Source organism: Cavia porcellus, unplaced genomic scaffold, assembly GCF_034190915.1.
Source record: "Cavia porcellus strain 051 isolate PalLab524CR breed Dunkin Hartley unplaced genomic scaffold, mCavPor4.1 scaffold_50, whole genome shotgun sequence".
In the NCBI taxonomy this organism is placed as follows: domain Eukaryota; kingdom Metazoa; phylum Chordata; class Mammalia; order Rodentia; family Caviidae; genus Cavia; species Cavia porcellus.
The window spans coordinates 2,054,106-2,124,710 of NW_026947533.1; the positions used below are offsets into that span (position 1 = coordinate 2,054,106).

The 70,605-nt window shown below is 39.0% G+C and overlaps 2 protein-coding genes across 2 annotated transcripts; both read left to right on the plus strand.

Moving 5' to 3' along the window:
* Positions 1 to 38,516: 38,516 nt before the first annotated feature.
* On the plus strand, positions 38,517 to 39,455 carry LOC134475024 (olfactory receptor 5AR1-like). The gene has a single exon (XM_063244390.1). The coding sequence runs from the start codon at positions 38,517 to 38,519 to the stop codon at positions 39,453 to 39,455; it is 939 nt and encodes a 312-aa protein (XP_063100460.1).
* Positions 39,456 to 54,036: 14,581 nt separating this feature from the next.
* Positions 54,037 to 54,897, plus strand: LOC134475054 (olfactory receptor 9G19-like). The gene has a single exon (XM_063244423.1). It carries the CDS (start codon positions 54,037 to 54,039, stop codon positions 54,895 to 54,897), a length of 861 nt encoding a protein of 286 aa, XP_063100493.1.
* Positions 54,898 to 70,605: the final 15,708 nt, after the last annotated feature.

The following is a 70,605-nucleotide window of genomic DNA, read 5'->3' on the forward strand; positions in this document are numbered from 1 at the left end:
TACCTTAGCAGCCCAGGGAGACTTGGCCACCTGCAGATTCAAGTCCTGGCCATGTGCAAGTTGATCACTCAACCCCAGTTTACAATGCTGAACGATGAGGTGCTGAGTGCATTGAGAACTCAGGGTCACTGGGGATGAAATGGGGGCTCCATGCAAAGTGGTTAGCTGTGGCATGGCCCCATGAAGACCTACAGTAGAGGCTGTGCTGATTCCCGTGAATGATCTTCCATCCCCTTTACTGACCAATACTTGGGAGAAGCTTTCTATTCTTTGGAAAGGTGATTGGAGTGTCACTATATGGGCCTCAGGGTTTATTCAACACAGGAAACCCTGAGTACAGCAAAGAATCCATGACTGTCAGATATCATGGAAGAGCAAATAGGTTTAATTATGCTAGAAATACACATAAAGACACACTGTGTGCAGACACATTTCTGGGTTTTGGCCGTGACCTTGTAAGCAGAGCAGATGCAACTCCTGCCCTTTTGAGTTACAGTGTTCTTTGGAGGCCACAGAGTCACTATTTGCAGCAGAAAAAATATTGCTCACCTAAAAGCCATTTTTCTAGACCCCAGGCCTCACTCAGTGTGGGTACAGACAATGCATAAGTGGGTAAGCAATGGATCACTGCCTAAGCTAGAGACTGCAGAGAGGCAAGACAGATACCAACTGACCTCTCACTTCTCAAATATTCGTGGAGCAGCAGCCCTGATCCATTGAGTGCAATGAAATGGCATATAGCAGTCACTGCCTTCACCAAGCTTACTGCAATGGGGAGGGGCAAGCAGAGGTGTCAGAAAGTACAAGTGTGATACAACTATGCAAGGTCTCCCTCTCACAGAGACTTCTTCAGCCTCTAATGGCTCCTTGGGCCCAAAGTGCCCCACTGTGGGTGGGAGAGGCTGTGGCTGGATGCTGTTACAGACTGGGCAAAAAGCTTACACCCCTCCCACAGATGAGTTCCCTAGGTATATCAGGCCTCTCACTCAGCTGGCTCCCTTCTGCCCCAGATCCACATCTTCTATGCTTGAGTCTTCATTTGAACTGTACTTCCATGTAGATCCCAAGGCTAAGCTTCTTCAGGAACAGCTAGAGCACCCTGAACCTCCCAGGCCTGAGCTCCAGAATTTATGGGCTTGTGGACAGGGGATATGCATTGGAACTCAGCAAAGTGCCTAAATGCTGTGTGACCCAGCATGAGATCCTCAGCAGTCAATGTGGGGATGTAGTCTGGGAGGCTTTGCTAGGGCTGAGCTGGTGCACACAGCTGCCTCTGACAGGCAGTGGGAATGGTTTGCCCCAAGAAGTCCATGGACAGTTGGTGATATTTTCTCTTCCTGAAATTACAGGGCCAGTTTCAGTCCATGCATAAGTTGCACCTCCTGACCTTGTGCCAGCTCCACCTGCAGCTCCCTCACCAGCTCTGGCCCCACAGCAAGAGCCAGTACCTGGATCCCCTTGTCCATCAGCTGCAGAGCTGGACCTCCTGGGTGCTCCACAGCAGGAGTCATCTCTTGAGTTCTACCTGTGGGCAGCTCTTGACCCACCCCTGCCATTCCCCTCTCTTCCAGTTGTATTTATCATTGTATTCATCACTACTCTTATTTCTCAGATTTGTTAGTGACAGAACAAAATAAATAAAATTTAACATTTTAATGAAGTTTAAAGTAATCAGCTTGCTGGCATTCAGTGTATTCTCAATGTTGTGAGGATTTCCCCACTGTCCAGTTCCAGAACGCTCTTCAAATTTTTACACAATGCTTTTTTTTTTACTTTCCTTTGCTGCTCCACCCCAGCCACTAGTGATCTTATGTCCTTATAATTAACTTATGTTACATTTCCCACATCAATGCCATCAAGTTTTCTTTCCCCAGAGAATGCTGGTAGTGACTTTTTAGGGTTAGTTAGATTTGGGGTTCAGGTTAGAGTTAGGTTTAGGGCTGGACTTAGCTTCCAAATATTGCATCATACCCACTGCAATGATCATAAAGAAAGAACAATCCATACAAAGCAGTGCTTTGTGCTGGCAATGGCTTGACCCTGGACTAGATTCTCAATGCCCACAGCATTGAGAACAGTCCCGAGTTGATGGACTGCACCATTGTGCACAAGGTAGGGCCTAATTTCCATTCTATGCATCACATGTGCCATGGACCTAATAAAAAACGTAATCAGTGCACACTGTAAATAAGTAGTAATAAAACTACGATAATTTATAAGCAAAACACAAAGCAAGAAATCCACTTCTGATATGTGGGTATAAAAGCACAACTGATGAAAAACCTCGTACAGGAAGGACGCACTCTACCTGGCCAGCACTGAGTCCTTCATGCACATGCAAACCTGACAATCAAATCATCAGCTGTCCTCAACCTAAGACCTCACTAATGGAATTTTGGGGCCAACCTTACTATCATGGGAACTGCACTTTTATACTTTGCTCTGTGCAAAACCTAACAGAGACACATAGAGATTTCACTGTGTGCTGCCTACCCAAGATTCCCAGAAGCAGCTCACTTGGGAAGACACGTGAACTCACACTGCCACAGCTGATGATGACTAAGTCATGGAACAGAAAGTGAAAACAAAATGCAGGCAAATCTTCTGGAGGATCCCTCAGTTGGGCTCCCAAGTCCAGCCTTTGTAGCTCTGTTCCGACTCCTGATTTCTAGCAAAGTGATCAAAATAGCTGTCTCCTCTCTGGCCTCAAGATACAGGCTCAGAAGTGGGTGTAACACTTACAGCTGGACAGGCCCCTTGTCCTTCTATATTTTCTGTCTTGGCAGAGAAAGCCCCTTGTCTTCCTCTACTTTCCTGCCCTGCCTGCCCAAAGGAGGTTCAAAGGCTGAGAACTGCTTTCGTTGCATTCCATAGGTTACAGTATGTTGTATCTGTGTTTTCATTGTATTGTAAGTATTGTTTTGTTTGCCCTTTAATTTCATCTGTAACACACTGGTTATTCAGAAAGTTGTTATTTAATTTTCATGTATTTGAAGGCTTTGCACTTTTTTGCCATTGATTTCCAATTTTATTGAGATATGGTCTGATATTATGCATGGGACAATTTTGTTCCTTTTGCATTTAGTTAAGCATGTTGTATTTGTCAATATATGATCTATTTTGGAGAAGGTCCGATGTAGAGCTAAGAAGAATGTGTATTCTAATATAACTTATGATGTGGTTTGGTGGAACACTCTGTAAACATCCTTCAAGTCCATTTGCTCACAGGTATTATTCAGTGCTGTTATTTCTTTGCTGACTTTTTGTCTCATTGGTCTATCTTTAACAGTGGGGTGTTAAAGTCTCCTATTGCAGTTATGTACTTGTATTTGGTTTTTCAAGTGCATTAGTATTTGCCTTATATAGTTGGGTGCTCCTGTATTTGGTGCATATATATTTGTACTTCTTCCTTTTGCAGTTTCTCACTTACACATATGTAGTTGCCTTCTTTATCTCCTTTAAACATTTTAGGTTTAAAGTTTACATGTTCCACAAACACAATAGCTACCCTGCTTTTTCTGGGTTTCTGTTTCATGGAAAACTGTTTTCCATCCTTTGTCTTTTAATCTATGCATTTCGAGTAAGATGTGTTTTTTGTATACAGCATATTGTGGAGTCCTGTTTCTTGATCCATTCTGTCAGCCTGTTTCTTTTTATAGGTGAGTTATGCCCATCTACCTTTATGGATATCACTGATATGTACTGGCTTGACATTGCCAGGTTGTATTCCTGTTGTTGATTTCCTGCTTTTCTCCCTTGTTCAATTTCTTACCCAGCCTGGTCATTTCTTTCTGTTGTTCTGGAGATTGTGGTCCTTTTTATTTCTATCTAGCATGTCTTTCAGTAATCCTTCTAGGGTTGGTTTGGTGGACATGAATTTCTTCAGTTGTTCTTGGTCATCGAAGTATCTTGTTTCTCCATTAAATTTGAAAGACACTTTTTCTTGGTACATCAGTCTAGGATAAAAGTTGTTTTCTGTTAGGGCTTGAAATTGTTCACTCCAAGCTTGTCTTAACCTGAAGGTTTGTGCTGAAAAGTTTGCCTTAATAGTAATCATAGCCTTTCCTGGACAGGTGAGTTGTGTCTTTACTCTAACAGTTTTAGTATTGTCTTTTTAAGCTGTATGTCTAGGATCCTAATTATTATATGTTTGACCATAGACTTATGTTTGTTGTGACTGTTTTGCACTTTGTGTGTCTCACTTTTTTGTATATCAGAATTTTCTTCATGTTTGGAAATTTTTCTGTTATTTTTTGTGTGAATAGCCTAGTTATGCCATTTGCATTGACTCCTGCATCTGCACTGATGTCTATTAGTCTTACATTGCTTCTCTTGGCATCATGTTGAAGCTGCTGGATTGTCATTTCATGATGCTTTGCTATTTTTATATGTTCTACACTTTCATGATCACTCCCTGCAATACTGTCCCAAATTATGAAATTCTATCCTCCGCTTCATTTAAATGGTTTTGCCAGCTTTCAATTTTTTTATTGCTTGAATATCTCTTTGCATATGTTTCATAGATTCTGCTTGTTTTCTAAATTGTTCATTCATAGTTTCAATTTACCATGCTCCTGTATTTTTTGTTTTATCTGTTTCTTCTCTAGCTATGTTGAGAAACTTGTTTACTACAGTTGCTGCATCTGTTATTTCTTTACATGAGACATTATTTCCAGTTTGACTTCCTCTATAGCTTCATGGATCTGTTTCTTTACTTCATTTGCTATCTTTTGAAGTTTCTGATTTATGACTTTTAAAGTCATCTATTTCAATGTCAGTTGGTCTTGCTCCTGATGGAATAGATGTTTGAGATTGCATTTTGCATTTTCTTTTTGTCATTTTCCCATAGGTATAACATCCATGGTGGGACTGTTTCACTGACATTTTGCTTTAGCTCATTTGGCCGCTCCCATATTACAAAGCTGTCTAGATTGTACACATGTATTATGGCTAGAGAGGAACAGTCCCCTGAGTCTCTCTGCTTGGGCTAGGGGCTCCTCTACCTCCATCTTCTGTCAAGTCATAGGCCTGTCATGCAATACCAGGGAACTCTCACAAGAACTGTACTAGCTATGGGGCCTTAACTTCATGAGAAGTCAATATTAGCTGGATCATGCAGTGTGACTTCCACAGGAGCCAATTATGATTCAAAGTCCTTCAGCGGACTCACAATTCTATCACTTCTAAGGCCTTCAAAATGCCCTCGGCCATCACATGAACCCTTTCCAGTTTCTACATGCCTCCTATCATTGTCAATTATCAGGTAAGCGAATATTCATCCCACAAGAGAAACCCTGTTGATGTTTTGAAGAGCACAAAGGAGACTTTCATTTTTGTTCAAAACACACTGGTATTGGTGAGGAAGTGCACGAAGCAAATTTCTTCTGTCTTGCTTGTGGTACATTCACTTCAGATACCCTTTTGGCAGTTAATTTCAGGTTAACTCATCTGACTATCTTAGGATTCTGTGCGTACAATCCTCTATGTCATGAAGAGAATTTTATAAGATATTCACTTCAACTTTGTTTCCAACAACTGAAAATTGCAATGTGAATATACAATAACATTTGAATGAATAAACAAACCACAGCAAACCATGAAGTAAGAACCTACCAAAGAAAATCCATAGGAAAACACTGTACAGTAATCTCACTGTACATAATCATTAATGATTATGATTGGTGAAATAAGGCCGAGAGGTCAAATTCTGTCCACTCATTACATACATTTTCAAAATATGACAAGACATGTGTGATAGAAGACAGGTCAGATCATATAAGAGATATACTCTGCTCTCTCAGAGTTTCTGTGTATCAGGAATCCAGGAGGTTTCACTGGGTCTGCTACCATCATATCTTTGTGAAGACAGGCTCAGGAGAGATGGCAATAGGGCAAAATTTGCTCTCAGGCTCTGTCCCTTCTTACAGGCAGGACCCAAGGCAAAAGCCTGATTCCTTTTGGACTGTTTTCCCTTTTCTCACTCAAAGCTCATCAGCCTCTCCTCTTGCAAGCTTCAGAGACAGCAGTGACTTCCCCACAGCCAGAGATCCAGAGAGGGAGAAAAATAAATACTAAAATATAAGAGAGAACATAAGAGGGAAAGAACAGAAGATGTATAACAGTTATTTTAATGCGTGAACCTTTGTATTCGCATCACATGATGTCTGCCATTGTCAGTTATTTAACAGTGAGTCAGGAGCTGGGGAGAGAGCTCAGCATAGTGTACTTGCTTACCATGCATGAAGCCCTGGGCTCAATTTCAGCACTGCTAATGCAAAATAACAACACTAAGAATAGTAATAATAAAAACAATCCACTAAGTGTGGCCAATAATGTAGGGAATGGGCTACTCAGCTTTTTGCATGAGGAGGTCAGCTGTCAGCTATTGAGTAGGAGTCAGGTCATAGGAGTGCTAATTTGCGAAGGTGCGAGTGTAGAAGCAATGCCAGAAGATTTGGGGGTGCAACTCCATCCATAGTGCTTGCATAGCCTGTTTGAGTTCCTGACTCGAGGCCATAGCACCAGTACATAGCAGAGATTGTGATGCTTAGGGAACATAAAGATGATTGAATGGAAGAACGTCTGCCCCCTCACAATGCCTCCAGGGAATATGTCCAGGAGGTCAGTGTCATTTCTACCACCAGGAGCACTGTATTCCACGTTCATTGCACCCATTCCTGGATTTAACCTCTAATTCTGTATACTATGTACACAAGACACCAGCTACCAGGCATTACAATTGTCATTTCAGACTGGTGATAATGTCCCTAGGAAGTAGATGCCAGGATGACCTCTATAGTGCATGGGGACACTCTGTGAAAGACCTGAGGGAGGGTGTCTTGTCTAGGTTTACGTAGGAAGACAGGAGGAGGATTTGGGTCTAAACTCAGATCTTTCTCCTCAGAGCTGTGACCCTGTCAGCACTGCTGGTTTTTCTTAGCCTTGGAGAAGCCTTGCCTCCTACCATGGATCTGTCACTTGGGTGAAGCTGTTCTCTTCATTGTGAAGGACACCATAGAGTCGTTCCATGGGCTACCAAGGTATCCACAGCAGGAATCTCTGGGTGATACCATAGGACACAGGTTCACACAGACATCATAAAAGGAGATGGTGAGTGCCTTTAACCAGCAATTTACTAGACTGTGACCATGATGCAATGACCAGACCAAATGTAGCCACTGTTCTCTTGTGATTCCATGTTATCCAGGACACAAGTCCCTCTAAAGAACAGATCAGGTTCTACCCACATTACTGTGAATTTGCCTAACTTCCTGGCCTCTGTATATGTGAACATATAATAGGGGAAGAGGTGTCCCCATAAGGCACACAGAATGGAAGTATGCATCCCGATATGAAGTGAAGAGGAAGGAATAGCAGGCAGAACACACTCCGTCTGATCACTCACTTCACAGATATTTACAGTACACCAACCCTGTAGAGTAAGCACAAGTAGAGTAACACTGCAGACCCTATTCTCTTTCTCACAGAGACAATACCACGAGGGTGAAAAAGGAAGATGGATTTCATGCTTTCCTGAAGAACAGAGGACAGGTGGTCACAGCACTTTTAGGGACTACGATCAGCAGGGGAAGGCTTCTTGGACCAGCACTGTTCCATTCAAGGCAGAGAGAAGGCTGGGCTGGGTTCTCTGCAATTGAAGCACGAGGCTGGTGTGGAATTCTACAAGATGTCCCAGCTGAATTGGACCAACCTGAGCTCACTGAAAATAATCACTGTCTTCAGAAGATTTTGGCTTTGGCCTGTGAGCCTTTGGGGAGTGCATGGAACACTTGTCAAAGAAAAAGACTGCCAGTATTGGGACCTCCTGCAACCCTGAGGCATGCAGAAATGAGTTGGTCAAAGCTGAATGAGAAACTTTGCTGGGGTGGATTTGTGCACAGAATTCTTTGTGACAGGCATTGGAAAGTTCTGGGGCCTGCAAGGAGCAAGGACATTTGGTGATTGTTCTCCTTCTGCGGATGCAGGGCTGCTACATGACCAACCTCAAGTCCCAACTGCAGAGCTTTGGTCATCCCCACCTCCAGTGACCTCACCAGATCTGGGATCAAAGTGAAAACTAAGGTCAGGCACCCTGTTAATCAATTCCATAACTGGAACTTTCACCACACCATGAAAGGTGTCTTGAACTCTACTTAGGGGCAAGTCCTGCAAAGCACCTGCTTTTCCCTTCCCATCCCCTTGAAACCCTTCTACTTGTATTTCTTTCAGTTTTGATGTTTACTCGTATGTCTATAATTATTGTCAACATCAAATTCTAAGGTAATTTTAATTAAAAGTTAAGATATCATGCATTTCAACATATTCAATTCAGTAGCACATCATCACATCACTAATTTGTACAATTTCCACATCCATTGAGTTCCAGCACTCTGCTCAGTTTGGGAACTTCCATATCCTTGTTCTCACTTGCTACTCCCCACCCACTCTGACATTTTTGCCCTCAAATTTAGTACTGTAGCTCTTTAATATTCATGCATCAGATTATGTTTGGTCAAATATTCCTAGAGGAACACTGGCTGCTATTGCTCTTCAATAGAAGAGAAAATCCCAGGTAGACCAAAGTGTACAGATAAAATGTGAAGATTATTGTTTATCTACTCATCTTTTCATGTTGGAAAAGTTTTCCCATGATCTCAGTGGTACAAGGGAGAGAGAAAGATCTGATTCTTTACATTTGAAAAACAGAACCAAGAATAATGTAGAATCCACAATAAGAAATCTTTGCTTACAAGCAGCAGGCAGATAAATAGTTTGTATTAGAAGTGACAAAGAGGTGTAATGAGTCCATTCTGTGAAAGATGAAAAATTCTTGTAATTCAAAAGAGAATCACCACATGTAAACAAATGTAGAAAATGCTGAGCTTCCCAAAGCTGATTCATGCAAGCACACATCCCTGACATTTGCTGTGTCCCCATCTGATTGGCAGGTTTTAAGGCAAGTGCTGAACATCACTAGGGAGAACATGGTGTGAAGAAAAGAGCCCTGTCCAGTAGCTCCCATCACAGCTCTACACAGGTGTCCACAGACATTTCAATGCTCACAATAGAGATTTATCCCCCACAGAGATCCGCATAACTTTTCAAGCTTTCTGTTTAAGACTGTGGTTCACAGCACTGATTGAAGCAGGAGGAAACTGGGAGCCTTGCTACACTCCACATAGAGAGTTCAAGGCATCAGAGTGGGTCATGAGAACCAGGGAAAGCTGCAGGGATGCTGAGCTCAGTCTCTCTCTGCCCACAATGGAAGAGGAAAAGGAATCTGATCACGAAGTAATACACTGATGAGAGAAGGATGTGTGCATGGAAGATCTTGGTTTTGAAAATGAAATGTCTCTGACATCAATGTGTGTTCACACACAAACATGTAAGAATCTATGGCCAAGATTGGTGTCTCAGCAGTGTACTTACTTATGCAAACCTTGACTCAAAATAAAACAGAAATTTGAAAACAGAATTTACTGTAGTTCAGTGCAAGGGCCTGCATTCAATTCCCAGAATTGAGTTAAGGAAAAAAAATGGGAGCAAGATGAAGGGCTGCAGAACACCATCACCTGGTCTTTCTGGAGAGTAGTGTGCCCCAAGCAGCTTGAGCCTCCACATCTTTCTTGGGCACTTTGATTTTAAAGAATTATCAGTTCCATGAGGGATGGGGAAAGGAGGATTTTCATCCCAGAATACAAAGTCTTATTAAGAATGGAGAAGAAATTTTCAATGATTACTAAACTGCCTGGTGACCACAGTTAATAAAAAGGATAGCTTTCAAAACTGCTAAACAATGGGATTTGCAGTTGTAGTCACTCTGAAAGTATTTGTAGGTTAGTAAGGTGGTAGACACATTAACTGGATTGATTCTATAAAGGAGACATAGATCAAAAGCACATGATACCCCACAAAAATTAATAATTATTGTGAATTACCAAAGGAAGATATCCTATACCTGTACTCCCAGCACTCAGGGAGAGTAAGGAAGGAGGACCACAAGTTTAAACCCAACTTGGAGAGCTGAGTAAATTATTTAGAGATTATCTCAAAAATTAAAAAAAAAACAAAGTTTTAAAGTGCATGGTCATATAGCTCATACAGAAATCACTGTGATCATTGAACACAGTGTATTAACCACTATTCTGTTATGAAAAAAATTAATCTATTTATAAAAGCGTTTCCATACTTTATTAATATCTACCTGTGCTACATTAAAATAAAAAAGAAGAAAAAATTATTTGTTTGTTTGTTTGTTTTATTTTCCTTTGAGACAAGGTATTGCTATGTACTGCAGGCTGACCTTGACTCAACAAGTATTTCAGGCTAGCCTTGAACTCCCTGTGATCCTCGTGTCTAACCCTCCCATGTGCTGGGATTACAGGCATGCACCACCATGCCTTGCAAGAAAGTGGTTTTTTTTTAATTGTCAAGAGGATAAAACCAAATGAAATAAAACAGAATAGAGTGAATCAAAACAAAAGGATGATCATGGTACATCAGTTAAAAATAAAAATCCAACAGTAAGTTGTGTGGCCTCTCAGCTGGTATATAAAATGACTCAACACCTTGCTGAACTCCAAATTTCTCCAGATAATTGGGCAAATACCTAAATTTTGCAAGAACATTCCTCTCCTTGTGAGTGTGAATTACCTTAAGTATCTCCAGTAAATTTTGCATTCTTTTTCAGCTTCCTGGATATCCCCAATTCCTCCTGAATTGTAGACATAGAAATACCAGGACTCAGTTGAGTAATACATACAAATTAATAGATTTTGTTTAGATTTATGATATAATGTGTCCAGGTCTGAGCTATTTTTAAAAATATTTTCATATTCTTTTTAACAAAACAGCACTAATGAGCAACAAACAATATTCTGACAGCATGAGTGCCAAAAACAATTCATCCTTACCTATTGCAGCCATGTTCCTAAAGATTTCACCCATCACATCTCTGTAGAGATTCTTTTGGGATGGACTCAGCAAACTCCACTCCTCATTGCTGAAGTTCACAACCACATCCTCAAAGATCACCGCCACCTAAAGGATCATACATATATTTCTCAAAGGAAGCTTGAGACCCCAGGTTTGCGATATCTTAAATTCTCTCCTACAAATCTGAATCAAAAGCAAAGTGTGGTAGTGCATATCTATAATCCCAGCACTCAAAAGGCGAGACAGGAAGGCATCAGTGATGTCAGGCCAATGATAGGCTCTATAGGGTGTTCAAATCCAGCTGATATACATACAGAAAGCTTGTGTCAATAAAACAAAACTAAACTCAACAAATAAAGCCAAACAAAACAGCTGAATGAAGACTGATTTGTTCAAATTTAAATCCATGTCTTTTTCGTTAATTTTGTGTTTATATACATTTTTGAAGACAGCAAATTTGATACTAGATTGCAACTCACTGCTAATATAACAGCCAAATAGGAGCACTGATTCTTGTGCTGAGTCATGGCAAGATTCCCTGTGCTCTTTCTCTAAAGCAGAGCTCACAGTGAGAAGCCTGCAGGACCAGCAACCACAAAGCACAGAGGCAGATAAATGTCTCATCAATTGCCTGGGAAGCCAAGCAAGCACCTCCCCTCCTGGTCAGCGGTGGCAGTCTGGAAAACTGCAGCCCTTCCAGGGGGATAACCAGCAGCAGCTCCTAAGATCCATTCTACCTTGGAACTTAGGGTGCTGTGAAACCAAACAACCAGCCTGTCTCCCTAGTAAGCAACACTGAACCTAATGATGCACCACCTAGAATCAAACATCCCACTTCCCTATCCCTCTTCTCCTGTCACCCCACATTAGCAAATGGGAACCAGAAATCTGAGCATCTCCTGGGAAGTAGACCATAGCAAATAAGGGGGACTTCCTTCTACTATCTCCTTGAAGGAAAATGTTTTTATTATTGTTTCACTCTATTCTGATTAATGGTACTGCTCTATTCAATATTCTGTTTTGATAAGTTCTATAATGTTCTGCATTTCATCTCATTTTGATATATGTGATTAAAGAACAACTATGATAAAGATAACAAAATATACTGTGATACATATTACTGTTATCCCAGTAACCTGTTGTGAAGTTGTGTACCAATTCCACTGTGTGATCTTAGTTGATCTTAAGCTGCCTTGTTCTGTTCTATTTTACCAATTTCAAAATTAAATAAAAAATCTCAGTAATCACTTTGATAGACTACAGATGATGTCTGTTCAAATCTCATTTAGGCCAATGAGTACTTTCTTCTTAATATACTTAAGCAGCATTTTGAAACATGAATTTGGTTTTGTAGAACAAAACATAAATAACATCAAATATGGTATATAAATAATAACTCAAGTGTTAGTGGAAAACAGCTGTATTTTAAAAATATGTATATAAAATGAAACCAGGCCCAAGCTGTAAATTAAACATCACTGTCACCAAGTGATCACTTTCAATTCAAATATAAGAAATATATTTTGGGAGACTGGTGAAGGATTTCTTCCTTGAATTTGGGGCTTTCCTAACTTACAGAGCTGTCTAAAATAGAAAACCCTGATTGAGACACCAAACAGACAAAGTGAAACTTAAAAAGAGACTGCATAACATACCTTTGGTTAGTTTTTAAAAAAACTTATAGCCATACAATACAGAAAAATTCCAACAATATTCAACACTTTCTCAGAAACAATGTGGATATCGTCCATACTACACAGAAAATATTTTCATAGTTGCGTATTTAGCTCAGTGTCATGAACACCTGCCTGGAAAGCATAGGTCATGCGTTTGATCCTTGGTACAAAAAAATTGAAAATTTCAGCTTCATGAGAATGGGGCATAATTAGAGATAATCAAATTAGATCTCAAGTATGGAACACAAAAATTATGGGTTGGCAGTGATGTGGAATACTGATTGTTGCCAGAGCTGGTGTTGATCACCTCAATGAAGCAATCAGAACCCAACTTTACTTCACACTTACTCTAAGAACTACCTGACTTTCAGTGAAGACGCTCTCTGTTGTATGTCCTGCTATTTGCTGCCTGCATCCTGTCAGTCACTTCCACATCTTTTGCACACTCCTCTGATCCATCCTAAGCAGAAAACCCTTCATGCCTAACTAACAAAATCACGGCAAAATTTCTATTTAGGGCTTCTCATTTACACCACTTAGATAAGTCCATTGTAGAGAATTTCCATATTTAAACTGTCTATTAACCAAGCTACTAAATCAGCTCTTAATTCAGAGGTGACACCCCTATTCCTTTCCATTCAGAAGGATATCACATGTTTATGACCATGCAAATGCGTAAATTTTGGCATTTTTCGATGAGAATTTAACAGGTAGCCCTTTCTGGAATTTGTCTTTCACAAATTTTTACTCCGTCCTTGATAACACTTTCATATTTACTTCATTTTTCTCAGACTTAAAAACTCTATGGCTGTTCTCACAAACCTAGTCTGTGAGCAAGGGTGCCACCTAAATAATTAAGTATGTTCAGAAATTATTTTGCACTGATCTGTATAATACACAGGAGTTCACCAGTTGTTTGGGAAGCCTTTCTCCGCTGAGGAACAGTACTACATATCTCTGAATTCTCAGACCTTTGTCACTACCTGTCATGAGGATGGAAATAGGAGAACATACTATAAATTTAGGATATCACTATAAATACAAAAAAGCCCAAGTTTAAGTTGAGCCATTGTGGCTATGAGGCCCTGCATTACATACATTAATAAACTCTGGACATTCCAGATCTGTTACTCTGCGGAAAGAGAGCATAGACCTAGATCATTACTGCTCTACAAGCTACAAAAGCATCATAGTCAGGGTCTTCCCAAGCTCCGCCCAATGACTAAGATGGTGGACTTACAGGCTAGCAGTGAATTTCAAAGATGATACTTGAGTCTGCTGCTATCATAGTGAAGCCAGGGTTCTGGGGACCCCAAATTACCCTTGCCAACAGCAAGAGGCAAAAGGGATAGTGAATGACCCATGGCCAAAGATGGAGGACCTCAGGAGCTGAAGCTAAGTGAATACCTGAGGCTCCAGACACTGGAACTACTCCTAAACACTTGTAACTGATTTTGCCCAATCCACGCTATTTCTGGGCACCTATCCACAACCTCACCATTCCATGGCTACAGGATCTCTCAGGTTCTTTGCCAAGCAGGCCACAGGACATCAAAAGTACTAAATGAGATCCAGCAAGCATTTTGCTACCACTATTGTACGCAGAACAGGTAAATCATGCTGAGACACCAGAACAGACCGAAGTCACAGCCAGCAGTGGCCCACCTGATTGGACAGTTCATATAGCCTGCCCCTTCATCACTGATTGACTCCTGCTCTACTGCCCTCCTTCTGAGTCAAGAATAAACAGAAAAAGGAGCCCCTCCCTGCAAGAGAGGATCCCAAATAATAGACTGTATTGCAGAGACTTCTGGAGCTGCCATTCTTCTACAGTGGTGATCTCAGCTCGACAGAGGAGTGTTTGTACTGAAGAGCTTTCCTCAGGCTTTTAATTTTCAAATCCATTTGATTTCAAGGAAAAAAGAACACATCAACTAAAATTAAATTCCAAAACATGTCAATCAGGGGGCAACAATGGTATATACATTGCACACTGTCATCCCCAGAACATTCACCCAGAGCACAAGACATCTGTACTCAATTTTCTAAACAGTGCTGTTAACAAGGTCCTGAGTCATTTAAATACTATTGGCATGAGACATGGCTAGGTCCCCCAAGGAGCCCATGCAGGAGACCAGATACCTTGCAACTATGGGGTAGACTGACACCTCATGCTATGGGCCAAGGCTCAAGACAAATGATAAGCAAATTCATCCATATCCTAAGGATTGATATTCTAAATAGTTCCCTAGCACTCTGAGGAAGTCAGGAGTCACCATTTAAAGAAATGTATCCTTATCCTAAAGATTGACATTCTAAATAGTTCCTATCATCCTGAGGAACTCAGGAGTCACCCTCCCAAACCCCTAAGGGAAGAGACACAGCTGCCTAACAATGCCTGCTTTCTATGTGACTCAATTCCCCCTTTGTTCCCAATCAAATCAACTTTACCTGAACTTATAATCTTATTGGCTACCATAACTCTGTCCCATCTTATGCCCATCTGCATTGTGAGTTCCTAGTTTTCCCCACCTTAAACTCACTTCACCACATGATTTTACTCTATAAAGGTCCCTAGAATGGACAGTGATTGGCAACCTGTTCAGGATACCTTCAGTCTCTCAGGAAGCTTTTTTTCTCTGAATAAGTATATTCTTCTCTTAATCTCTGTTGTTCCTAAAATTCATTCTTTGAATTTACAGGACAAAAACCTAATATCAGACATAGTAGACCGGGAGATTCATTTCAGGATAACAATATCAGTATAAAATTTTCTCTTTCTTGAAGTCAGAGGAATCAGTAATTGTTTGTATCATACATAGTTGATCTCACCATGCCATGAATACTTGCATTGAAGGCTTTAACCCTGCCTTTAAGTGCTGCTTCTTTTTCTGAAACTGAACTGATCTGTAATTTTGGTTATGGTATTGACAATGCATTAAGGAATTGACTCAAAATATTTCTTATGAATGGTTTACCAACAGCCATGGAGAAAGACAGATAGCAAAAATTCTTTGTTTTGATTTCTTCATTTAAACCAAAGGATGTACTTGAAAGAGCTTTGCCCTTCAAACAATTACAGGACCTCATGGTTGTAGTTCAAGGTAGAAGAATGTGAAATCAGGGATGCTTACTCATATGGCCACTTCCTCTTTTCTCCTTGAATACAACTTCCTCTTGCTTTCCCAGGGGCCTAAAGAAAATTCCCATCAGCTCCTAGCATGACATCAATGTCCCCTCCAAGCACCACATCCAGTCAAAAGTCACATATACCCCATAAACCCATAGTCAGTGGGGGGGGGGTGAGCCAAACCCTTGGTGGCTGTGAGCTCCTCTCCACATTCTTTAAATAAAAGGCCACTTTTATATTTCTGATATTCTGCTTTTCTATTGTGCTAATTTAACTCCTCAGTAATCTCAGTAATCTAACCCACTTTAAACCTATCTCATCACATGATTTTATTCTATAAGGTCTGTAGAAAAGAGAGTCTTTTGCTACAGGCTCACAATCCCTCCTGTTTTTCTCAAATAGAAGCTTTCAGATCGAATTTTTGGTGTAGTAAAAAAGAGAATACAAAGTCAAAATGGCCTTTATTCTAAGAATATGGGGAGAACCCCATGACCACTGGGGTTCTGGCTTTTTCTTCTGGAAATATGTGGGCGGCATACATATAGTTTTTGACTTTGGTGGTGCTTAATTAAAGGTGGCATTGCTGATATGCAAGTAGCTGATTGAGATTCTTTTCTGGCCACAGGTAGGTTGAATAGGGGAGAGGAAAGTGACTTCAAGGTAAAAGTCCCCTGGTACCACCTCCCAATTCCAAAATATCCTATTTAGAGCAAAATACTTTCACTTTGTATCTCTCAATAAATATTCTGCTCTTCAACTCTGTTGTTCCTAAAATTCATTCTTGCACTTTAGCGAACACAAACTCATACAAGACATAGAAGTTCAGGAATTTCATTCCACAATATCATGTTATGGTTGTCTGTATTTCTAACTAACTCAGCTGCCTGTAACTTTAAGAATTGTTTATCAATTTGACTTGGGGTAATTGTAGCAAATAAAATGTTCTTAGTGGATATAGGGAAATATATCACTAAATTGAAAAAAATGATTATCACAGTTTTTCTAGCTAGCATCAGCCAACATTTTCAACTTTCAAGTATGTGGGAAAACAAAAAATAAAAACAACTCAGAAAATAGCAATCCTGTAGGGGACAGTACATCATTTACTGTAATTGCCACGTTATGTGCAGGTATTTCATAGACCACAAAGGAAACATTAAGCCTATTAATTAACAAGTATCAGTTTCAATAAGTGTGCTCATAGCATTGCATCACTGACAACTGCGAGTTTTTTTTTTTAATGAGTGATTGAACTCATTACCTTGTGCTCTCCAGGGAGCTTCTTGTATAACTGACCTCAATTCCCAGAACCAACAACTTTAGATACTAAATATGACTATTAACAATGTTTAATTTGCCCTTGACATATTTAGTTGTAAATTTTGTAAACTTACATTTTCACAAATGAAATTATTTTCTTTCCTTGCAGTTTAAATTACTTTTGTTTATAGGTACCAGGGATCAAAGTTACAACCTAGCACTTTCCAGGCAGACGTTTCTGCCTGCTGAGCTTAAAGCCCTGGCCTGTATTAATGAATATTTTAAATGTATTAACATCACTTTATCCATTCAAATACTATTGTGATTTTAGCAAAGGATGTCAATGTAGACAGAAATTGATATACAATCATAGAGGAACTGGAACCTTCAAGAGTCAATGCAAAAAAATAAATACAAAAATCACTGCTACAGGCACAGTTGAAGAAAGCCAGACCTGAAGGTGAAGATGAAGTGACCAGGTCTACATGCTCCTGAAGAGAAAAACAACAGCTTGAAATGTACTACAGTTAACACCACCTCCTCCAGGAAGTTCAGATGGGCGTCAATTACCGTAATCAATGACCAGAACAATTGGACTATTGTTCCCACAAAATGCCTTGGCTCTTCCCACATACCTTTTCTAGCTGACTTGTTCTCCTGATGAATAATATTAGTTAAGCAGCCATAAGTTTATAGGTTGAATGTATTCTGAGACCCACACTGTACCCACATTGTGGCTTTCCTGTATAAATGACACCTGACAATAGCTCTGTGGCCAAAACACTGAAGACCACTCCTGAAAATTCAAGGCTATTCTTCTCTCTTTTTTTCTAAGAAAATTTTTGAACCTCTTTTTGTTTGTGACCTCCTTTCTCAATGTTGTGAGCCATTAATTTGGTGCATTTGACATCAAACAGGGCAGGATTATATTTTTCTTATTTCAATTTAAATATGAAATTCGGCTAAAGGCCATGTTCCAAAGGCTGGATTTCAAGCTGCTTGTTTGCCATGAATTTAAGATTTCCATGAGCTTTTAAAAGTCCTCATTCTAGTGAACTGCAAATGTATTGGAGGAAGGAGGTCATTGTTGTGCTGTAGCACAGTAGGTGCCATTCCTAAATCTGTTTTTGTCACTGCCTCCTGGATGCCACTACATAGCCTTCCTTCTTCTGCAGCATCATTCAATAAATCTCATTTTGCATAAGTCAACTTTCACTCAGCTCTATAATTCTTTTAGTAGTCTTTCTGTCACCTTGGTTGTTTATGTTTTTCATTTTAGTTTTTTGATTTAAAGACATAGTCTCACTTAGGAATTCTGGCCAGCCTACTCACTATGTAGGTTAGCCTGTTTTTGAATACATGGCCATTCTCCTGTTTCAGTCTCTTCATCAGTAGGGAAAAGAGGTGGGCATTATAACCCATGGCAGTTGTTTTTTTTCTCCTCTCCTTTTCACTATTATTCTTTCATTTCAGTGGCAATGTCATTTAATCCTGTTGTTTGCTTGTGTCAGTAAAGGTTTCCGCAGCTTGAGTTAAGTTTGTGAACAACAATATAGGAAGACAAGCAAACCAATTGAGAAATGTGGAATTTCATTAGCTGATCTCAGGACCACTTGTATAAAAAACCCCTATCCCCATTTCAGGATCTAAAGAAGAGGCTTTGAACTGGAAAGTTACAGATATTTTAAAAGATAGAATCACAAAAAGATCCTGTTGGAAATCATTTAGCTAGAATCTTATAATAATTTTTGGATGACAACTGTATTCTGCTTCTTTTGTTGAGCAGGTTAATTTTTTTCTTTGGGTACAGCTCATTTTGCTTTTCTCCTGGGTCTTCTACCCTGAGTGATTTTTCCATTTTCTGGGTGAAATACAGGGCACAAGTTAAATGCAAAGCTCAAGATGGCATCTATTATGCCAATCTACAACACAGCTAAGTTACAAGCCTCAATATTTTCTAGGGTAAAACCACACATATCTATAATCCCAGCACTCAAAAGGCTGATGCAGGATGGCTGCTTTGAGCTTAGGGCAATTCTGCACTCCATAAAGTGTTCAAATCTAGCTGATGTACGTAGAGAAAACCTGTCTCAATAAAACAAACTAAACTAAACAAATAAACTAAACACATAACAGCTGAATGGAGACTGATTTCTTAAAATCTTAATTCCAAATCTTGGTGATTAATTGCTTGTACATACACATATTTTGAGACAGCAAATTTGATGCCATAATACAACTCACACCTAATGTAACACCCAAATAGGAGCACTGATTCTTTTGCTGAGTCACTGCAAGAGCCCCTGTGTGCTGGGTTTGGTGGCTCAAGCCTGTCATTCCAGCACTCTGGAGGCTGGGGTGGGAGGGTCCTTGGGAGTTTGAGACCAGCTTGGGCTGCAAAGTGAGCTCAAGGCCAGCCTGAAATGCATAGTGAGACCCTGTCTCAAAAAAGGACAAAAAAAAAAAAAAAAAGAGTCGCTGTGCATTTTCTCTAATGCAGAGCTCATAGTGAGAGCCTGCAGGACCAGCATCCTTGAAGCACAGAGGCAGACAAATATCTCATCAATCACTTTGATGTAAGACCAATGATATCTCTTCAAATCTGAATTAGGCCACTGAGTCCTTTGTTCTTAATATACTTCAGCAGCATTTTGATATTTGAATTTGGTTTCACAGAACAAAACATAAATAACATCAAATATGGTACATAAATAATAACTCAAATGTTCATGGAAAACTGCTGTAGGTAAAAAACATAAACAATGAAACCAGGTGCAAGCTTCAAATTATAGCTCAGTGTCAATAAGTAATCACTTTCCATTCATAAATAAGAAATATATCTTGGGAGGCTGATGCAGGAGAACTGCCTCAGTTTGGGGCTAGCATAAGTTCTCTATTTCAGAGCTGTCTGAAATAGAGAAACCCTCACTGAGATACCGCACAGACAACGTGAATCTTGAAAAGTGACTGCATAAGACATCTTTGGTTTGCTTTAAAAAGTTATAGCCATACAATATAGAAAAATTCCACAATATTCAACATTTTCTGAGGAACAAGGTTGATATCATCTATAACATACAGAAAACAGTTTCAGAGCTGGGTATTTAGCTAGCAGCATGAAAACCTAACTTGCAAGCTTGAGATCATGAGTTCGATCCTTGGTACAAAAAAATTCAAATTTCACCTTCATGATACTGGGTCATAATTCAAGATAATCAAAACTAGATCTCAAGTGAACAACAAGAATTCATGGGTTGACAGGGATGTGGAATACTGATTCTTACCAGAGCTTTTGCTATTCACCTCAAGTAAGGTATCATAATTTAACTTTAACTTCATGCTTACCCTAAGAACTACCTGACTTTCAGTGAAGATCCTCTCTGTTGTATGTCCTGCTATTTGCACACAGTGTCCTGCCAGTCACTTCCACATCCTTTCCGTGCTCATCTGATCCACCCTAAGCAGAAAACCCTTCATGCCTTAACTACTGATATCCCTGCACAATTTCAATTTAGGGCATCTCTTTACACGAATTAGTAAAGTCCATTACAGAGCATTTCAATATTTAAACAATGTATAGGATCAACCAAGCTATTAAATCAGCTCTTAATTCAGAGATGACACCCATATTCCTTTCCATTCAGAAGGAAATCACGTGTATATGTTCATGCAAATGACTAAATTTAGGCATTTTTCAAAGAGAATTTAACAGGCAGCCCTTTCTGGAATTTATCCTTAGCAAGCACACTTTACCCTGGCCTTGATGACACTTTTATATTTGCTTCATTTTTCTCAAAATTCAAACCTCTATGGCTGTTCTCACAAACATACATTATGAGCACATGTGTCACATAAAGAATGCTCAGAAATTCTTTGCACTGTTATTTATCATACACAGGAGTTCACCAGGTGTTTGGAAAGCCTTCCTCCACTGAAGTATATCACTACACATCTCTGAATTCTCATAATCTTTGCCAACACCTGTCATGGGGTTGAAAATGTGAGAACATAGTATAAATTTAGGTGATCACAAAATACATAAATGCATAACTTTAAGGAGAGCAGTTGTGGCTACGAGGTCCTGCAGCACAGACCATTATAAACTTCTGGCTTTCAGATCTGTTCCTGACAGGAATGAGAGCAGAGACCTGGCTTATTACAGCTGCACCCAGCTTGAAAACACATCGGAATCAGGGGTCTCCTCATGCCCCGTGCTGGGCCCAGACTTGGAGGAGCAAGGGCAGCCGGTGATTTCAAAAATGGCCTTGTGGCCTGGTTGTATCACAGTGGTGACAGCGTTCTAGGGACCCAGAACTGTCCTGGCCCCAGCGAGAGGTAAAAGGGACAGAGAATGACTCACTGCTAGCACTAGAGCACCTCAGGGTCTGAAGTTAAGCACACAGGCTCTAGACATCACGGCTGCTTCTCACCACTTTTTTTTCTTTTCTTTTTCTGTCTTTTTTTTTTTTTTTTTTTTTTTTTGGTCTTTTTCCTTTTTATTGGTACCGGGGATCGAACTCATGACTGCCTGCTTTTATGGCAGGCACTTATGCAGCTGAGCTAAACCCCAGCCCCTTCAAACCACTTCTAACTGGTCTCAACTGGATTCCACCCCATTTATCTGCTCCCATCCCATAACATCACCATTGCATAGTTTGGAGGTCTCCCAGGTTCTTTCTAAGCAGTCCACAGTGAATAGAAGCAAAAAATAGTGGTCTAGCAAACATCTAGCGCTCCCTTTTTTGCCCTGGCTTTGCAATTGATGCCATGACACCGGAAGAGACCGCCTACCTTGGCCCGCCTGATTGGACAGTTCTTACAGCCAGCCTCTTCATCACTGATTGGCTCCTGCTCTCCTGCCTGCCTTCCCCACCAAGAATAATTACAGAAAAAAAAAACCCACCCTGGAACTGTGGATCCCCAGTGAAAGATGGTGGAGGCTTCTGGAGCTGGCTGTCTTCTGGAATGTTGACCTCAGCTTGTCTGATGGGTATTTGCGCTGAAAGTCTTTACCTCAGTCCTTGTTTTTTCTCCCAAACGCATTTTATTTGAAAGTTAAAAAGTAAAAAAGTGGTTCAGGGATTTAGCTTAATCGCCTGCCTGGCAAGCTAGAGGTCCTGCATTCCATCCAAGATCTGGCTACCACACACTGTGCTGCTATAAACGTGGGTGCACATATATCATTGTGGTATGATGATTTTTATTCTTTTGGGTAGATACCCAGAAGGAGAATGGCTGAGTTGAGTGGGACCTGTAGACCTAGTCTGTGTGGAATCTCCACACTGATTTCCACAGTGGTTGCCTTACCACCAACAACGGAGAAGGATTCCTTTTTCCCCCACAACCTCTGGAGCATTCGTTATTGCTTGATTTCATAACAGTAGGCATTTTTTTTTCTGGGGCAAGGTGACATATCAGTGTTATTTAATTTGCAATTGTTAAATGTTGAGTGATGCAGAACATTTTATCACATATTTACTGGCTGTTTCTATTTTTTCATCTGAGAACTGTGTATTTCACCTCAGATGCACATTTTTGGATTGGGTCTTTAAATCTGGGAAGACTGAAATTTTTTAGTTTTCCGTGCTCTCAATAGTAATACTTTGTCTGAGGAAGAGTTGGCAAATATTTTCTCCCACATTGTGGGTTGTCTTTTCACTCTGTTAGTGATTTCTCTTGCTGTTAAAAAGTTTTTCAGTAGGGTGAGATTCTCACTTAATTGTCTTTGATTTTTGCTGTTCAATCCAAGTTTTCTTCATAAAGTCTTTTCCTACATCAATGTCTGCAAGAGTTTTACTTACTCTATCTTGCAGCAGATTTAATATTTCTGTTTTAATATAAGATCTGTGATCTATTCTGATCTTAGCTTAATACACGTTGAAAGATAATATTCAAAACGTATAGAGCCAGGTTTTCCAGCACCATTTATTAAAGAGGCTGCTTTTCTTCCAATGACTTTGTTTGGCACCTTTGTCAAAGGTAAGATAGTTGAGTGATCTGGGGTTGTTTTTCCATCTTCTAATTTGTTCCTTTGATCTTTGGGTCTGGTTTTGTTTGTTTTGTTTTTTGTCAGTACCACATCTTTTTTTTTTAATCACGATACCTTTATAGTATAATTTCAAGTCAGGGATTTTGATGAACCCTGTCTTTCCTTTGTTGCCCAGCATCACCTTTGCTACTCTAGGTCTCTTCTGGTTCCAGATGAATTTTTGGAATTATTTTGTGTTATTCTTTGAGATATGCTACAGGGTTTTGATTGGGATTGCACTGAATCTGTACAATAGCATTGGAAGTATGGTCATTTTCACTATATTGAATTTCCCTACCCAAGACTATGGGATAGCTCTTCATTTTAGAATATCGTCTTCAATCTCCTTTTTGAGAGTACTGTGGTTTACAGTATAGAGGTCCTTTACATCCTTTGTTAGATTGATTCCTAAGTATTTCATTTTGTTGGATGCTATTGTAAAAGTTATTGTTTCCTTGATTTCTCTTTCCATGAGCTTTTTTATTCTTGTTTATGAAGTCTATTGATTGTTAAGTGTTGCCTTTGTAACCAGCCATATTACTGAATTTGCTTCTTAAACTAGAATTCTTTTGGTGGAATTTTTATGGTCTTCTAAGTAGAGTATCATGTCTTGTGCAAATAATGATAGTTTAATATTTTCATTTCTATCTTTATTCCTTTTATTTCTTTCTCTTGTCTAATTGCTCCAGCTAGTTTCCAGGACTATATTGAATAAGAGTGGAGGCAGTAGACATCCTTGTTTTGTTCCTCATTTTAGAGTGAAAGCTGTCAGTTTTTGTCCACTTAGTATGAGGTTGACTGTTGGTTTGTAATAAAAGGCTTTTATCAGATTGAGATAAAGATCATCTCTCCCGATTTTTGCAGGTTTTTTATTATGAATAGGTGATGGACTTTGTCAAAATCTTTTTCTGCATCCATTGAAATAATCAAATGATTTTTGCTTTTGGATTTTTCAATATGGTGTATAATATGTATGGATTTATGTATGTTGAACCACCCTTGCGTCCCAGGGAATAATTCCACTTGATCATGTTGTACAATCTTCTCGATGATATTTTGCAGTCTGTTTGCCAGTATCTTATTGAGGATATTGCTTCAATTTTCACTGGGCAGAATGGTCTGTGATTCTCTTTCTTATTTGGATTGTTCTCTGGTTTTGGTATCAGGGTAATGCTTGCTTCCAGGAATGAATTGGGAAGAACAATTTCCCCTTCGATTTCATTGAATTTTGAGAAGTGGTGGTGTTAAACCTTCTCTAAATTTCTTATTTATCCCTGCCGTTTCATGGCTACCCCTGCTTTCTTTCAAGGATCAGTGGACTCTTTCCATAATGGGCTGCAAATATTTTCAGGATTAAGGTTCAATCCTCCAGGAATAAAAAATCCACTGATGTCAGAAAATATTCTGAGAACAGGCCAGGGCAGGACACAACAGAACAGAGAGTCAGAAGTCTGTGTTAGAGGCAGCAGACTTCATCTTAATGATTTTCACTCATTTCTATTAATTTTCCCCCTAGAAACCCAGTATGTGAAAACAAAAGGAGCATAGTTACCGTGTAAAGTGAAGACATTACATTTAAATGATAGTAATGGTCTGCAACAGAGTAAGGATGAAATAAAAGCTAGCATCAGTTCTCCAAGACAAGCTTGCTACTCATTCAGACTCATATAATTTCTGAATTCTGAAATCATATTGCCAAGCATGGGGGTGACAATTATTGCTGAAATGGAACCAAATTTCCAATCCAATTAAACATTTCCTTCTGGTGAGGCAGGGACACCCAAGGACTTCACACTCTAAGTTCCCCTTGCCACATAGTTCCCTTGTCACTAATTGGCACTCAGCTCTTTGTTGTACTCTACTCAAAAAAAAACCAGGGCCCCATGATGAAAAAACGGGGCAAGACCCCAAGATGACAAATGGGGCAAGAAGTCTTTTTTAAAAGAAGTGCTTTTATTTTAGCTCTCCCAGCGACACAGTGCAGATGGAACTTGGAAACTGTGCAACTGAGTTAGAGTTTTGACTGATTTTTATATTTCATTTATGATTAGCTCATTGATCATTAAGTACATAGTGATGAGAAACAGAAATAAGGTGGGACTTTGTTTCACTTTGCTTGAGGTCAGAGCCATTTCACAGTGGGTGGTTAGCCAATTCATAGCCCTTGGTCTGCCAATTCCAGGAACATTTGTCTCTCATAAAGGGAACAGTGGTTGACACAGAATCATTTGTCTCTTACAAGGGGAACAAAAGTTGACATAGCACACAGGTCACTAAGGTGGGGGGATGATGCATTACAGCACAGCAGAACCACGTGGTCAGTTAATTTATAACTATGTGGTTGGAGTTTGGTTACTAGGGTAATGAGCTCAGTATAGAATGACAATATTACTAATAACTATATGTTTAAGTAACTATTTTGTTAATTATCTTTTAATCAATTATTTTAATTTTTAGCATCTTAGTATAACATTACTAATCTGTTTATATGCAAGGTCCAATTGTTAAACAAGTAAGTAAGATTAACAGAGGTCTGGAGGCTGCTATGATTAAGGTTGTCAACCAGGGAGATAGAGAAAACCATCCCTCAAATCAATCCTGTTCAGTTTGTCTGGCTTGTTCTTGATCATATAGCTGCCCTTTAAGGCTGGACGTACTTTGTCTGATAACCCCAGAATGATTGGCATACAAACAACAATTTTTTCCTAATGCCAGACAAAAGCCTCCTTCCTTTAGGAACAGGAGATCTAGACCCCACCAGTTTTGTAAAACCATCTCAGTCAGTGAACTTAAAGAATCCTCTAATTTGGAGACAGAGTCACTAAGGGCTGCTAAATCTTGGTCAATGAGTACACGTAAGTGTCTATAATTTTGGTCTTTTGACTATTAGGCTGGATACTCTTAAACCTATTGATCTTGTTAGCTCAATTTTTAGTAATACAGGTAATAATGCAGGTTTTTTTTGCTCTTACTGGACTCTTTAAGTGAAAGCTAGGGAACAAGGGACTCTTAACATTATCTCTAGGGTACCAATACACTTGGGGAAAGATACGGACTAATATGTAAAGCTCAGGGCACTGGGTAAACAGGTGATGCATGAAACAAGGAGTTATATTAGAAGTACAGGCAAACCAGGCTCCATTGGGAGCAACAAGGTGTTGATTAGCAGGACAGGAAAAAGTATAAATCAAAGCTGAAGAGGTAGGATTACAGAGTGCAGCATTAGGGGAAGTGTGCAAGGAGTAAGAGGCAGAGTAAACACAGATTCCTGGAGCACCCTGTACATTGTCCAGTGTGAGCAGGGGCTTAGCATCCCACCAACAAAGTTGTCGTCTGTACAGGAATTTAAAAGTTGATTTGCCATAAGCAATGTCCAGAGGCAAGAAGGGGCTAGAGATGTCACAGAAATCGCAGAGGGCAAAAAGGTCTCAGGAGCAGGAAGTCTAGTGGAGGAGAACAGAAGATTGGGTCTCAAAAGTGAGGAAAAAGTTAAAGACCCCATTTATTTCCCTGTCAAGGAGATACAAATTTACAACCCCAATGTCTACAAAATATTTTGTCTCTATGGATTGTGAACACCTATAATCAGAGGCTGGCTGTTGCTTTTGGGGACAAAGATACCAGCAAGTGGACGGTAAATTTTTTTGAATACATAGGTCCCTGTACATCTCGATTAGCAACCAATCAGGCAGCATGACATGCACACCCAACAACAATATTTTTTGTCTAATTTTTGCTGGGATGTTATCTAATAGGGAACATAAATTTATCTTAATTATCTTATAGACAGTAGCATTGGCTTCCAATAATTTACCAGTGAAATAGTCAGTAATTGTAAGTTTTAAACAGTGGGTTACAAGGTATCTCCTTGGGGTCTCCATAAGGAAAAACACCTAAGAACAAGATTATCAGATACATTTGGCAATCTTAAGCTTTAAAGAATCCTTGGAGGGAACAACAGTCCACTTACCTGTAGGTTGATTGCTGTCAGAGGCCAGAACTGGCTTGAGGTAGCAATGATGAATTGAGGCAGGCTTTTTTATGACTTTGAAGACAGTCAGAGTGCTGAGGACCACTGTATAAGGGTCTTCTCACCATGGTTTGAGGGACTCACGGTGATGTCTCTTGATGAGTAGTGTCCTAGGTTTCACGGCAGGACGTTTGTCTTCAGGATGGGCTGTAGGCAGAGGTTGTTGTTCTCGGAATAACTGATGGATGGAAGTCAGAGCAAGTTGAAGGGCCTGGAGGAACTTAGCAAGATCTTGATTAGCCAGCTCAGCTAATTTTTTTTTCAGAAATCTTAGGAATAAGAGGAGGAGGTCTCCCACATAGAACATTAAAGGGGAAACAACTGTAACATAGGGGGTACGTTGTGCACGCAAGAGGGAAAAAGGAAGGAGACTCACCCAGTTCTCGTCAATTTTGAATGTCATCTTAGTTACTACCATTTTTAAAGTCTGGTTTATACTTTTTATTTGTCCTCAACTTTAAGGCCGGTAAGCACAATGGAGTTTTTAATCAATCTGCAAAGCTTGGCTTAGTTTTTCAGTTATCTGGACTATAAAACCCAGGCCATTGTCAGACCCCATGGATAAAGGGAGGACAAATTGGGAAAACTGCTATCAGGGCTGACTCAAGACTTATTAGGAAAAGCTACCTACCAGTACTCATTCCCTTGAAGTCCAGGTTTTTTTATTTTTGTAAACTCTGATTCTCAATGTTTTTCAGGCATAGTCCCATGATTTCAAGTAGTTTTCATTTGTTGTGGTTGCTTAGGATTTACCAACTGGCACTGAGGGGCCTCTAAGGTTCACAGACTTAGTAAGCTTCGATAACTGAGGGATAAAGAAATGATCTCAAAAAGGGCAGCGAGTTTTGATCATCCCATGTGAGTGGACTGATGAGCTTGTTGGATGAGTTTTTATCTCAAGGCCTCGCAGAGGAGGACTTGAGTATGAGGCAGTTGGTACCAGCCCCCAGGGATATCAGACTTTGCTTGGAGTTGAGCTGCCAAATGTAAGTCTTTTTGAGTGCAAAAGGACTCTGACAGAGTGGGTGGAATCAGTAGCAATGCCAGGATAGTCTCAATCCCCACTGATTTTGTGGCTGCTTTTTAGGGAGCTGCATCTGTTAGATTATTTAATAGCCATATTCCTTGGCATCCAAATGGCAGCTGACAAATCCCAAACTTGGGGAGCATTTTTATCTTTTGGCCCCCTTAAGTCAGTGAACCTCATTCCTGATAAATGGCTCCATGAACATGGGCAGTAGCAAATGCATATCCGCTGTCAGTATGACAACTTGAGGGCCTCATTGAGGGCAATGAGTTCAGCCCTTTGGGCTGATGTTTTTGGCTCTAAGATTTGTTCCCATAGAATCTGAGAGTCTGTGACAGTGGCTCCCACGACCTGCTTACCTTGATATATGTGACTGCTTTCATCAGGGAAATATGATGGTACTCCGGACAGTGGCTCATCTGTCAAGTCTGGTCAAAGCCCCATGAAATGATCAGAGGGGTAAGGAGAGGTCATCATAAGGCAGCTGAGTATCTGGGTTTAAAGACACTGTCCCCTTTAAACTGATGGTAGTCAGATCTAGAAGTAATGCCTGATAGGCAGCCATCCGTCCGGTGAAGCTTTGATGAGAGTCTCCAGTGAATGAGAGGATATAATTAAAAGTTTTTGTCCAAATGTCACCTTTTGGGCCATTTTCACCAGGAGGGCCACCGAGGCAATCATCTGCAGGCAAGGCAGACATTGGGCTGCCACATTATCAAGTCTCTTGGAAAGATAGGCAATAGGCTTTTGCCATGGTCCTAAACTCTGGGCCAGTACTCCTTTTGCTATCCCTTGTTTTTTATCAACATAGAGGGAAAGAGGTTTTTGCAACTTTGACACAGCCAGAACTGGGGCTTCTGTTAAGGCTGATTTCAATTGCTGAAAAGCCTGGTCTAGTGAGTCTGTAATCTAAAGCAGGCAATATCCTATGGCTCCTAGAAATTTTTATATTTGTTTTTTAGTCACAGGAACTGGAATCTGTGGAATGACTTGCACCAGCTGGAGGAAAGACTCAGTTTTAAGAAAACTCTAATAACTAACTGAGGGGCATTTTTTAAAATCTCTTAATTCTTTGCAACTTTTGCTTAATATCAGGTGCTGACAGTTACAAAGGTATTATTAATGGCCCTTGCCTTTTTAGGTGCTACCAGATCTACAGGTGTATAAATGTAATAGGCCTCTAGCAATCTCTCTAGAAACCCCGAGGAAGACTCATCATCTAATTGTCTCACCTCTGTTACCTTGGACAAATTGGTGGGTTTTCTGGCAGCCCTTAAAGGCTTCTGAGAACAACTGGCAATACTGACTGAGAGCCTTCTTACCTCTGGTTGTCCCATTGGGGCAGGACAAAGGGAAAACATGGTTCTGGCATTTGGGGTCAGAGGACAGGTTTTTATTTGGAATGCACACCGCTTTTTATCCCACAACACGAAGGTTTTTTTTTTTTTTTCTCTCTTTTACTGAAAACAAAACTTGTAAAATCTGCTGGCAGTCATCCCAAGTGGGGTGATGAATGGAGAAGACAAATTTCAAAAGAGAAATAAGGCCCCGAGGGTCCTTAGAAAAAGGGGGGTGAGGAAGAGGAGTACAGGAATTCTGAACGCTGATGGCTTCTATTCCGGATGGGACTGAGAATTACAGTCCTTCTTAATTTTTATTTTCATAGGCAAATATATTTTATATATGGTCAACACTGACTTTTTATCATTATATAAACTTGGGATGACAAAGGGCTCTAGTTTGTCCTCCCCTTTTTAGAATACAATCTCATTTTAATGGAAACATTTTGCAGTAAAGGTTTACTGATCCAGTGCTGTCAAATTCTGAACACATTTGTTTTTCTCTTTCTGTTTATTACCAATTACCTTTTTTCTAGCTTTTTAGACAACATTAAAAATTTTAACAAAATCCTTGAAGTGACTTTCTTAGTAGTCTAAAATATATTAAATCATTTTATGTCTTTTTACCATCTTAAAATGTTACACTTTAAAAACTGTAACTTTTTAAACTGGCTCAATAACAGTATGACCTGGCTTTATTTAGTAATGCCAATATGATTTTAAAAGCCATATATATATATATATATATATATATATATATATGTGTGTGTGTGTGTGTGTGTGTGTGTGTGTGTGTGTGTAAATATATATGTATTGTTATATATTTACATTTTAACCAGAAAAATACTTTTGAAGACATGCCAAGGTTGTACATAATCAGTTGAGAACTAAAACATTAAACAAGGTGCCACAAAAGACAAGACCAACATTAAAGACAAAAACAAAGGATTTTCTGTCCATGGTTCAGCGACCTAAAAGGAAATAAATTTTCATTATGACCCTTAAGTCCAATAAGCCACATGGAACCTGCAACAGTAGTTTCAGAGAAAAAAGAAATCTAAATGTTAGTACTGAGGTAACAGATTCAAATGAACAAATGGCTCCACCGTAAAAATATGCCAAGCACAAAACCAAATAGATAAAAAAAAATCCCAAATCACAAATGGCCTAGAAGCCCTGTTCCGGAGGGCATCCCGCTTGGGTGGAGAAGGAACCAGCCAAGCTCTCTGCAACTTCAAAGGTGCACACTCAAATTACAAAGAATAAAAGATCCAAATACTTACAGATGTTTCAAGCCGATCGATTGGTGAAAAAATGTGGGGAGGGGTCCCCATGTAATCCCGGAGTGCCCCCAAATGTAGTACTCTACTCAAAAAACAGGGCCCCATGATGAAAAACGGGCAAGACCCCAAGATGACAAGTGGCACAAGATGTCTTTTTTAAAAGAATCGCTTTTATTTTAGCTGGCCCAGCGACACAGTGCAGATGGAATTTGCAAACTGTGCAACTGAGTTAGAGTTTTGACTGATTTTTATAGTTCATTTATGATTAGCTCATTGATCATTAAGTACATAGTGATGAGAAACAGAAATAAGGTGGGCCTTTGTTCCCCTTTGCAGAGGTAAGAGACATTTCACAGTGGGTGGTTAGCCAATTCATAGCCCTTGGTCTGCCAATTCCAGGAACATTTGTGTCTCATAAAGGGAACAGTGGTTGACACCGCATCATTTGTCTCTTACAAGGAGAACAAAAGTTGACATAGCACACAGGTCACTAAGGTGGGGGGATGACGCATTACAGCACAGCAGAACCACGTGGTCAGTTAATTTATAACTATGTGGTTGGTGTTTGGTTACTAGGGTATTGAGCTCAGTATAGAATGACAATATTACTAATAACTACATGTTTAAGTAAATATTTTTGTTAATTATCTTTTAATCAATTATTTTAATTTTTAGCATCTTAGTATAACATTACTAATCTGTTTATATGCAAGGTCCAATTGTTAAACAAGTAATAAGAGTAACAGAGGTCTGGAGGCTGCTATGATTAACGTTGTCAACCAGGGAGATAGAGAAAACCATCCCTCAAGCCAATTCTGTTCCGTTTGTCTGGCTTGTTCTTGATCCTGTAGCTGCCCTTTAAGGCTGGCCATACTTTGTCTGATAACCCCAGAATGATTGGCATACAAACAACAATATTTTCCTAATGTCAGACAAAAGCCTCCTTCCTTTAGGAACAGTAGATCTAGACCCCGCCAGTTTTGTAAAACCATCTCAGTCAGTGAACTTAAAGAATCCTCTAATTTGGAGACAGAATCACTAAGGGCTGCTAAATCTTGGTCAGTGAGTACACATAAGTGTCTATAATTTTGGTCTTTTGACTATTAGGCTGGACACTCTTAAACCTATTGACCTTGTTATCTCAATTTTTAGTAATACAGGTAATAATGCAGGATTTTTTTTTGCTCTTACTGGACTCTTTAAGTCAAAGCTAGGGAACAAGTGACTCTTACCATTATCTCTAGGGTACCAATACACTTGGGGAAAGATATGGACTAATATGTAAAGCTCAGGGCACTGGGTAAACAGGTGATGCATGGAACAAGGAGTTATATTAGAACTACAGGCAAACCAGGCTCCATTGGGAGCAACAAGGTGTTGATTAGCAGGATAGGAAAAAGTATAAATCAAAGCTGAAGAGGTAGGATTACAGAGTGCAGCATTAGGGGAAGTGTGCAAGGAGTAGGAGGCAGAGTAAACACAGATTCCTGGAGCACCCTGTACATTGTCCAGTGTGAGCCAGGGCTTAGCATCCCACCAACAAAGGTGTCATCTGTACAGGAATTAAAAGTTGATTTGCCATAAGCAATGTCCAGATGCAAGAAGGGGCTAGAGATGTCACAGAAATCGCAGAGGGCAAAAAGGTCTCAGGAGCAGGAAGTCTAGTGGAGGAGAACAGAGGATTGGGTCTCAAAAGTGAGGAAAAAGTTAAAGACCCCATTTATTTCGCCAGATCTTGGAAACAACCCAAGTGTCCATCAACTGAGGAATGGATATAAAAGTTGTGGTATTTCTATACAATGGAGTATTATTCAGCTAGAAAGAAGGATCGCATTGAGATATTTATCAATAAATGGGCGCAGCTTGAGACCATACTCATAAGTGAAATAAATCAATCTCGCATGTATGAATACCGAATAGTTTCCCTAATGTAAGTAATGATTCAAATATATAAAAATATGTGATAATCATGATTCCCCATTATGTGGCCTTGAAGCCTTATAAAATTTTCACTTATTAATTAGAAAGGCTTTATTCTGGGCTTTTTGATATGGAAATAATTGAAGCTATAGTATATGAAGTTTTATCCAAATATTTTAAGGAAAAAGACAGACACTATGGTAACTAGTATTCTTTAAAAAAATTATTTAGCTATTTCTTATGTTTATTTTAATTAACGGAAAAATTAAAAAAATTAGGATATATAATAGTAACTCTTTTCGATCTCCTATTAACTTGTTTTGAAGTCCTGTAATACTCCCACGATCTTGTCTTGACTGATTAGACTCTGTTCCATTCTGTGCAATAGTAGCAAGTCTGAGGTTATAGGCAACTAATTTGAAGGCAATAAGATTCACAAAGATGCCCATTCTGGTTTGACTATTGTCTCCTTTGGAAGTCCTGTAATGTTCACAATGCCTAAGTTTTATTGGTCTTGTTCTCTACTGTTTTGTTCAACTTTATAATATCTAATGAGATAGACAATTCCTTTTAAGGAAACAAGAGACAACGTTGATAACCATTGTTAATAACCTTGTACTCTGTTCTACATCATGTGCTTTGTCTAGCCTTGGTTTTGACTTACAGCTTTGTTTTGCCATATTTGCCAATGTTTTGCCATTTATTCTCTCCCCCCCCAAAAAAAGAAATAAGAACTAAGGAGTAATAAAATCCAAAATGTGTAAATTTTGTTGTAAAAAAGAGAGGGAGGAAAAAAAAAAGAGCTCTAATGGATATAACAGCAAGTGTGTTTAGGGGTGTTAAATAGCTGACTATATTAATGTTTTTGGATCATTGAACACAGCTGTTTGCAGTCTCTCTGTTTGAATGTCTACTTTGTATTCTTTGATACTGTGATTTGAGCAACTACTTCCAAGATGATAATATGTAATCTATTAACAGGTGATTCCTTACTGTTATGTTTTTTTTTTTTGTAGTTCTGTATTATGTGTAACCTTACACTGCTTTGTTTTGTTTTGTGTTTTTCTCTTTTTCCTCTTAAATAAAAAAAAAGAACTTGAAATTATTAACCAAGCAACTATCATTTAGAGGCCAACTAATAGAAGCAATACTGACTAGTAAAGATGCCATCTCAATGAACTGATGGTAATGGTGATAACTTATTCATTCAGTTCTCTACCAGGTGAAAGTAGAAGGGACTAAAGCCAGATGATTACAGGAATTTATATTTATGATGCAGTCGTTATTTGCCAAGTACCCTTCTACATACAAGCACTTTCTTTTTTTTATATGCCCAAAATTGGGGCCTGGAAATGTAACTTATCTGAATAGCTGATAGGGATCTGAATTAGGATTCAGACACAGTTTTTCCTGACCCCAGAATGGGTATAATTAATCATTTTTTTACCATAGCTGCAAAGTAGCAGAGTATTTATAAAAGTCTTCCTTTGTTAAATAAAGAATACAGAAAAACTAAATGATGAATACTTACTTAATATCATCTGGGGAATGCTGGCTCGCTCTGAAGAATGGCATGTGGTAATCTTGATGTTGATGTTTTTTGGAAGAAAAGGCTTTCAAAAATATTAGAGGGGAAGTGGAGAGGCATTAAATGTCAAACAGTGAATTACTGCATATAGCCACTTACTTTGGAAGAAGTACTTATACCCAGTGTCTAGAACTTGAAAGAGCTCTCAGTGGAAGTGATGTTTTTCCTCTGGGGCTTTAGGAAAATGTAAGATGGCAATGCTAATGGGAGAATACACCATAGAACTCATGAGAGAAGATACAAAACTCATGCCAAGTCAGGACAATCTTAACAAAAATTCACTTCTGCTCAACAGGAGTGCCAAATATCCCTTAAAGTATCTTTTATATATGACTATCTGAGCCTTATGTCTGTCTCCATGTTATGTAAATGTACTTTAAATGTATGAAATACTATTTAATGAATTTGATATAATCGCACCAGTTGTGAATTAATAAGTTAGGTAACTCAAAACAGATGAAAGGACTTAGAGCTTTAACAAAAGCTTTTCTAAGCCTGATAATTGATGGCTCCAACTAAAATGTAAGATTGTTTGAGAGGCTCACAGGGGGAACACAACAGTTGTATTGAAAACAGTTGTATTTATGGAGATTTTGAGTGCATGCCCAGTCACCTGATCTTTTTCATTATATAACGGTACCTGCTAACTTAATTTCAATGAGCGTTACGATTGAACGGAACTGTCTGCAATCTCACTGTATGAATGTCCACTTTATATGCTTTAATTTTATAATTTGGACAACTGTTTCTAAGATGGCAGTGTGTAACCTATTACCTAGTGATTTCTTACTGTATATTTTTTCTTGAAATTCTGTATTATTTGTACCCTGTTACTGCTTTGTTTTTTTATTTGCTTTCTTTTTTTCTCTTTAAATAAAAAAAATGAGCGTTAACATTTAATGACAATTGAAAAGAATGAAGCTCCTCAATCTTCTAGAATATGAAATCCAAAAGGCATTCTTACTAAAGAAAATACCCAAAGTTTCTTTCACATAAATATGGAAATGAAATATCAATCAAATCTTTCCACTGAGAGTTTCTGATTACCCATGAGACAGTCCAGTGTACAGGTCACACAGGACACAGAAGGAGGGTTTTTAAATAGATTTTTTTTTATTTTCTTCATAGACAAATACAAATTTAAACTATGAATTTATGCAACATTTTGTTTTTGGCAGCTCTTTGGTTCCACTTGCTATGAATCTTCATTGTTATTCTACAAAGAACTCCATGGTTAATGTGTATAATCTGATGAAGTTTCCACATGTGGCATAACCACTTCTACCACAGGCAGAATGCAATTGATAAGCCCATAGAATACCTCCCAAGGTTTCCTTGGGTCCCGTCTCTTTGTTTCTAATTATAAAGACCATTCATTACTTTTTTCTTTAACCCTAATAGTAATATGTTAATGTCATTCTATAGGGCATTGAATACAATATATCCTTTCAAAGAGTTTACACACATCAGCAGAAAGACCTTTCTCAGTTACCCCTGAAATCACACCAGGTAGGCATGTGTAGGCTGGATGAAAGAGCCCATGCAGTTTTACAAGGAGTTCTGGCATCATGAAAGAGCCTTACAAATCTCTTTGTTTCCTTCTTTTTCATTAAGGTTAAAAGAAGAGAGTTCAATTCCTTAGAGGATGATGGCTCATCAGATCTTGGTGTGTCCCATGAGTGCAGAGAATCAGTGCATCACATTGCTCCTGGGAAATGGGTAGTAACTCTGAGACTTAAGTGCTTCCTGCACACAGGAGCAAAGGTAAGAAGAACAAGGAATGGGGATGATACCTCATCTTCCAATGTTTGTACAAATGTATGGTTTCAGTGGAAAACGTCCAAGAAAAGGGGACCTACCGCCTCTCATCTGCATTGGGAACAGGTTAGATCACACTGGAGACCACAGGGTGGGGAGGCAATGTGGTTGATTTGGAGTGGGTTTTCAGTCCAGTGACTCATAGAGCACAGTTTCTGTTGGTGCCAGGTCCCTGACAGTCTAAATTTTCAAAGAGAGGAGGCTGTGCATTTGGATTTTAGATATTTCAACCTTAATCAAAATTCAGAAGATGCTAGGAGTAGAGACTTTGCTAGAATCCATCTTCTGCTCCAACTCAGTGAAAGATGCTGCATCAAATGTAGCCATTCACCAAGATCAAACAGTTAATAACTGAAACAAAGAACACGTACTGGATCTCCAAGCTCTGGCTCTCCTATTCCTTCCATATAGCCTTGCAAACTCAGGCCATAGAAATCTACAATGCTTTCTTATACCTTTATTTCCACCAAAAAATATTTTGCTGGCCCCATTAAATAAGTGTTATAGACAATAGAATATACTTTCTCAACATTCTGCACTTTCATCAGGTGTCAGACAGGCAGAACATTAGCTACCCAAAACTGCAAAGTATTAAGGTTTTTTTTTTCTTTTCTCCTTTAGTCAAACCCTGATTTTGAATTTCATAGCAGGGCCTCGGTGAGTATTATCAAGAAGCGGATGTACTGTGAAAATGAAATCCTTTCTCCTGGAAGGTTAGAGATAGCCTGCAATGCATCAGTGCCATGAGATAAGCATTGAATACTTTTGAAGTTATGAGTATACACTCATCTGAAATTTTTCATGCATCTATTTCATGCTCATTCACCTTCTTCACCACGTATCTACACAAATCTCAAGCCTGTTCTTGACTGCATGGTTTCTTTTCTTATTATTGAGTTTTTAAATTTCTTTGTGTATCATGGATATAATTTCTTGATCAGAAATAAATTCTTCAAATAATTTCTCTCTGCAATTATTTCCATTCTGTTTCCTGATTGCCCTAATGTATGAAATAATCTGCACATTCACAGCAGGAGAAAGAACTGAACAGTAGCTAATATAAGTGTTTTATAAATTTCTGGGATGATTTTTTCTTTACTGTGATCACCTTCTTTGCTGTGATTGATTATTTTCTATGTAAATATTGAAACCAAGAAACAAGACTTTCACCACTTTTAAATCCTTGGATTTAGGGGAAAATTCCTTTGACAAATGTCTACAACCCTAAGAAAAAACAAGCAATAAACCAATTAAAGCAGATGCACATCTTCTCCCTTCAAGTTTAGGTAGCATATGCTGTTTCCTTGAGTTTAGTTTTGTCTGGATTTGATTTTGTTTGTTTACACTGATCACACTCACTTGTGCGATTCAGTAGATATTCATCCAGCCAGTGAAAAGACACACACATATGATCCTCCTGTGTAACCAGTGAATTGTACAGTGCTCTCACTTTCCCCTCCTCGTGTATCCATTACTCTTAACTCTGGATTGAGCTCAGCAATAGCTACTCAGTTATGCAGCAGAATTATGCAAGAAATATCCACATTGCTCACTTCCAAGCCTTCAAAGGTCAGAGAAACTAAAGGGCTATTTCCCAGGTCAGGCAAAAGAGACAGAATGGGAAAAATAAAATTGCATGAAATTTGAATTTCCTGTTACCGAATCACATATACACAGAAGGCAACAAGGCGAAATGGGCCATGTAAGTCAGACCCAGCTCTGCTACTCACTGGCTGTTGACTTCATGGAAGTGACTAAGTATCTAGTGTTCTTTTCAGATGTAATATAGAGTTAATGATTCATAGCCGCTTTTCAGAGTTGTTGTGAGAATGAATTTATATAATACCTTTAAGTAACTGATGAATTATACAATATAATAAATGTTGAGTCATCCTTGGTCTTTTAAAAATTAGTTTTTCATTACCTATTCCTATATTTCTGCCCCTCAGCAATGAAGGTTTTATATCCTCTACTGGTGCATAAAATGTGTTACACTTTGAGATCTCTGAGTCTTTCATTTTCTTCTCTCTCCTGACCTATAATGAGAATTAATTGTTTGCATTATCTGCATTTATGCTTACTTTGTATTCCACAGATAAAAAGATCACTCAAAACCACTCTTCCTCACTAATACCTTGGATAACTCCCCAAATCAGTGCCAACACACACCTGATAGCATACCATGAATGAGAGCAGAACAGTGGGGTCTTTGGAGAAGCAGAACACAGCATTACCAGGAAGCTCAGCTCTTCTTCTATAGTGCGTGGACACTTGGAGAAGCCACACAGCCATCACAGTCACCAAAACTGTCACCAGAACTGTCATCAGTGGAGGGACCTTTGCGAGTCACCCTGAACAAAATCCTCATTTACTTCTACATATAAAATTCCAACGGCCTGGTTGTTTAGCTCTAATTTAAATGTTTCCAGTGACACTGATTTACTGCCTTCAGCAGTAACCCAAATCCAGATCTGTATACACATGGATAAAGAAAAGAAGAACTACTCGACAGAGACCAAGTTCATCTTCCTAGGCATCACGCAGGACCCTCAGCTGCAGATCACCTTCTTCGTGGTCTTCCTCATTGTGTACCTGCTCAATGTTCTGGGGAATGTGGGCATGATCGTTCTGATCATCACAGACCCTCGCCTGCACACGCCCATGTACTTTTTCCTCTGCAACCTTTCCTTTGTTGACCTGGGCTATTCCTCAGCCATCACACCCAGGATGTTGGCTGACTTCCTAACAAAGCACAAAGTTATCTCTTTCTCCAGCTGTGCTACACAGTTTCCTTTCTTTGTAGGTTTTGTGGATGCTGAGTGCTACATCCTGGCAGCAATGGCTTATGACCGGTTCATGGCCATCTGTCGGCCCCTCCACTACAACATCCTCATGTCCAAGCGAGTCTGCATGGCTCTCATGCTGGGCTCTTACTTGACAGGCCTAGTGAGCTTAGTGGTCCACACTTCCCTCACTTTCAGCCTCAATTACTGTGGTTCCAATATCATCAACCATTTCTTCTGTGAAATCCCACCACTCCTGGCCCTCTCTTGCTCAGATACCTACATCAGTGAGATACTGCTGTTCAGTTTGTGTGGCTTCATTGAGTTCAGCACCATCCTCATCATCATCTCCTATGTCTTCATCCTCGTCACAATCATCAGAATGACTTCCACAGAGGGGCAGCTCAAAGCATTCTCGACTTGTGGGTCTCACCTTACTGGTGTCACTCTCTTCTATGGCACAGTCATGTTTATGTACCTGCGACCAACATCCAGTTATTCCCTGGACCAAGATAAGTGGGCTTCTGTGTTCTACACGATTATCATCCCCATGTTGAACCCCCTCATCTATAGTTTGAGGAACAAAGATGTAAAAGCTGCTTTCAAAAAACTAATTGGGAGAAAACCTCAGTCATAACAACAAAAATATCTGCTTTGGCCAGAGGTAAGTACTAGGGTTGGAAGAATGGCTGCAGGAGGTAGAAAAAGCAAATCATTACCATAAACATTACCCAAGTTATCATCCCCTTGCTGAATAAATCTTAAATTGTAAAGGGCTTTCTGTAACTCTAACTGTATAATGTGAAAGTGCTATCAGTTAAATCAGTGCTTTAGGAAAACATACTCAGCAAGATGCATTAGTTTCCATATAAATTTGACCCATATGTTGATTAGAAACAGGACTTGATGCAGAAAAGAAACAGCTAGTCACTCTAGATCATATTTTTTCAGGGTCATAAGGATTGTCAGGTCCAAACACTGCATTTTTTAAACTCTGAAAGGAAGTCAGAGAAAAGTGTAGATAAAAACACAGGAAATGCTATTGGCATAAGGATGATTTAACTCATTCTGTGATTGGTCCATTCATGTTAGCAAAGTCTTACAAGGGCTAGGTATGTGTAAGCTTCTGAAGACTTACATGGAGACTTCTGAAGACTTACATGATTTGCTAACAGCGAGTTTCTTTGTTTTGTTTGCTCTTTCACCCCCTCTGAGTCTGCTACCACCAAGACCAAAATTAGGAATATCCAAGGTCAAAGATGAGAGCTGACTCAGGCTGTGCTGGTGACTCTCTGGCCTGTAAGCATTAGGACTCCTTCTTGTTTTGTTTTCAGCTTTCCCTCTGATCAAGGGGTTGATTTCACAGGCTCCTATTTGTCTCATGCCATGTATAAAAAAGGATGGACATCTGTGGTCTGTAACTTCACACACTGGCATCTTTTTGGCTATCAGATAAATGGTACCACTCTGAGACCATAGGAAAGACACAGTTTGGAACAATCTCCAAGGTGCTTTTTAGGAAGATTGCAATGTCTACAATTTTATTGTAGCTATATCCACTACTTTTATTTCTATCCACATGAGTTAAACCGAAGTCTTTTCCATGGGGCTCAACTTGTTTCAGTATCATGTCCAGGCCTTTATCAAACAACAGTCTCCTTAATCCTGATGCCTGAATGATGGATGAATTGAGATAAATCTTTTCTCTGTGCATATTTTAAGGCTATAAATCAAGATGTCAGGTATTAGCCTCTTGAAAAGCTACAATTGCATCACACTTCTGTCTGGAATTATTTTCAATCAGCAATCTTTCTGTCTACACACTTCTTCTGGAGCTATATAGTTAAGTGCTACAGAAACAATGGTTCCCATAATGTGTACACTGGGCACATTTATCAATGAAGTCACCAAAAAAGTTTAGAGACAGAAGAACCAGTGTTTATCAGGCAAGTTTTATAATTGTGCCACTGCACATGAGAAGCAGTTGATTTAGTTTAAGTTTACTCAGTCATATTGCAGATTTCCACAAAATGTCATTGGCGTAACACTGAAGAAAAAATAACTGTGATTGTTGGACAGTAGTAGAATTTGCAGTACGGAAACAATGGGAAAATTTATCCTTGTGTTTATTTTGTAATCAAATGTGTAGATTGTAAATGCCTTATTAAATAATAGAGCTTTTCTGGCCACTTAAATATAAGTCAAAGGTGCATTATACCTAAAAGAGAAGTTGCCTGGAATCTCATTTGTAAAGCTTTAATAGTTAACACCATTGCTAAAAGATTGTTTTCTTCTTAATTTGTTGCTGTATTATTTCAATTTAAAACAGCAGTTTAAATTTCTTAAAATAGCAAAAGATGGGCACTTTCTTGTTTTAAAAATAATGCAAATAATGACAAGTCAATGGTTTTGTAAAGAGTCAATGATTAAAGAAAAATAATCCAAGGACTTCATCCTCTATGGGTCCATTTGCATTAAAAATAATGCAAATAATGACAAGTCAATGGTTTTGTAAAGAGTCAATGATTAAAGAAAAATAATCCAAGGACTTCATCCTCTATGGGTCCATAAACATTCATAAACATTTACCTTTTTGCCCTATTTAAACAAGGGCTCTGATACTGATTCTGCTATTTTTTATCTATGCAAATTTGAACAATTTACATAATCTCTGTAAGTCAGTTTCCTCAGCCATTAAATGAGAAAGATAATACTTACATTTTTGGATTTTCCAAAGGTCGTATTATGATCACTCTAGGATATCTCTCAGTTAAAAGATGATTAGTGAACATTAATATCTTCTCCTTGCCTCTTCATTTATATGATAAGTGTCCATCATTATACCATCAATATGCTACAAAGAAGTGAGGACACTAAATACTTTAGTTTCCAGCCATTTGGTGGTAGATCTGCTTACATGAGTATGTAAAGGCAAGGGAAAAATAGATATAAGTTGAAGGAATCATCATTCTCACCATAAGGGTCTCATATAAACCCTTTGTCATCTCTGTGATTGCCTTTATTCATCAATACAATGAGGACTATTAGCCTTAACCATATGATTGGTTCACAAAAATAAGAGATCAATAAATGCTTATGTTTGAAAACCCTGATTTTTCATTCATACATTAAAATCATATTACAACTATAATAAAATGACAGTGGTAAACATGTTGATCATATTCTCTAAACTAACTTCTGGTTTTTGTATCAACAAAGAGTTGGTATTGTTGTACTACGGGCTGTGAAGAGTAAAGATTGAAGGTGTCATGGTGATATGAAGCTGGAGTGCAATCCTGCTTCCTCACTTCTGCACCTGTATGATCCCTTGAGAGAATTTTTCGACTAAGGTATGCTTAAGATTGGGTGAATAAGATGAGATCTATACTTGATCTCATGGAGTTTGCACTTACAGGAGATAAGGTAAATCCAAATACCCTGGTACACAGGAAGAAGTAATAAAGTTTAAAAAGGAGCCATAGGCAAAGTGTTATATTAGCTCAAACATCCTTTCCAGGAGATGAGCAAAAGCTCATGAAGGATCAAACACTGGATTTGTATCTAATCATCGACCAAAGTTGCAGAGGGAATCAATGAGTTGAGGATTACAGAGCTGAGGAGTGAAATACAGTTAATAAAGGCAAAGTGTCCAGACACAATGGGGCCTGTCCAGCAAGCCTTTGGACTGAGAATCTACTGGAAAGTTTCGATGGTGAAGTTGGATCATAGCTCAGTGCCCTGATGCTAATTCAGAACATGAAAATCACCCCCCTGAGGTAGAAGGAAGTCTATATTTTGCAGATTCTAAAGAACTTTCCCCTTTTGTTCCTGAAACAGGTCACATATCTGTCTGCAGAATAACCCTTCAGGAAACCAGCATAGAATCATAATAGTCAATAGGCTGGGAAATCCAAATAGACTGGTTTTTTGAAGTATGGCTAATGGTACAGGTAGTGTGACTTTTTAAATGGAGCTTGAATAAAACTCTGATAATCAATGCCAGGTCAGGTCAGGTCTTGTCCCACGAGAATTTAGAGCCAAATCTCTGCCTTCAAGCTTTGCCTTGGGGAAGATACCTGGAAATTCCAGGCTCTACAATACCTATGTACCTTGCACTATTACATTTCTGCCTTATTTTGGAAACTGTACAATTGCCAGAATCCTTTGTTTGATATTCCTGATTCCCTTCTCCAAATCCCTCTCTGGTATTATTTCTCCCTGCTCCATTTCTTGTTTCAGATTTCACTCTAAATATTTCTTTTTAACCTTGACCTTTTCCGGCCTCTCTATCCATTCCAACATTATTTAAGATTTACTCAGGTTTTCCCCATCACAATACCAAACTCAAAATAGACATTTAAAGACTATTTGTGGAAAGAATAGTATGATAAAAAACATTTGAATACTACACTACTTAAAACAGCCATGTGAGTATATGAAAGGAATCATTGGCACCTGTCTAACTCTGTTAAACCAAGTGTTTCTGAGACAGTAAGTTCTCACCAGGCCTGGCTTTAGGAAACTGAATCTGAGCCTACATTAAAATCACTGTTATGGTGGGGAACCAGTCAGATGACTCTCCTTGGAAAGAAGAGCGACTGTCTCCATTTTGGATAAACTTGGCCCTAGTGCCATATATTGATTTGCACAGAGCTGGCCAGGCTATTTCTATGTCCTTTCATTTGGCTTTAAGCAATGAAAACTGGGCTGGCTGAGGAACCAATGTATCATCTCTGAAGCAAATTGACAGGTCAGTGTTACCCTTTCAAGTAACTCCCCAGATATGTGGTTGAGCTGAGCAGGATGGGGCGATGTATTCCACACTGTCCACTGGAATCCAGCCTTGAGAAAGAGGCTGTGATTTCACAGGTTGAAAAGGATTATGCATCAAAATTGAAGCAACAACCCAAAATTATTAAATGCCACATCAGCTGCGTTATGCAGGTTGCTCTCCCTGAAAATTTTCCCTCTGCTTAGCACAGAGGTGGTCTCAAGTCTTCTACCTAGCCCAGCTCACAACAGTCATGGCTGTCATATTTTGCACCATTTTCACTGTCAATCATCCCAAGCAAACTCACTTCATGGAGAATTTATTAAACCTGGGTGTGGCCCTGGGTGTGGCCTTTGTTCTGGTGAACCACCATCTTGGCTGGACTTAGGACATCTTGGCTCCCCATAATTGAATATATGGCTTAGTGTTTTATTCTAGCCTTGGGCTGCACTGGAAGTGTTAGTCTGAAGTTAACTCACTAGAATTCCAATAATTTCACCTTGGGATTACAAATGTGAGCCTAGCTGGACCATGATGGAATGGGAAAGGTTTCTCTAAAGTTATGAGTGATGTCCTCTGATGACACCTGAAATTCCCAACTTTCATCTCTGACCCTAGCCATTCCCCTTTACACCCTGCCTTCCAGTAGGACAGGGCTCTTAGAACTCAACTACACTAAGGGGCGGATCTGGGGTGCCTGCATCGGTCTCTTCGTGTGTCTGGAGGACTGTGGATATCTCGGCCCAGACTGTTTGGGTCCCTCCAGGCTTCCAGGTGCAGTGAAGGGGAGAGGTGGGTTTGAGGCCTCTACATCCGCCTCCCCATCCTGGTTGCACTTGGAGAACTGCTGAGCTCCCGACAGGTGGTGGGCCCACACTATCCCCCGAGCCCAGCCTGTTTTGCGGCCACGCCTGGCCATCGGTGTGCAGAGGAGGAGCTGGGCGGATCTGGGGTGCCTGCATCGGCCTCTCCATGTGTCTGGAGGACTGTGGATATCTCTGCAAGCAGGGAGGGATCACAGGTTCCTGAGGCACCGCGGCCTGTGGTGAGTACCCTAACCCGGCTGCAATTGACGAGCTGTGGAGCTTCCAAGGGGCAGGTGGGCGCACAGTGTCCCTGAGGCCCAGCTTGTCTGGAACTGCGGAGTTCTGAGCAGGCAGAGGAGGGCCATTGGTTCTGCAGGCCCAATGGCTTGGGGTAGCGTGGTGCCAGAGTCTCAGGAGCTGCAAACATAGAAGGGGATTTTCAACAGATCCTGAGGAAGCTTTCAAATAACACTTGAAACACAGAAATATAGGAAAATGACAAAACAAAAGACCAAATTACAACCTCAAACCTCCAGCCCATCTCAAGAACCCTAGGACCAATGTATATAGAAGAAAATATATCCCATCCACCTCAAATATCGGACACAATAGCTACTGAAATTGACAAGCAACTCCAGGAAGCTTTAAAGAAATTCAAACTGAAAATAATCTCCCAGATAAAAGAAGAAATGATAAAAGAAATGAAAGAGATTCTGAATATATCTAAAGAAAACACAGATAATAAATTGGAGGAACTAAACAAAAAGATAGAATCCCTAGAAGAGCAATATAAGAAACAAACAGAATACATAATGCAGATGCACAGAGATATACAGGAAATAAAAAACTCCACTGAATGTTGTAAAAACCGCCTTAATGAAAGTGAAGATAGAATTTCAGACCTTGAAGACCGGATTGCAGCTAGTGAACAGGAAAGGAAAGATCTTTTAAAAATAACCAGGAATCAGGAAACAACAATTCAACAACTGCAAGATGATGCAAAGAAGAATAACATAAGAATGATAGGGATGAATGAAAAAGAAGGAGACAACATAAAGGATGTCAAGAGGATATTTAGAGAAGTAATAGCTGAAAATTTCCCAAGCAGGAGATCAGAAACTGACATCAGGTTCAGTGAAGCCTATAGAACTGTAATGATTTGATTAGTTCTATAATATGCAATAAGTATATAAAGTGGGTGAAGATAGGGACAACTATGTGTAAGAAGCTAGAGACAGTTAGATAATGAAGATCTCCAGTGGACTTGCTTTGAAATCTGTATTTCTTTAAATTGTTTTTTATTTCTTTTTTAAATGTTCTGTTCTGTTTTGATATGGTTAATCTTACCCTCTTTGAGATGTAAAACAAATGTGTAGGACTGATAATCATATTACTGAGCTTTTGTTCGATCATAGAGGAGAATGGTTTGTAGGGTCACTTTTTTGAATGTCATTCTAAATACTTTAATTCTATAACCTGAACAGCTATTTTGAAGATGACAATTTGTAACTTATCAACCGGCAATTTCTTACCTTTTGTTTGTCTGTAATTTTGTATTATTTCTACCCTTTTTTTTTATCTCCATGTATTTTTTTTCGTTTCCTTTTCTTTAAATAAAAAAAAAAAAGGACATTTCTTTCCAGGACCAGTTTTTCTTGTTTAAGTTTATTAGAGCTTTCGTGATTTCAGTAAGTTACAGCATGCAGGCACAAGCCAGCACAAATGTGTGTGCATACAGTTACAAGGACTGCATTTATTTACAGATGGTCAAGAAGGGGCAACAGGTATCACGATTTCATCCAGGTGAGACCTGTGGGCTCTGGAAAGCAGAGGTAGGTGCTTGTACTGCATGAGCGCTTCCACAGCACCTGAGAGACTGAAATCCAACCTGGCCTTGGTTTCTCTCCTCAGGGCTACACCACTGTCCATGGGTGTCCCGAGCTGTAGGTCTTCAGAGAGCTCAGGGCCATTTGGAGTGGCCCTTCCTGTCTCAGGATGTGTGTCTGCAGCATGCTCTGCATGGCTTTCTCAAGAATCTGGAAGCAAGGCAGAGGCATGAATGGGGTTGGTGCAAAGCCACCCTGACCCCTAACTCCTGCATGACTCCTCTTTCTCTCCTGCCAAGCAACAGAGTATCTTTAAATTTAAGCAGTGTTAAAGACGTTAAGTTTATATTCATTCTTTTCTCATCTAGACATGATATAAAGAAAAGCAATCACTGAACTCATCCAATATTGCTAATGATTTCATTACACGTTATATATAAATACAAGCAATTTGACAGTTATCAAGTTCAAATTAAAACTAATTGTATCATTTAACTTTCTCAGAATGCCAGTAATGTTAGAGATTCTTCTCAGCTGGGGCACATCTCATGCAAAAATAACCTAAGGAATGAGAAAGAGTATTTGGGAAAGTTATACTGATAAGAGGTTAAGATCCAAATCCTCATGCAATCATTGTGTACTCAAAACATACACAGACAAAACATAAAAATAAAAAGTTGCAGTTATGAGAAAATTATGGAAATATAAAAGGAAACCCAAGATGTGCAACTCACTCAACTTATAGGATAAAAACAATTGCAATAACTAACTTGAATAAAAAAGAGTAATGTCCCTAAATATATGTTCCTCAAAACAAGATGTATAAATGGCCAGTGGGTATGTGAGAAATGCTTAACTTCACTAACAAATAGGGAAAACAAATAAAAAACAAAATGAGATTTTACACCATACACAATAAAATTTCTATTATAAAAATTGGCATTGAGTTTTGATTAGTGTGGAGCAAAGAGAGGTAATGTACCTCTTGTTGGAAATGTAAACTAGTATAGCTATTGCACAAAACAGTATGAAGTTCCTACGTTGATTTGTAAAGTTAACTATGTGCTATGTGTTTGAGCAATCTGATTCCAGCTGTACATCCAGTGTCAATGACATCAGTATCTCACACATATGCCTGTCATCTTATGTTCATTGCAGAATTAAGCATAAGAGCTGCAATTTGGAATATCGCAGGTTTCTGTCAATAGGTAAATGAATAAAGACAATTTATTTTGGTACATGTAATCACACTTTCAGACAGGCACTGTGCCACTGAGCTATATCCCCAGCCTGAGACAATATTTGATACACAATTCAGTCTTAAGAAAAGTAAATATTCCCATTTTGCTAAACATAGTTGGCCTGGAAGACACTACTCTCTGCCATATAATCCAGGCACAGAAAGACAATGCTTTGTGATTTCAATCATCAGTAGAATCAGAATAATAAAATCATGTAAAAAGTGACTCAATACATAGTGTTTTTGGAATTGGGATGACTGGGGGAAAATGGAGAGATTTGAATCAATGTGTACAGAGCTTAAATTATGCCAGATGAACATGTTTTCAAGATCTATGTAAAGCACGTTAATCAATAAATGGTGTTGGGAAAAGGATAGATGTGAAACAGAATGTGACTGAATCTTCCTCTCACACAACACACAAAATTAACTCCATATAGATTATTGATATAAAGGTAAGACCTGAAACTATAAAACTGTTAAAAATAAATGATGGTATAGAGTTAATGTCAAATAGAATATCGAGAGAGAGAGAGAGAGAGAGAGAGAGAGAGAGAGAGAGAGAGAATCTATATATCTGAAATTATAAAAATGGACAATAGATATTTTTAACATTAATTGGTCTTGGTCATCACTTGTTTTGGATTTGATACCAAAAGCACAAAAAATGTCATATGACTAAAGTGGGACTATATCATAGCCTGGGTTCTTGTTTTTAGTGCTATAATCTAGTTTACATTAGAAAATTTTAAAGGAGATTGTACTTCTTGTCTATAAAACTGAAGCAAGTTTTCATCCATGCACAAACAAAATATTTCTTTACAAGAAAGACAATGCCTGGGTTGTCTTCTCATCCACTTACTTACTCAGGAGCCTGTAATCCTTCAGATGCTGCCACCTATTTCTGTACCAGAAGTAAAACAGTAACTAAGAAATCATGAGGACCACCTGTATTTCCTGGGTTATATGAGTAGCGGCTTCCTTCCTGTCTGTTACCTCCAAATGTTGTATTCCCATTACTCTGGGAATCTCCTTGTGCTGCAGCTTTGCTTACCGCCCTCTATGACCAACTTCTGGGGACTCTGCAGATCTCTCTAAAGACTTCAAGGACATCCACAGCAACATATTTCCCATGTCTTTGGAGACGTCTTTGTCCCTGTAGTGCCAGGATGAGCACATGAGAGGATAGGGGAGGTGCTTTTCTGGTAGTGGAGAGCATATTCCACACACAGTGGATGCTGGGCATTTCCTCTGTCTTCTAGTTGTTCCGGGCTTCTTCAGTAATATCACAATTTCGTTTGATGTTTCAGTGTTAAAGATGAGGACTAGGCTCTTTGAGTTTAATATTTAATTAAGCAGTTTAGAAAATCCTTGCTATTTTCCCAGGATTTGAACTATCACATTAAATACCAAATCCTTGCTGATGGGAAACAATGAATGAATTTGGTCATTTAAGACTTATTCTTCCATTCTCCTGAACTCGTTTATAAGAATCCATTCCTATACATGTTCCCCACAAACAGACTGAGGAGGGCCTTTCATTTTATCAGGACCCTATAGGCTTTGTGGATTTTGCAATTGTGTCTGGAACCCAGAAGCACTGTTAGTGGACATTAAGAAGAGCTCTACCAGCAGGTGAGGAGTCTCCCCAGGTGTAGTCAGTGAAGGATCATGCCCCAGGGACGTGTTCACTTTCTCAGACAGGAGGAAGGACCTGGACCGGGATGCAGCTCAGTGCTAGCATGCTTACTTAGCATGTGGGTCGCTGGATTCAATCTTTACTACAGCGGGATAAAAGAAATTACTCGGTTTTGACAAGTGGCTCAGGATGACTTGAGATCCAGAATTCTCCAACTTCATTTTCCGCCCAATTCCCCTTCTTCTGTCTGTATCTTATGATCGTTTCTCTGTTCTTCTGTGAGGGTTCTTATCTTCCTATTAAATACTTACTTGAACTATGATTCTGAAGTGCTAGCAATCAGGCAATGAGACTGGTTTGCAGTGACATTTTCTCAAGATTATAGGAGATGATGCTTTCAAACTCGCAATTCATGCTTTCATCATAAGCCAGCATGATGCATGGATTTATAATCTCTCAATGCACACTCCTGTGCCAGCAAATTAATTTATCAGTTCCTGGGCATCTACTTTTCCTGCCCACCACATTACCATGAGTTATAGCTTAAACTGGATGGCACCTATACTATGTCGTCCCATTTCTTCTTACTACAGATTCTTCACCTCATCTTCATATATGTAAAAATCTGTATCCCTCTTGTGTATTTCTGTCCTGGGGCCAGTTCCATGGTCAACACTGGTTATCCATTTGGTAAGTAACATATGACTCCACATTGGTCAGTTTAACTTGAAGAGACAGCTACAGAGTAATTTGTGTGACGTAGAAGGAAGCCTGTGGTGTGCACAACCAGCACATGTGGGTTGCTGGATTCAATCTTTACTAAAGCAGGGAAAAGAGGAGTTATATGATTTTGACAAGTGGTTCAGGGTGACTTGAGATTTAGAATTTTCTGGTGCAACAGCAAGCAGAAACACCAAAACAGCATTCAGGATTTGGAGGCAGATTTGTTTTATCTTGATGGAACTCATGCAGGTCACTCCCAAAATATCAGGCCCTGATACTTGGTAGTTTGGGGCTTACTTGGGATAAGTGGAAGGAAGTACAGAAGCAGAGTATTTGACAGTTATTAACTGGTTCTTATAATAAGCATCATAATGCCCAGTTATGCAACTGTCCTTTCTAGGTGATAGAGGTAACAGGAACTTGTAACAGGCACGGTCACCTGGATAACTAACAGACTGGCAAGGTGGGGGCATTTTCTTTTACACAATGACTTCTAGGAGCTGCCATATCTATTTCTGAAGAAAGGAGAAGAGGTGAGGGGCTCTGAGACTGGAGGGACAACTTCAAAGTGGGTCCTTTGCCAAGTCCCAGCCCTGCCATCTCTGCCGGGGTGAAGCTGGGGGACCCTCTTGCTTCACTCTCCTCCTGCCCTTGATAATCATGGCATAAACCCTCTGAGCGGACCGCAAAGAGCCCACTGATGCAGTTGACAAGCATCCAGGAGAAATAGCTGTTTAGAAGGCCATAGAACATATTCGAACAAGTGAAAGAAATACAACACACAACAGAAGTGTTATTACTGATGAAACATATCCTTCCATGTGCAAATAGACTCATCTGATTTTATACATACAGCGTATTTAAAATGTATGTATACACCAGTTTATGATAACCCCTATACACATAGAGCACGAGAAGGAAAATCATGACTGTGTATGTGTTCACCAGGGAATGACAGTTTTAAAAATGTTTTTCCATCTTGTAAAATAGTTGTCAGTTTGTGAACACAATGCTGTATTTCGTTACTTGCTTTGTTAGTTACTTCCCAAGGTATGAAGTCCTGAGGGGTTTCAGAACTCTAAACCCTGGGGGTTTCAAAACTGAATTAAAAGGCTATGGGAAAGATAGGTCTCAATTCTACAGCAACAGTGGTGCTGCTGAAAGTTTAGGTAAGTTTTCAAATTCAAGTATCATAAGTCGATGGAAAATTCTAATTAGTCCACGCAATCTGTCCAACAGCTTCTTACAAGCTAAGGGATGCTGAATGCTGAAGACAGAATCACAGAGGACCTAGGAATCCTCTTCCCATCTTCCTACTACACTTAGAAACTGCTGAGAGGTCATAAAGAGAAGTAGAGTCCCTCACTGCTGGTCAAAAACAGAGAAAAATATGGAAAAATATATGCAGGGAGTGAAAGTTAATTTAGAAGCAAATAAGAAGGCAATCAATAAAATCACTATTGATTTAATAACATTATAAAACCAGGAAATATAAGTATAAAAACAGATGAAAGGAGCAGAGATTATTAGTTTTAGGACCAGAAAAGACTGATAAAGTTTAACTTTCTTGCATGTGAATATTCTTTAAGAATATGCAAATGCACATGATATTTTTGAGAAAATTTCCAGAAAACACAAGCTTATTTTTAGACACAACAGTTATTATTTAATTATTTTGTATGAAAAATGCAGTGTTTTTCCTTGTAGTTAGAAAGCCAAGAAGCACACACAACCAGCCTGAAAAGTCTGCTTTCTCTGATGAGCAAGCTCACCAGGCAGCCCCCAAGGCACTTCTCCTCCCGGTGCAATTAAATGGGCTTCAAGGGAGAGAAAAATGTAAAGTGTGTTCTGTCTGCCCATATGTCTCAGGCTGAATTATGAGCACTTTGCTAGTAAAAAACATTGTACATTTAAAAAATTTGAAAGGGACTGGAACCCACTAAAGTGAATCTAGTCTAAAATAAAAAACTAAGCGCAGAAAAATTAAATGGAAGCATGACCAAGTAAAAGTAATGCACTATTGTACAAATTTAATGATTGCAATGCATTACTTTAAAAAGCAATAGCACTAATTTCCCAAGTGTATAACCTTTTTACTTATTTGGGGTATCTATTTATAAACAGGTAATGTATTAAGCTTTTTAAAAACATTGTCTTCCTTAAATTTCCCCTCAATTGGATAAGGAAATTATTATCCCCCTAAATGGGCAAGAAAGCTGAGATTAATGTAATTTAAGTAAGTTTTCTATAATCAAATTGTGAAAGCTGGCAACAGAATTGAAATCAGATCTGATCTTTTCTTAGGTCATCTTTTAATTTATGTAGCATTGTGTATCATGACTTTACATTACAGAACTGCTTTTTGGAAGCTGGAACATAAAGAGGAATCATACAATAAATAACAGCATTACTAATAAAACTGGAGTCTATTTCAGTAGTTTGCAAACATGATCTTCCTAAACTTTCCTTACAGAGCTTGGACCTCCTTAAGCAAAGCGAGTTCCTGATCACTGCCCCCAACCTGCTGAGCTAGAAACCTTGAGGCAAAACAGAGTTATTTGTATTTTCAAAGTGGTGGTAAGAATCAGTTGTTCGTGGGGTTTTACACCATGCACACACAGGGTGTGGTCCTTACTTCTGTGACTTAGCTTTAAGGAGAGATAAATTATCCTTATCTAACACATGAGGAAACTGAGGCTTTATACTGTAGACTACTGAGGGAGAATTCAGGCTGGTAAGTTGCCTAAAAGTAAAATGCCTTTTCAGTTCTTTATAGTTTAAGCAGAGCTTAGATTTCTAAGGCAACTTTCTGTCCAACGTGCGGCACTCTGGTGCAGACATAGGTTGACAACTTAACTGCATTGCAGAAAGCGACATCTTCAAGCACTGATTTGTCTGATACTCCAACTAGAAGAATCCTATGAAGAATCACAATGTAAAAGGCCGAATTTTGGGGTAAAGTTTTCCTAGCCTAAGGTAACATCCTTAAAGAGAGGACAAATCTTTAACTGTGATTTTATCTATTATGATCACAGGGGTAGGTATGACTCCTTAGTTAATATGTAGTAAAATCAGAGGAAAATTCTCTAATGCCATGGAACAATCCTATGTAAAGAAAAGCATTGCATCTCTTATGCAGAACTTTGACAGATGTTTGTGCACTGAGATATTCTTAAATAATGTGAACTATAATTGTATGTTTTACTTAAGTGCGTGGTCATGTGTTAAATGTTTCACATATTTATAATTCTACATGGTAAATATATAATTTACATTTATAGAGGCTACATATTAAAAACAGTCTTTGAAAATGCATTGTCTTAGCAAACAAAAATACTGTGTTTTCCAAGGTCAGCAGTATACTATGATATGGAAGAGTAGCATAGTAGTATTCATTTTACTTGGTATAACTTCATGAATTAATTGGTTCATCTCCACTCAGCTGTCACCACAATATACAAGATGATTCTCAGCCTGACACTATGGAATTATGTGACTGAAACCCATGAAGAATAACTGAGGGTCAAACTTCCAATGTTGTGAAGGTAAAATATCACCCCTAGCCAAAGGAGAGGGCTCTCCCCGTGCTTTTAGACTGTGAGCTAGCTGTCCTTTCTAGCTGGAAAATGGAAAGGGGTTTTATTCTCAGTGTCTACAGTTGACCAGTTTCACTTTAAATCAAGCTTTATCCCAAAACATAGTTTTATTACCTACCAGGTTCTAAAATTAACTGAGACCCCGCATCTCTAACTTGGTGATTTATTGGGTATCGGGGTGTCTCTGCCTTCAGGAATGAAGCCTTCACACTGTTAAGGTTTGTTCTATCATTTCTTTATTTTTTTTTTTTTGTCTTTTTCGTTTTTATCAGTACCAGGGATTGAACTCACGACTGCCTGCTTGTAAGGCAGGCGTTTATGCCGCTGAGCTAAATCCCAGCCCCTGTTCTAGCATTTCCACTGCTTCAGTACATACTGGGCACTGGAAACATTAGAAATGAATACATCTCTTTATAGAATTACAGCTTTCTGATTAATGAGTTCATTTTACTGAAATAAAAGAGCAGAGCTTTAAAAAATACACATTACTTACAACAGGGAAGTAGGTTTTGTGCTTAGTGTGTTGATCACAGTTCAGGGGCTCAGCTACAGAGTGTCCTCACTTGGTGTCCATTGGTGTACTAAACTGCTCCATCCATAGGGGAACTCTGGGAGCCATGGAGAGGAGCAACCTCACAGTGACCAAGTTCATCTTGCTGGGCTTCACGACAGACCCCGTGATGCAGCTGGTCTTGTTTGTAGTGTTCCTGGGTGTGTACTCTGTGACACTCCTGGGAAACAACATACTCATCAAGCTGATCTGTAACGATGCCCGGCTCCACACACCCATGTACTTTTTCATTGGAAATCTGTCCTTCCTGGACCTTTGGTATTCCTCAGTCTACACTCCAAAGATCCTAGTGATCTGTATCTCTGAAGACAAAAGCATCTCCTTTGCAGGCTGTGTGGCCCAGTCCTTCTTCTCTGCAGGGCTGGGATCCAGTGAGTGCTACCTGCTGGCTGCCATGGCCTATGACCGCTACGTGGCCATCGCCAACCCCCTGCTCTATGCTCAGGCCATGCCCAGGAGACTGTGCGTCTGTCTCGTGGTATTCTCCTATACTGGAGGCTTCCTCAGTGCAATAATCCTAACCAGCAACACATTCACTTTGGATTTCTGTAGTGACAACTTCATTGATGACTTTTTCTGTGATATCCCACCCCTGGTGAAGTTGGCATGTGATGTGAGAGACAGCTACCAGTGTGTGTTGTACTTCCTGTTGGCCTTCAATGTCATTGCCCCCACCCTGCTCATCCTGGCCTCCTACCTCTTCATCATCGCAGTCATCTTGAGAATCCATTCCACCCAGGGCCGCCTCAAGGCCTTCTCCACATGCTCCTCCCATCTCGTCTCTGTTACCTTGTACTATGGCTCCATCCTCTACATCTACTCTCGTCCCAGTTCAAGCTACTCCCTTGTGGGGGACAAGATGGTTTCCATCTTTTATACGGTGCTATTCCCCATGTTGAACCCCTGATCTACAGTCTGAGGAATAAAGATGTGAAAGAAGCTCTGAAGAAACTCTTCAGGCTAGCACAATCTGGTGCCTGATTTGATATACATTCCCCAAACCAGTGCTGACTAATAAAAATAAGCATCAAGGGATGGTTGGGGAAATGGTTTAAATTTTTTTCAGTTGAATTAAATCAATAGAAAAATCCTGTTTCTTTGTTCACCTTTAATCATTGGACTAGAGACATCATTCCAATCACAGACTTGATGCAATGGGAGTAATATCTTTTAAAAAATGTATCCAGGCTTAAAACATTTGAGATAAAAAATTAAATATCATTTTGATTTCTGACCTAATATTGGCCTTTACAGCTGCTCCTCAATTTAAAGTTAGATTTATGCAGATAAGAAGAATACAATATAAGGAATACATCCTAAATCCTTCTAGTTAGTATAAGCAAAGCTTGATTGGTGATATGAAAAAGGAATATTCAGAATTTTTTTGAAAAAAGAGATTATATCATTGCATGAGAAAATAAATTTAAGTGAAAGGAAGCAAAAAAATCTCAAAGATAACACTAACAGTGAAATGTGTACTGCTTTTTCTCCTATACTTTTAAGTGTGCAGTTTAAGAGCGATTATTCCAGAAATAACTATAATAATTTAGTAACAAAGTTCTTAACAGTAAGAAGCAAAATACTGGTTTGTACAATGTAATTTTGAATCCTTAAATCTTGGTGTTGTAGAGTTATTAAATAAATCTGCCATGTGCTGAAACATGAACAGTAGGTTTCATTGTAGTTCGAATATTTTACAAAAGGAAATGCTATTTGTTCTAGAACATCCTGAGGTTTCATTCTACTCTACTTTGTGTGATCTTTGCCTCTTGGTGTTTATATTGTGTAATCTGAGACAGAAAAGAATGGTGTACTCACTTTTTGTGAGAGAGAAAACTTTTATGTTAACATCCTAAAACACATCCATCTTCATGAATTTAGAAAGTAAGATTTTTTAATCTGAACAAGTGGAACATGTTGCCTATGATTAATTAATACATAAATCAAAATATTTACAAAAACATTTTCTGTATACCTCACTCAATCTTTATAAATGAATCTGGAGGACATACCCTATGGAAATAAATATTATTAATATTGTGTGCAAATTTTTAAAGATCATCTAATCATTGCACATCATTCCCTCATCCAATAAAGATGACTTGTCAAATTTCAAAGTCAAATTATCCACCAAAAAACTACTATTCACTCTTTTCATATTAAGACCTCCCTAAAACAAGAAATAAAATGAGTTCTATAAAAAACCTAGTATTGTGACTTGAGCAACTATCTCTAAGATGATAATGTGTAATATATTAACTGGTAATTTCTTACTTTTTTTTGTAGTTCTGTATTACTTGTACCCTTACACCGCTTTGTTTTGTTTTGTTTTTTCTCTTTTTCCTTTTAAATAAAATTAAAAAAAAACCTAGTATCGCAAAAAAGCAAAATACTAAATTATAGAACTGGTGAAAACTCAGTATTATAGGAATGTGTTTGTCTTACACCAAAATAGAAATAGTAGTTCCAGTGTGGTTTGATGAAAATCGTATTGTTTTATGTATAACTTGGAGAATTCAGTTGAAATCTAGAATTGCATGAAAATTGCATACGAGTATGACCATAATCCAAAAACTTGGAAAATGGAACAACAATACTCAGCAAAACCCTCATGCTGTGTCTGTATACTCTGTGTCACTTTCCTGACATACACTTTGACATCTTCAGTAATACAGTGGTGCTTTGGCTGATGAACTCAGTCTCTGATGCTGGGGAAGATGGCTGTGATCCTGTTCATCACTTGTTGCAGTTTGCAAAGGGAAGCAGAATTTGCGAATTCAGCTCACAAACAGAAGACTTCACAAAGTTTGACTCGGTGATGGGTGACACACACAAACACGGCCAGATTACCCTAATTCATAGAAAGAATTCAATTCTTGAAACCAGGAACTACTGTATGTTCCTTAAATACCAGATGAGATGGTTGAGCAGCAGGTTTGGGACCATGTTGAGTAGGACAGCCTCTTTGCCTCTCTTCTGCCATAGAAAAGAAGCAAAATATTCAAAAAATGATTTTCTTTATTTTGCTGTAATAGAAATTATTTTATGCCTACAATATTCGATGGTTTACATTTCTCCAGTCAGGTTTCTGACTCTTTGCACTACTAGATTTTTTTCATAGGATTCATCTTTTTTGTTGACTGGGGAGGTGTCAAAAGAGAAAAAAATTAATAGGATGTTTTTCAAAATACAATTTGATTTTGATATTTTATGGCCAAACTTATTGGATCATGAAATGAGAGAGGTGACATCAAAGCAAATTTGTGCAAGATACAAACAAATATTCATTGCAGGAAAACATTTTTGCTCTAAAAAATTAATAGGTGTAAATATATATAAAGTTATATAGGTAAAGATCATGTCTTCTGTGTTAACTTAGTAACAGGTTAAAGTATTCAGGAATCTAACTTTTAAAAAAATCTTTACTTACATAAAAAGAAGTGTACTTTTAACCCAAAAAGCATTCTATCCCACAAAAATTACATACTCAGCATTCTTGCTTAGGTTAATTTAAACTCCACAAAGGGAATACAATATAAAGTAGAAACATTGTGAAAGGAACAAAAAAAATATCACTAGCATGCCCAGTGACCTTCTTTCAATCCAGGAAATTATGCTGCCAGAGGAGGTGAGTTCCTGCACCCCATCCCAAACCCTAGGGGAGTTTAAGATCATTGCTGCCAGTGGTCAAGGACCTGCCCAGCTTCCAGCCACTCTAGACTGAGCTCTACAGGAATCAGGCCTGCCTGGGTCATGCCCAGTGACCTTCTTTCAATCCGGGGAACTGAGCTACTGGAGGAGGTGAGTTCCTGCACACTGGCAGGGCTCCTGGGAGAGTTTTAAATCATTGTCCCCAGTGGGCAAGGACCCTCCCAGCTGCCAGCCACACTAGAGTAGGCTTGGGAGGTTCTTTGGCTGACTACATTATTCCCAGGGACCTTCTTTTTTTTTTTTATTTAAAGAAAAGGAAACGAAAAGAAAAAAAATACATGGAGATAAAAAAAAAGGGTAGAAATAATACAAAATTACAGACAAACAAAAGGTAAGAAATTGCTGGTTGATAAGTTACGAATTGTCATCTTCGAAATGGGTGTTCAGGTTATAGAATTAAAGTATTTAGAATGACATTCAAAAAAGTGACCCTACAAACCATTCTGCTCTATGATCGAACAAAAGCTCCGTAATATGATTATCAGTCCCACCTATTTGTTTTACATCTCTAAGAGGGTAAGGTTAACCATATCAAAACAGAACAGAACATTTAAAAAAAAATAATTTAAAGAAATACAGATTTCAAAGCAAGTCCACTGGAGATCTTCCTTATCTGTCTCTAGCTTCTTACAAATAGTTGTCCCTAACTTCACACACTTTATATACTTATTGCATATTATAGAACTAATCAAATCATTACAGGATGATGATGTCTTTTAGGTCCTCAAGTTCCAAATTAGGGAAGACAATAGCAGCTACCATCGCATCTCTCATTCTCTTTGTGATAGCCGTCCCCATCTCTGCATATGCTGAAGTTGAGCTGAAGAAACCAGTCCAATGTCATTCTAATCAGCAAACAATAGATTGCTAGAATTTATATTATAATGCTACAAAATAAGCCTCGGGTTTTTCAGGTCTCTTCCTCAGAGTATTTGTTCCTATCCTCTCTGTATTATAGGGAAAACCAAGTCATAACAAGACAGCGAAACAATTTCCTAGAAAAACATGCAATGGATAAGACATATAAAACTATAATATAAATGATCTTCCGTAGCTACTATGTTTTCTCTTGTTATTTTCAATAGATTTGTCCACAACACTGGCTTATTATAGTTAAACATACTATCACCTATTTTTATATAAACTAAACTTTGACTGCATTGTAGTATTTGAGAGCTGTTACTGATTCATACCAGTATGGATATCCTTTACATCTTGTCATGCTCAGAGTAGTTTCCTCTACTTTTAGGGTTGATTCTAACATGCATACCGATTTCAAATAGGATCAGTCAAGGCCAACCAATAGTCTTATGATTCAGATACAATTAAGATCAGTCATAGTAAGACAATGTAAGTAATACAGGATTTCAGCCTAAGTCAATAGGAAAGTAAGGATAGTTACCATGCTATAACCTGCTATTTTTGGTTCTAGAGGTCTGTGTCCTCAAATCTGACATGAGTGGACAGACCAGAACAAATTTAATTCAATCTAAATATGGCACTAGGACTACTGTGTCTTTTAAATCGTTATACACCATTAGCAATGACCTCTGCTTTTTTTTTTTTAATATAGTTTCGGAGCTGTCTCTACCAAAGACTAGCTTACCGTCTCTGCCTCATGTCTGCTACTCCACTTTTCTGCTATAATTTGTCCACCTTATTCCCTCATTCCATTGTCTGCCCCGTTCACTGAGGCCTGCCACTGTTGCTGGAATCCTGATATCTCTTCTTCTCTTTCTCTGTAATGTCCTTCAGCGCTCTCTGTAGGGTTGGATTGGTGGCCACGAACTCCCACAGTTCCTCCTTGTCTTGAAAGTATCTTATTTCTTCATTAATTTTTAGAGAGAGTTTTGACGGATATATGAACTTCGGTTGCATATTTTTTTCCTTCAGGACTTGGAATATTTCTCCCCACTCCCTTCTTGACTTAAGAGTTTGTGTTGATAAGTCTGCTGTTATTTTGATAGATTTCCCATTATAGGTAACCTGCATCTTTTCTCTGGCTGCTTTTAATATTCTGTTTTTTTGGTGGATTTCTGGGATCTTGATTATTATATGCCTAGGCGTAGATCTGTTTTGGTTGTAGGTAGCTGGCGTTCTGTATGCTTCTTTTATCTGGATATCATTTCTTTTTGCTATACGTGGAAAATTTTGCTTTAATATTTCTGTGAATATTTTTTGTATTTCATTTTTGGATATTCCTGCTTCCTCACTCACATTCTTTATTCTTAGGTTATGTATCTTTTTGTCATCTTCCAGTTTTAGAATTGCTTCTTTCTGGTTATTATTGTTAAGAGGCTTTTTCTTTCACGTTCATAAGCCCTAAATCTCTCTTCAAGTTTCAGAAGGTTGTCTTTAGTTTCTGTCAAGGCATTTTGCTGATATTCAATGGAGTTTTTAGTGTCCTGATATTCTTTTTGGATCTGTTTCATGTATTCTAAGTTATGCTTAAATTCTTCTTCAGATGCTTCTCTTTCTTTTCTGATTTCCTCAGTTCTTCCGTCTGTGTTCTCTTGGGCGGGGCTTGTCATTTCTTTAATTAATCTCTTTATATCTTGCCTCACTTGGATCAGGAGTACATCTTTAAATTCCTCTATGAGATCATGTAGGTACTTTTTAATTTCGGCTGATGCTGTGTCGCGTAGAGGATGGTTACTGTGTTTGTTCTCTTCAGTGTTTAGTACTCTTGGGCTTATTTTCTCCTGTTGAACAGCTGGAGATTTTTTTTTTATTTTTATCTCTTGTCATGTTTCTGGTTTCTTTCAGACTGTCCTGGAGTTCTCTGGCCCTCTCCGAATTGCTTAGGGCCTTTCAGGAGCATGCTGGCTTGAGTTTTTGCTGTCCTCCCCAATTTGCTGTTATCTGGGGTAGGCTGGGATGCAGGCGCGGTACAGTTTAGTCTCTAGCCTCTGTGTCAGTTAGTTCATAAATTAGGCTGTACTTTCTGGTTGTCACTGAGTTGTGACTATTTTGTATCCGCTTATTGGGCCTCAAGCAGAGGCTTGGTTTAGCCCCAGTAGCTCCTGCCAGTTCTCTTTGTATCAGAAGCAGCTGAGTAATATCACTATGGCACAGGATTCTGCCCAAGTCCCAGCCGTTCTCTTCCAAACCTCTCTGTAACAGGAGTACCAGAATAGCAGATCTGCCCAAAACTAAGATGGCTCCCACTAAGTTCTCTGTGTGGAGCTGAAGCCAGCAAGTAATCAGGCTCTGCCAGGACTCAAGATGTCTTCCACCAGCCCTCCCTACAAGGGGACCTGGTGATGTCACCAAGCTGCAGTTTCTGCCGCCAGGCTAATATGTCTGCACCAGACTCTGTGTTATTGATTTCCCCGTGGTGGCAGGCCAGCTGTCCTCTGGCCAAACCCAACAGCCGCGGGGTTCTCGGTACTCACCTGAGTCCGGTGCAAGTCCTTGTTCCAGGGCCGCCGCACACCAAGCTGTCCACTTTTCCCGCATTCCCGGCTCAGCGCTGACCGGTCAGTTATCTGTGCACCGTTTAGATTTGAAACGCCAGAGCTTTGTACATCCACTCTGGTGCAACGGTGCAGAGCTGGCTGCTACTTGGAGTCCCAGGCCGAGTCTCAGTTTCCCGCAGCCCCCAAAAGCAATTCAGCTTTTCGTGCTGGGTCCACGAGTCAGTTTGTTGATTTAAAGGCGCGGGATTTGCAGCCTCCCGTTATCGGCGTTGAAGGTCACAGCACGGCTTTAAATCCTCCAGCTGTACTGTCTTGGTTAATAAGAATCACTATCGATTTGTCTGGACCTCTCCATGCTGTCTTTTTTTAGCTTCGCGTATGAATTCTCTGGAGAGACTCTTCACTCGATCCCCTAGCCCGCCGCCATTTTTCCCCCAGGGACCTTCTTAAGTCAGGGGAGTTGAGGGCACGTCAAGTGAGTTCCAGTGCACTGTTCATTACCCGGGGAGAGCTTTGGGCCATCATCCACAGTAGTTAGGTGTCTGTCCAGCTTCACGGATCGCTGGAGGTGGCATGGGAAGTACTCTGGTCCTGACTGGACCACACTCAATGACTTCCATTAGTTCCCAGGAGCTGAGGTCATAGGAGAAGATCCCCAGAGAAGACTTGGAGCAAAATTTGAAACATAGGAAAATAGGAAATATAGGAAAAAAAGAAATATAGGAAAATGACAAAACAAAAGATCAAAATGCAGTATCAAACCTCTAGCCCATGCAAAGAAAGCCTAGAAACAATGTACATCAAAGAAAATATATGCCATACACCTGAAACACTTGAAATAATAGAAACTGAAATAAAAAAAAAACAACTCTGGGAAGCTTTAAAGGAAGTCAAACTAGAAATAATCTCCCACATAAAAGAAGAAAAAGTAAAGTAATGAAAGAGATGCTGAACACATATAAAGAAGACACAGTTAAAAAATTAGAGGAGCAAAACAGAAAGGTAGAATCTCTGGATGAAGAGATATAAGAAACAAACAGAATACAAGAAGCAGATTCAAAGAGATATACAGGAAATCAGAAATTCCATTGAAAGTTGTCAAAACCACATCATCAAAAGTGAAGATATAAAACCACATCATCAAAAGTGAAGATAGAAATTCAGACCTAGAGGACAAGATGTCAAGTGAACAGGAAAGGAAAGATCTTTAAAAATAACAATAAATCAGGAAATAACAATTCAACAGCATCAAAATGATGCAAAGAAAACAACGTAAGTTTGATAGGGATAACTGAAAAAGAAGGGGGCAAAGCAAACGATATCAAGAGGCTATTTACAGAAGTAATAGCTGAAAATTTCCCAAACATATGAGTGGAAACTGACATTAGGATTAGTGAAGCATATAGAACTCCAAATAGCCATAACCAAAATAAAATTATACCCAGACATATAGTAATCACCATTTCAGAAATCCAGCATAAGAATAGAATATTAAAAGCTGCTAGAGACAAAAGACAGATCACCAATAGAGGAAAACCTATCAGAATCACAGCAGGCTTCTCAGCACAATGAAGTCAAGAAGAGCATAGAATGAAGTGTTTCAGATCCTAAAGAAAAATGATTTCCAACCTAGACTGATGTACCCTGTAAAACGGTCCTTCAAAATGAATGGAGAAATAATGCACTTCCATGATAACGAACAGTTGAACTTCATGATCACCAAGAAAAAGTGTAGAAATAACACATAATTTCAAAAAAACAGTAAGAAATCACTAGTTGATAAATTACATATTGTCCTCTTGGAAATAGTTGTTCAAGTTACAAAAGTAAAGCATACAAAGTGAACATTCAAACAGTCCTGTTCAATGATCCAAAAAAAAAAAAACACTTAGTAATATGGTTATCAAACCTACGCACCTCAACATACATGCAGTTATATCCTTTAGAGCACGTATTCTTCCTCTCTTTTTTACAATAGCAATTACACATTTTGGGCTTTATTACTCCTACAGTTCTCAGTACTTTTTATACTAGTGACACAATGTGATGTTTATAAATATGAATCTTATATATTTCACTTATGAGTGTAGATTCAAGTTGTCTCTATATACCTATGAAGGCCTCAAGATCATACTTTTATAGCTGAGTAATATTCCATTATATAAAATACCACATCTTTTCATCCACTCTATGGTTGATGGGCATCTTGATTGTTTCCAAGATTTAGCTATCACAAATTCTGATGCTATGAACATGGATGCACATATATCATTGTGATATGATTTTTCAGGTTTTCTGGGAAAATACCAAGGAAGAGGATAGCTGGATTAAATGGAACTTCTAATCCTAGTCTTCTGAGAATCCTCCATACTGATTTCCAAGGTGGTTGCACCAGCTTACACTGCCACCAACAGTGGGACAGTGTTCCTTTTTCCCCGTGGCCTCACCAACATTTGTTATCAGTTGATTTCTTGATGGCAGCTATTCTTTCTGGAGTGACATGAAATCTCAAAGCTGTTTTAATTTGCATTCTCAAATGAACAATGATGGTGAACATTTCTTCACATATTTATTTTCCACTTGCATATCTTTATCTGAGAACTGTGTGTTTCATCTCAGATGCCCATTTTTGGAGAGGGTCTTAGAATATGGGGGGCTTGATGTTTTTCAATTCTTTATATGTTCTAGATATAAGTTCTCTGTCTGAAGGGTTACTGGCTAAAATTCTTTTCTATTCTGTGGTTTTCTTTTCACTCTGTTGGTGATTTCTTTTGAAGTGCAGAAACTTTTCAATAATATGAGATCCCAGTTGTTGATTCTTTCAAGTGTTTCCTGTAGAGTTTGAATTTTCTTCATGAATTCTCTGCCTATCCTTAGCTAGGCAGAGATTTAGAAACACTAAGGTAGTCCACCTACCTTGTCTTGAGTAGATTCAATTTTTCTGTTTTAATGTTTACATATTTGATTCATTTAAAATTTAGTTTGTGCATGGTAATAAGCATGGATGTAGTTTCAGTCTTTGGCATGTGGATAGCCAATTTTTCAACCCTGTTTATTAAGGAGGCTGTTCTTCTTCCAGTGAACATGTTTAGCCCCTTTGTCAAATATCATCAGGTGGCTGAGTGTCTTTGTAGTTGTGGTTGCATATTCTAATCTGTTCCATGGATCCTCAGGTCTATTTCTTTGCCATTACCATGCTGATTTTACCCCTGTGGCTTTGTGGTATGGTTTTTTTCTTAAGGAGAAAAAGGAAAAAAAATCAGAAAAGGGTACAAGTTATACAGAATTTCAGAAAAAAAAAATAAACAGTAGGAAATCACTAGTCAATGGATTACATATTGTCATCTTAGAAATATTTGTTCAAGTTACAAGATTAAAGCATATAAAGTGGACATTCAAACAGTGAGACTGCAAACAGTTCTGTTCAATGATCCAACAAAACTCAGTAATATCATTGTCTATCTTATACACTTAAATTTACATGCAGTTATACCATTTAGAGCACTTTCTTTTCCTCTCTTTTGTACAATGACTATTACACATTTTGGGTTTTATTGCTCCCACAGTTCTTATTACTTTTTTTGGAGGAGAGTAAAACCAAATGTGACTTAACAGAACAGAGTCGGTTAAATCAAAAGGGTGGACATAATCGATAATGTAAAAACATAATACAAGGTGATCAACAATGGTTACCATAATGCCTCCCGCTATTTCTAATAGAATTGCCTATATCATCAGTTATAATAAAATTGAACAAAACAGTAAAGAATGAAACCAATAAAACCAAAACATTGGAGACATTACAGGTCTTCAAAAGTAGATAATAGTCAACCAGAATGGGCATCATAATGAATCCCACTATCTTCACAGATGTTGCCTAAGCTTTCGAACCTGGTACTATCAAGCAAAGCAGAATAGAGGAACATCAGTCAAAACAAGATGGTGAGAGCAATGCAGGGCTTCAAATCAAGTTAATAGAATATCAAAGTGGGTTATAATCGATACTGGGAATTGAACTCACGACCACCTGCTTGCAAGGCAGGTACTTATGCCACTGAGCTAAATCCCCAGCCTGTGGTATGGTTTTAAGTCAGGATTTGAGATGTCTCCTGCCTTGCCTTTGTTGCCCAGAATTGCCAGGTTTCATCTGTTTCCAAATGAATTTTAGGTATATTTTCTCTAGATATGCAAGGTATGTTAACGGTATTTTGATTGGGATTGTGTTAAATCTGTATAACAGTTTTGAGAGTATGGCCATTTTCACAGTGTTGGTTCTTCCTAGCCAAGAGCAAGGAATATCCTTCCATTTTCTAAAATCCTCTTCAAACTTCCTTTTTTAGTAGCATAATTTTCAGCATATTGGTCTTTTACATTCTTAGTCAGGTTTATTCCTAAGTATTTCATTTTTTTAGATGCTATTGTGAAGGGCAATATTTCCATAATTTCTCTGTTGCTGAGTTTTTTGTTTGTGTACAGGAATGGTATTGATTTTTGTGTACAGGAATGCTATTGATTTTCTGTTTTTAGTTTTTTCTCTTTAAATAGATTTTTCAAAAAATTTATATAATTATCCATGTGTACTTATTACTATATATTTACACACAGAAACTTATATATGTTTATATATAAACACAAAAATATTGATTAGCATTTAGTTTGATATATATCAGAGGAGACTCATACTTTCATTTTCTCTTCATTGATCGCCATTTTTCCCATGTTGCACTCTGACCCAAGAGATGAATCTGTGGGAAATTCACCAAGTAATTTTGTCAATATGAGTGAAAACTGAAAGGAAAGGAAGGACCAAGGTTGGAATTCTCATGCCCTGACTCTGCCCCTGCAGGATCACAGAAAGCCACTTTCATCCTTGCATAGCTATCAATGTCGATGTTATTTTCCAGTGGATCTCACCACAGAATCATTCTCCTTCTGGCTTTTCCTGTTACCTGTTCATTCAGAAAGGGTGCCTTCCACTATTCTCATATGTATGTCACAACATTGTAAGCACTCCCTCTAGGCAGTCTCCAGGTTGACTGTGACACTTGTTTCTAGGCACACCTCTCACTGATACAGTCATTTATGGATCAGGAATAACCTTAGACTCACACCCATCATTGAATGGGGTTCATTCATTGAGTTAGACATTGTAAAAATGTATAGATATGAGTGTCTCCAGGGAAGTGGGGCATGGGTCAGAAGTGATATATGCTGGCTTCTTATTTAATCACCACCAGTGATGCCATGGCTGTGGAACAGGCAGAAGGCAAGGCGCTGAAAGATAAGTTGGTTGTAGCATGATTATACTATCCATCAAAATCATGGTCCTAGAAACCAAGAGGGTCTTTTACTTCAAAAATAGTCCTTATTCTACACAAAAGAACATTTAGAGAAATGGACAGAGTTTCTCATCTCTAGCCCTGAAGGAATGCTATGGGGGAGGTTGTGCCCTGGACCTGTTTCTCAGAACTGCAAAGAATCGACAGCAAATGAAATGTTCCATGTTGGTCATGGGTACAGGGCCAGCTAATGGAAATAATGTGGGCAGATTTAGGACTAAACCACATGGAGCAGAGACAGCAGCTTACAAGGTCAAAGGGAAGAAAAAATCCCTGTCTGCAGGGCCTATCTCTCCTGCTTACCAGCCCTGCTCTGCAGGGAACCAACTTTCTTCTGGACCAAAGATTTTTAATGACTGCAGTAGGGAAAACCCCCAGGCCAATGTCCATCTTCCTGGCACTCTACATCCTGCTGCTCACTGCCCCCTCAGTGTCAGCTGGGCCAGGGGATGCACACTTGGCATCCCAAAACTAGAGGCTGATGCAGGACAATGACCATGAGTTCAAGGCCAGCCTGTATTGTATAACAAGAGCCTGACTCCAAAAACAAAAACAAAAACAAAAAACCTAGTGGTCACTGCTCACACATGTGGGTTGGATTTTAAGAGTAGTTTTCTGTAAATATAGTAATGGGAATAAAAACTAAGACTTAATCAAACAGATCAGCACAGGTGCGCCCACATAGGATTCAGGTATTTCTCTTGCTTCGTTAATTATCTGGGAGGACCTTAGCACATGGGCACCTCCACTGACAATCTTAATTTGTTTTTCAGTTTATGGAAAGGTGACTGTGTTCCTGTTCCCGTTGGGAAGATAGCTATAGTCATCTTTGTCACCAGATGCACTTTGCAACTGGAAGGAAAATTTTGCTGAATGCTCAAGCTTGTGAGTGTAACTATTTGTAGACAGAGGTATTGGTGAACCAAGGTTTTGGGGTCTGCAACAAGGATGAAACTGCCTGGATTCCATTACAATCAACGTGAAATGTAAACTTCATACCATGACCTAACACCATGCTACTCATATTGTAGATCAAAAAGCAGAATCATAAGCATCAAGTTCAAAAGGTATCTCCTAGGCCTTTCCACAAACCTACTGACTTAGACTCTGGGCTTCATAGGTTGATAGATGATACTGACCTGGTTCATGAAAAAGTGATTATGTTAGTCTGGACCCTCCAAGAAGGAAGCACACAGGTATAATTCAATTGGAAAAAGTTTCATCAAACAAAACATCTATGTCTTTGCCAGAGAAAAAGAGCTTGGCTTCCTACCCACCCGTGGTTTAAGAGGCTGTAATGCTCCTTAGGTCAGACAATTACATGAGATTATTTTCCACACCAGGGCCTCATGAGTTACTTTCATCCAAGTGCAAATGAAATGTCTTTTCTACCTGAAATATGGTAGCCTTTAGTGCTTTCCGTCTCCTTGTTCCAAGATAAATGGCCACTGATTTTTCTTCATTGAAAAGACGGTAGATGTTGAGGTATATGTGGATTGTGTCCTGCTACTTGTCTGTCTCCTGCTTCCCTTGCCAAGAAGGAGCCATTTAAGTATATTTACCAGGGTGCTGTTGACACCAGAGGGTGTCACCTCTCAATCCTGTAGTGAAATTGCTGTTCTTGGATCCTGGGATGAGCAAGATGAGAGGTGGAGGGGTGATGGTAGCCCCAGTAGATCCCATCGTGCCCTTCACTGACTGCAGTATCTCTATTTCCTGAACCTTAGGCACTTACCCAGCAATATACTGGATTCACCTGGCATGTGGCCACAATAATTGTGGCCTTTTCCGATTCAATATTCTGCACATGGGCTTAGAAAATTTTTACAGTTTTTCCAAGAATCCAAGCTAATGAAATACATTCTAAATGTATAAAGAACAATAAATGTGGCCACAAGATATCTAGTATTTCACGGTTCTTAGTCTGAGAATCCATGCCTTTTTCCCCAAATAAATTGCCAATTCAAAGTCTGAGTCCAGTAAATATTACCAGATTGATGGTGCCATCTCACCAGGGTGATTCTGAAGTTTTGCTGTAATGGAAAAAGTACTTTGGGGATGTGGGTCATGGGTGAGCAGTACGGAGAATGGTGTCAACCTGAGAGCAGCACAAGCCCAGGTGCACGGAAGTAAATATGTCCATCCAGAGGAAGTCACATTCCATTGGATAATGGGATGAAAGTATTTGTTTTTGAAAAGACCCTTAGGGTAATTTGAAACTCAAAATTCTCACTCTTGCCCTTCCCTGCCCAAATGTCCCCTCTCAAGCTTCAGGGCCTCACACTTTTTCGGATGTGACACTCATCTGATCACTCAAAAAGCTTCATGCTTTGGGACATCACAGACTCTGAACTTTTAAATTACAGATGTTTAAATTATATATTCCAAGTTAAAGCATTTGTTTGGGCTGTGATGCCATGAATTGAACCACAGCACTGTCTTGTAACTTTTCATCCTCAAGGACCTCAGGAGATGGGCAATATTAGGGTGGCCCACTGGAATCTTCAGTTAGTGAGCAATGGGATTATATTTCAGCAGAATCCACTCATCACGTGATATTTATAGCCTGTGTGCACGTGCTGTTATCACAGCTCACTGGTTTCTTAACACCTTCTGCCAGTACTACCTAATATGATGCTACTAATGATGATTCTGGAAAATTTGATGTCATTGTATTTCCCAAGTCACATTGCTCCTTGCTGTGCCTTTCTCCATCTGTTCCTTAAATATATTAATAATCTAACTCCATTCGAGATTAAATTCCTTAAACTCCTACTAGGACCCTTGCCAGTCGTGGACCTGACAGGTTCCTGTGACAGCCTAACTCACTCACATGAGCAGGATAAAGTACACCAACAGTTGCAAAGGAATGTGTGTGGTGCAGGGAATTCCCAAGAGCTGCATGACAATCCCAGGACCAGAAACCTCTAAGTGCTGTTGCCACCTCTTTTCGAGGAGTACGACAAGTGGGAGCAGCTATGGATCCAGGGAAGACATCTGAAGTAGGGAGACTTTGTGGGAGCCATGGGCTATGTGCAGAGATGCAGCCATCTGGGCCCTAGTGAGGGTGACCTGTCCTCAAGCTTCTCCTGGACATTGACTGTCATCAGATAGATTCTGGATTAATACACAAAGAACAAATGAGCCCACTGATGCAGTTAATACAGCTGAGGATTCTGCAGCAAAAGGAGGTGTTTGAGGCTGTGGGATGGATTTGGAGATGTAAATGACAGCCACCATGTCATAGAAATACTGGTATGGACAGACACGTGTGATTCAATATGAAGATATACACCCAAGAACAAAGTGAGCATAGGTAGTATTCCTGTATGCATCCTTTAGTTTAGGTTCTACACAGGAGAGAATGAGAATGTAATTTATGGTTGTGTACTTTTTTCTCAAGGGAAACAGTCTCCAAATTCTCTTCTCTATCTTCCTGAACATCACCTGATTTGTCAATACAGTTTTGTTTAATTATCTTGTTAGTGCTTCTACAAACTGTGAGATTCCCAAGGGGCTCCAGTGATCTATAACTTTGGGAATCTGGAAATTGGTATAAAAGGTTCTGGGCTGGCAGGTCTGAATTCTGTGAAGATGTTCTTCTTGGAAATATTAGGTAAGTAGCTTAAATCAAATGCTAAAGATAGAAAATTTATTTGTTCTTCATAATCAGACCTATCGCCCTTTTCTTATTAATATGTGGTAAATGCTAAATAGTTTTTTTCTGAAACAGCTTTATCATCTTCCTATTTTAATTTCTGACAATACCAAGAGATAACATATCACAGAACATCACACTATCTGTGATGAAAAGAAAGAAATCACAAGGAGAAAATAGTCTACATTTTCCAACAAACAACCATCAAGCAGGACCCATTAACCAAGGCAATATTCTTTGTTAACATCTTGAGTGTACTTGTGAGAGGAAGATGAAAATGCAGATATTGTTAGTATATGAGACAACACATATCAAAAATTGTAAAATTTGTTCAGTTTACCATTGTTTAAGAAAGTGGAGGCCTAGGTAGTTTCCTAGGAGACCTCTGACAGTGAAGCTTACTGCTAAGGAGCCAAAGCATCATAATACTTTGCGTGGAAAATTGCTTTTCAGCAATTGTACGTCAGGAGGCTGAGCATGGTGACTGG

What these genes read in the sequence shown, in the direction of transcription:
- LOC134475024 (XM_063244390.1), top strand. Translation starts at nt 38,517, where the DNA reads ATGGATAAAGAAAAGAAGAACTACTCGACAGAGACCAAGTTCATCTTC.
- LOC134475054 (XM_063244423.1), top strand. Translation starts at nt 54,037, where the DNA reads ATGGAGAGGAGCAACCTCACAGTGACCAAGTTCATCTTGCTGGGCTTC.